Here is a 72,089-nt window from a genome sequence, read left to right as displayed (position 1 = left end):
AAACACAAAACTAATCAGCAGAATAAAGGGAAGAGAGGCAGAAGCAAGGGAAGCCATTTGGATCAGTTCCCCTCCTTGCACTGCTCTCTTCTTCCTGCCACAGCTTGACCCAAAGCCTGCTGGGAAATTTGCTACCCCATGTGCCCTGGAAGGGACCCTCATCCCACAGGCATCTGGATCTGGCTTTCACAGACCCTCAGCTGGAAGCACTTAAACCCATAGAAAAACAGGATGAAAACACAGAAAACCCTGAAATCCCAGACAGTGCAATGATGTTGGGAGAGGGGCCCTCCAAGAGGGGCCTCAGTAGCCTGTCTCCTCCTGGTAGTGGAGGGGCAAGTTACTCTTGGGCCTTCCCTGGGCTTGGGAATTCATCAGCCAATCCTGGAGCACCATCCGCCACTGGGCCTTGTTGGCAGTAGTTGTGGTCACATATCTACTGGTTCAGGCCAATGTCCTGGCTGTTCTGGTTGGCGCCCTGCATGCAGTCCATCTGCCCAGAGATGGAAGAGTTGTCACATTTGTCAGTCCCCAGAGTGGTGTCATCGATGTGCTGCTGGGTGCTGGGAGCCATCATGCTTGACTGGTTGGCACACTGATTGGTGCCCATCTGGGTCTGGATGATACACTGGCCTGCTTTCATATTGGTCTCATCAAAGTTCCTCTCCTGCTTCTCCAAGTACTTGTCACAGGTGTCCATGCCACACTGCTGCCCCTTTGCCTCGGCCTTCCTTTTCAGAGCCAGAAGAGACACCTGCATCTACCACATGTTCTCATTCTCACACAGGTCATTGGGCTGAAAGAGGTCCTCCATTTTCACACCATAGTTTTTCATGGCCTTGATGAATTTGGACAGGTTGTCTCTCTGGTGAAACTTCATCGGTGATTTTTGAAACCCAGCAACTGAGTCCGGCTGCAGCTTATTCATGAGTGTGCAGAGGATAACTCCATCCTTCAGATCCTCTTGAAAGTTGGGACCAATAGATATGCCCATAAGTTCCTGGATCCAGAGGCGAAGTTCCTCTTCCATCTTAGGATCATATTTGGACTGGATCCTGCTCTTGAGATCGTCTCCAGCAGCATAGGCGGAGGATTCAATGGGGGTGGCCTGGTCGGTGGAGTCAGCGAAGGTGGAGGAGGTGTCATGGGTGTCAACCTGCATGGTGGCAGGGTGGGCATGAGTGGGGTCTGCAGGATCAGCATAGTTAGGAACGGTAGCATATGTGTGCCCCACGGCTGGGCGGGTGTGATAGCGGGCAATGCCTCGGAACTTCCTGCTTATATAATGAGAATGTAAGTTTGCACTATTTCCAGAAAAGAAATAATTTTATTTCTCAAGGTTACTCACTGCAAACATAACCTGGAGAACTGATCCAAGTAAAGAGAATTCAGGGCATTGCATTTTTGGTGTACTTAGCAAGAATGTGCAGGATACAGTTGGGACTAATGTAGGCAAGTAAAGAATTAGGATGCAAAATTTAAAGAGACACTAACTCTGTGTCATGTAAGAACAGGGGCAGAATTTTTATAAACTGAGAACTTTAAGGGAATTAGTGACTCCCTAAATTTTTTGTCTTAGGCATTTCACTTACTTCACCCTAGTCCTGGCACTAGTGCCTGGATTGCCAGGATACAGACTCCCTCTCAAAGCACAGGTATCTAAGGGCAGAGATGACCTTTAATAAGGCCATGGAAGTCAAAGAAAAATTTACATTTGTAGAAAAAGAATAGTAGACATACTTCCAGCTATAACGAAGTAACTGGGACTAGACATGCCTGCCTGGAATAAACAATAATAAAATCAGACAAAATATATTTAAAAAATGCTTAGACATAAAATAATAGCCTGCACAGGGTTGTGATCCTGCAGCAAAGAGAAGCAATACAATTTTCCAACCATCTGTGTTGAGACTATTTCTAGATTGCATAGCAGAGAGGAGAATCCTATGGGCAGAGCTGCATTATTACCACGAGGAGACAGTAATCAGAGTTCAGGGAGGTTGAACTCTGACTTTTGTCTCTTCAGAATACCAGAGGAGAGGAAGCTAGGTAAAGAGAGCTCCAGAAATCAATGCAGGGATTCTCTTGAACTGGTTGCTGAATAGTATGCTGCTATACATGAGGTCAGGTAAAGTACTAATGGGAGCTTTAAGCTGGACAGTTCTTGGAGCTCACACAGAGATGAAAGACATTAGAGTTCCAACTGGTGAGAATGGAGACAGCTTGTTTCTTAAGTAGGGTGCCCAGAATGATTATGACAGTGATAGGACTAAAGTAGCTTTAAAAGCAAAGGCTACTCTAGACCTGTCCTATATCCAGTGGAAATAGACTTTAATAAAGAAGAAAGTAAAAAAAAAAAAGACTTCATTGACAAACAAAAGCCAATAGGATTTGTTACCAGCAGAGGTATGCAATAGGAAATGTTCAAGTTTCCTCAGGTAGCAGGACAATGATACCAGAGAGATATGTGGATCTGCACAAAGGAATAAAAAATACTAAAAATGGCAGAGTGGGTACATTTTAAAATGCTATTTTTTCTTATTTGTGAATGTCTTTAAAAGGTAATTGGCTGTTTAAAGGAAAAATAATAACAATATTTGTAACATATAGAAATAAAATATATGACAAAAATAATACAAAAAAACAGAATTAAAGCATCTCATTGTAACATTCTTATGCTAGTCATAAAGTATTGGAATGTTGGTTGGTTCAAGGTAGAATGGGACAAGTTAGAGACACATATTGTAAACCTCTGAGAAACAACTAAAGGAAGGAAACAAAAAGGCATAATTAATAGGTGAATATTAAACACAAAAAATAATTTTTAATCCAGTATAAGGCAGGAAAGAAGAAAACAAGGAACAAAGAACTAATTGTCAATTAATAAGGGGAAGGGTCGTCAAGGAACATGTATTAAAGACCCATGGACAAAGCCAAAGTGGGGTGGGATTGAAGCTGGGAGGTGGGGGTGAGTTGGGTAAGAGAAAGAGGTGGCGGGAAAATGGAGACAACTTTACTTGAACAACAATTAAAAAAATAAATATGTTATTACCTATTTAAAAAAATAACACAATGGTAAATTTAAACCTAACCACATCAATGGCCTAAACCTGTGGTGTCCAATACAGTAGCTACTAGACACATGTGGCCATTGAGCATCTGAAATGTGGTTAGTGCAATTAAGGACTAAATTTTATTTTATTTTATTTCATTTTTATTTTTTTTAAAAGACTTTATTTATTTATTTTTAGAGTGGGAAGGGAGGGAGATAGATAGAGAGAGAGAAACATCAATGTGCGGTTGCTGGGGGTCATGGCCTGCAACCCAGGCATGTACCCTGGCTGGGAATCGAACCTGCAACACTTTGGTTCACAGCTCGCGCTCAATCCACTGAGCTATGCCAGCCAGGGCTAAGACTAAATTTTAAAATTTATTTACTTTTAATTAATTTAAATGTAAAAACTGAAACTCTAATTATTGGAAAACTTTCAAGCTTAGAATAACTTGGGTATGTGAATCTACTTTTTCAACTATAAATTTTATGAAATCTAAATGCAAGTCAACTATTTCTGAAAAATATTTAGTGTCTAAATTGTGATGTGCTGTAAGTATAAATGCATACTGGATTTTGAAAACTTGATACAAAAATGATGTAAATTATATTATTAATAAATTTTAAAATAATATTTTGATATATTGAACAAAAACACATTGTTAATATTAATTTACAATGTTTTAATTTTTATTTTAAAATGTAGATGCTACATAGTTTAAAATTGCATATGTTCCTTACATTTTATTTCATTTGGAAAGTGCTGACCTAACAATCTAATTAAAAGATGGAAATCATTCAACTTAATAGTAAGACTCATATAAACTTTCTGTAAGAAATCTATTCTATGTATCGATTAAAATTAAGAGAATGGAGAAAGATATACTATGTAAACATTAGTCATAAGAAAGCCAAAGTGGCTATATTGCTTTTTTAAAATTTATTTTTTACATTAAAAAATTTTTCTTGTTGTTGTTCAAGTACAATTTTCTCCATTTTCACCCCACCACACCCCTCTGCCCCACCCATCCCCACCTCCCACCCTCGAACCCACCTCCTTTGGCTTTGTCCTTATGTACTTCATACATGTTCCTTGATGCCCCACCTCCCATTATCCCCTATTACTCTCTTCCCCCTCCTCTCTGGTTACTATCAAATTGTTCTTTTTTTCTTTTTAAACATTTTTAAAATATATTTTATTGATTAAGCTATTACAGTTGTCCCATTTTCTCCCTTTCACTCCCCTCCACCCTGCACCTCCCTCCCATCCACATTTCCCCTCTTTAGTTCATATCCATGTGTCATACTTATGAGGTCTTTAGCTTCTGCATTCCCCATACTATTCTTACCCTCCCCCTGTCTATTTTCTACCTACCATCTATGCTGCTTATTCTCTGTTTCTTTTCCCTCTATCTCCTCCTCCCATCTCCCTGTTGCTAACCCTTCATGTGATCTCCACTTCTGTGGTTCTGTTCCTGTTCTAGTTGTTTGCTTAGCTTGTTTTTGTCTTTGTTTTAGGTGTGGTTGTTAATAATTGTGAGTTTGCTGTCATTTTACTGTACATGTTTTTTTATCTTTTTTTTTCTTAGGTAAGTCTCTTTAACATTTCATGTAATAAGGGCTTGGTGATAATGAACTCCTTTAACTTGACCTTATCTGAGAAGCACTTGATCTGCCCTTCCATTCTAAATGAAAGCTTTGCTGGATAGAGCAATCATGGATGTACGTCCTTGCGTTTCATGACTTAAAATACTTCTTTCCAGCCCATTCTTGCCTGTAAGGTCTCTTTTGAGAAGTCAGCTGACAGTCTGATGGGACCTCCTTTGTAGGTTACTGTCTCCTTGTCTCTTGCTGCTTCTAGGATTCTCTCCTTCATTTTTACCTTGGCTAATGTAATTCTGATGGTCCTTGGTGTGTTCCTCTTTGGGTCCAACTTCTTAGGGACTCTCTGAGCTTCCTGGGCTTCCTGGAAGTCTATTTCCTTAGCCAGAATGGGGAAGTTCTCCTTTATTATTTGTTCAAATAACTTTTCCAGTTGTTGCTCTTCCTCTTCTCTTTCTGATATTCCTATAATTCAGATGTTGGAATGTTTAAAGATGTCCTGGAGGTTCCTAAGCCTCTCCTCATTTTTTTGAATTCTTATTTCTTCATTCTTTTCTGATTAGATGTTTCTTTCTTCCTCCTGATCCACTCCATTGATTTGAATCCCAGTTTCCTTCCCATCACTATTGGTTCCCTGTGTATTTTTCTTTATTTCACTTAGTGTAGCCTTCATTTTTCATCTAATTTGCGACCAAATTCAACCAATTCTGTGAGCACCCTGATTACCAGTATTTTGAACTGTGCATATGATAGGTTGCCTATCTCTTCATTGCTTAGTTGTATTTTTTCTGGAGCTTTGATCCGTTATTTCATTTGGGCCATTTTTTTTTATCTTGTCATGCCTGTTACATAGGGAGGGGCAGATTCTTAGGTGTTCACCCAGGTGGGGTAATCTGTGTTGCTGCTTTGTGACTCTGTATGTGGGGGAGGGGTCTGAGAGGGAACAATGGCATTTTCTCTGCTCTCTGCTGGATTTCAGTCACTTTCGCTGCTTCCCACAAGCAAACTGGGCCCTTCTGGTGCTGATTCCCATGTGGGTGGGCTTGTTTATGTTCTAGGACCCTGTGGGTCTCTCCAATGAACTCTCTGTGAGTCTGGGAGTTTATCCTGGCACCTCAACCTCCAGAGGTGTTTTCAACTGGTGTTTTGAGGCTTTATTTCCCCACACTGGAACCCTGGGTTGCTCACTTTGTCTCGCTCCTCAGTTTCACCTGGTTGATCTGAGTGCACATGTGGGACCACCCTGTCTGCCAGTTGCCTTGTGCACTGCACCCCTCCATAATCCTCTGCCTCGCTGGGTCTGCCCACTGATGGGTTCTTCACCCAGGGTCTGCCAGCCACCGCTTTGCCATGACTCCTCTCCACTCAGCTTCCCGACTTTGCCCCTCTTACTGGTCTGGATGAATGTGTCTACTTTAACTCCTTGGTTGTCAGACTTCCATACAGTTCAATTTTCAGTCAGTTCTGATTGTTTTTTGTTTCTAAATTATTGTTATCCTTATTTTGGTTGTGTGAGGAGGCACAGTGTGTCTACCTATGCCTCCATGTTGGCCAGAAGTCCAGATTGTTCTTTATTTCAATGTCTCTGGTTATATTTTGCTTGCTTGTTAGTTTTGTTGATTAGGTTCCACTTATAGGTGAGATTATATGGTATTTCTCTTTCACTGCCTGGCTTCTTTCATTTAGTATAATGCTCTCCAGTTCCATCCATGCTGTTGCGAAGGGTAGGGACTCCTTCTTTCTTTCTGCTGCATAGTATTCCATTGTGTAAATGTGCCACAGTTTTTTGATGCACTCATTTACTGATGGGCACTTAAGTTGCTTCCAGCACTTGGCTATTGTGAATTGTCTTGCTATGGACATTGGAGTACATAGGTTCTTTTGAGTTGGTGTTTTAGGATCCTTAGGGTATAATCCCAGCAGTGGAATTGCTGGGTCAAAATGCAGATCCGTTTTTAGTTTTCTGAGGAAATTCCAAGGTGTTTTTCACAGTGGCTTCACCAGTCTGCTTTCCCACCAACAGTGAACTAGGATTCCCTTTTCTCTACCACCTCTCCAATACTTGTTGTTTGTTGATTTTTTTGTGATTGCCATTCTCACTGATGTGAAGTGGTATCTCATTATGGTTTTAATTTGCATCTCTCTGATGACTAGTAATGCTGAGAATCCTTTCATATGTCTCTGGGCCCTCTGCATGTCCTCATTGGAGAAGTGTCTGTTCAGGTCCTTTACATATTTTTAAACTGGGTTGTTCTTTTTGAGTAGAGTCATGTGAGTTCTTTATATATTTTGGAGATAAAACCCTTGTCTGAGGTATTGGCAAATACGTTTTCCCATACGGTTTGTTCTTTTTTCATTTTAATGCTGTTTTCTTTAGCGGTGCAGATGCCTTTTATTTTGATGAGGTCCCATTAGTTTATTCTTTTCTTTATGTCTCTTACTCTAGAGGACATATCAGTGAAAATATCTGAGATTTTCTTGTCTATGTTCTCTCCCAGGACTTTGATGGTGTTGGATATATATCAGTGAAAATATCTGAGTGGAATATGTGAGATTTTCCTGTATATCTTCTCTAGGACTTTTATGGTATTGCAACTTATATTTAAGTCTGTTTTCCACCTTGAAATTATTTTTGTGTATGGTATAAGTTGGTGGTTGAGTTTCATTTTTCTTGCATGTAGCTGTACAGATCTCCCAACACCATTTGTCGAAGAGGCTATTTTTACTCCATTTTATGTGTCTGCCTCTTGTGTTGAATATTAATTGACCATAGAAACATGAGTTTATTTCTGGGCCCTCTATTCAGTTCCATTGTTCTGTGTTTCTGTTCCTGTGCCAATACCAGACAGTTGAGATTACTGTGGCCTTGTAATATAGTTTGATATCAGGTATTGTGATTCCTCCTACTTCGTTGTTCTTTCTGAAAATTGCCATGGCTATTTGGGGTCATTTATGGTTACATATAAATTTTTGAAATGTTTGATTTATATCTGTGAAATATGTCAGTGGTATTTTAATAGGGAATGTGTTCAATCTATAACATGCTCTAGATAATATGGACATTTTGATGATGTTGATTCTTACAATCAGTGAATATGGTGTATGTTTCCATTAATTTGTGTCTTCCTTAATTTCTTTCTTCAGTGTTGTATAGTTTTCTGAGTACAGGTCTTTTACCTTCTTGGTTAGGTTTATTCCTAGGTACTTTATTTTTCTTGCTGCTACAGCAAATGGGATTTTTTTCTTGATTTCTAATTCTGATCTTTCATTGTTGGTGGATAAATGTGTCCTTGATTTCTGAATATTGACTTTGAACCCTGCTGTTTTGCGAAATTTGCTTATTAGGTTGAGTAGGTTTTTTGGTGAAGTCTACAGTGTTTTCTATGTACACTCTCATATCATCTGCAAACAGTGACAGTTTTACTTCCTCCTTTCCAATTTGGATGCCTTTTATTTTTCTTTTTGGTCTTATTGCTGTGGCTAGGACTTCCAATACTATATTGACTAGAAGTAGTGAAAGAGGACATTCTTGTCTTGTTCCTGACCTTAGTGGGAAAGCTTTTAGTTTTAGTTTGTTAATTATGATGTTGGCTGTAGGTCTTTCACATATAGCCTTTATTATGTTAAGATATGCTCCCTCTACTCCCACTTTGCTGAGTGTTTTTATCATAAATGGGTGCTGTACCTTATCAAATGCTTTTTCTGCGTCTGTTGATATGATCATATGATTTTTGTCTTTCCTTTTGTTTATGTGATGTATTATGTTTATTGATTTGCAAATGCTGTACCATTCTTGTGTCCCTAGGATGAATCCCACTTGATCATGGTGTATGATCTGTTTAATGTATGGCTGGATGCCTTTTGCCAATATTTTGTTGAGGATTTTGGTGTCTATGTTCATTAGCGATATTGGCCTATAGTTTTCTTTCTTTGTTGTATGTTTATCTGGTTTTGGAATTAGGATGATGCTGGCTTCATAAAAATAGTTTGGGAATCTGCCATTTTCTTGGATTTTTGGAATAATGTGAGAAGGATAGGGGTTAGCTCTTCTTTAAATGTTTTGTAAAATTCTCCTGTGAGACCATCCAGACCAGGATTTTTGTGTGCTGGGTGTTTTTTTATTACTGCTTTGATTTCATCAGCTGTTATTGGTCTGTTCAGGCTTTCCACTTCTTCTTCATTCAGTTTTGAAAGATTATGTTTTTCTAGAAATTTGTCCTCTTCACCCTTGTTTTCAAATTTCTTGGCATATAGTTGTTTGTAGTAATTTCTTATAATCTTTTGTACCTCTGTGGTATCAGTTGTAATCTCTCTTTTTTCATTTCTGATTCTGTATATTTGGGTCCTCTCTCTTTTTTCTTAACAAGTCTGGTTAAAGGCTTGTCAATTTTCTTTATCTTTTCAAAAAACCAGCTCCTGGATTTGTTGATCCTTTGCATTGTTCTTTTAGTCTCTATGTCATTTAATTCTTCTCTGATCTTGGTTATTTCTTTCCTTTTACTCACTCTGGGCTTTGTTTGTTGTTGTTCCTCCAGTTCTTGTATTTGTAGGGTTAGATTGTGTATTTGAAATGCTTTTGTTTCTTTTTTTTTTTTTTAGGTTGGTCTGTATCACTATGAACTTCCCTGTCAGGACTACCTTTGCTGTGTCCCACAAGTTTTGGACTTTTGTGTGTTCATTTTCATTTGTTTCCAGAAACTTTTTGATTTCTTCCTTGATTTCATTATTGACCCATTCATTGCTTAATAGCACGCTATTCAATCTCCGTGAATTTTAGTGTTTTTGAGTTTTTTCCTTGATGTTGGTTTCTAGTTTCAGGACCTTGTGGTCCAAGAAAATACTTGATGTGATTTCAATTTTCTTGAGTTTGTTGAGACTTGTTTTGTGTGCTGCCATGTGGTCTATCTTTGAAAATGTTCCATGTGCATTTGGAAAGAATGTGTACTTTGCTTCTTTGGGATGAAAGATTCTATATATATCAGTTATGTGTATTTGATCTAGCACATTGTTAAAAGCCACAATATTGTTTTGAAGATCTATCCATTGTTGACAGTGGGGTGTTAAAATTCTCTAGTATAAGTGTGTTGCCATCTATATCTTTCTTGAAGTCCTCCAAGATTTTCCTTATATATTTGTGTGCTCCTATGTTGGGTACATATATGTTTACAATGTTTGTGTCTTCTTGATGGATTCTTCCCTTGAGTATTATGAAATGTCCTCCAGTGTCTCTTTTTATGGCTTGTTTTGAAGTCTATTTTGTATGATATAAGTATTGTTACCCTGGCTTTTTTTTCCTTGTCCATTTGCTTAGAGTATTTTTTCCCAACCCTTCACTTTCAGTCTGTGTAGGTCTTTTGTCTGAGGTGGGTCTCTTTTAGGTAGCATATGCACACATCATGCTTTCTTATCCATTCAGATACCCTATGTCTTTTGATTAGAGCATTTAATTCATTAACATTAAAGGTTATTATTGATAAGTATTTATTCATTTCTCCTCATTTATACCTGTGTTCTTCTCTCTCACTCTTTTCCTTCATCTTCTTAAAGCAGTCCATTTAGCATATCTTGCATGGCTGGTTTGGTGGAGGTGTATCCTTTTAGTCTTCTTTTGTCTGGGAAACTCCTTATTTCACCTTCCATTTTAATTGAGAGCCTTGCTGGGTAGAGTAGTCTTGGTTGCTGGCCTTTGCTTTTTATTACTTGGAATATTGATTGCCATTCTCTCCTGCACTGGAGTGTTTCTGTTGAGAAATCAGCTGCTAGCCTTCTCAGAGACTCTTTGTATGTTACTTCTTGTTTCTTCCTTGCTGCTTTTAATATTCTCTATTTGTCTTTAAAACTTGGCATTTTAATTATGATGTATCTTGGAGTAGGCCTCTTTGGGTTCATCTTGGTTGGGACCCTCTGTTCTTCCTGAACTGCATGGTTTTTTCCCCTCTCCAGGTTTAGGAAGTTTTCTGTTATTTTTTTCAAACACAGTTTCTATTCCTTGTTCCTTTTCTTCTCTTTCTGGTATTCCTTTGATTTGAATGTTGTTGCGTTACATGTTATCTTGGAGTTCTCTTAAGCTATCTTCATATTTTTTTAGTCTTTTTTCAGTCAGGTGCTCAACTTGGGTGTTTCTTTCCATCTTGTCTTCCAGCTCTCTAATTCAGTCACCTGATTTATCCAGCCTGCTTGTAATTCCTTCTAGTGTGTTTTGTATTTCAGAAATTGTATTTTTCATTTCTTCCTTGTTCTTGTTTATAGTTTCTATTTCCTTTTCATACTGTTGTAGTTCTCACTCAGTTTCTTGTAGTTGTCTGTGAGTTCCTTGAGTATCCTTATAACCATTATTTTGAGTTATATATCTGATAGTTTGCTAACCTCCACTTCATTTAGCCCTTTTAGTGGGGAGTCTTCCATTCTTTTGGATTGCAGGTTCTTTTTTTGTCTCCCCATTTTAGGTGACTCTTTTTGTTTGTTTCTGCACTTCCTGATACCCGACTTTGCTAGCTGTCTTTGTAGGGTGAACTTCTATGGTAGGAGTTCTATGGGATTCAGTGATATGGTCTCTTTGATCTCCTTGCCTTGGTGCTCTAGGGTTGCCTTTTCTTCTGTTCGTGTGGTTTCTTTTGTTGTACTTGGGTTTTTACCTGTTGGTAATTCCTTTGCTGGTGGATTGCTCCTCTAGTGGGTTTACTGTTGTTCATAACTCCCACCTAATCTGGTATGTGATCAGTGGCGGTGGGGGGCGGGGAAGGCAAAATGGATTAAGACAGCGGGAAGTATTCTACGGGATTTAAAGTACCAACAAGTAGAGAACAGATAGGAGATCCTTTGAAAAAGTACAGCATTAACCGTGATAGTTCACCCAACTCGCTACTTTTTATAAAAGGTGAAAAAGAGATATGACTCTTATTAAAGGGGAGAAGGAATGTGAGCTGAATCCAGAAAGCAGAGCACTTGTGTAAGGTTAGATGGTGAGATATAATGAGAGAAAGGGATAGAAAGTAGGTGTAGTGTGCCAGAGAACAGAGTTAACCACAACAGCAATAAAGCTCAGGGAGACAGTGAAATGGGCCAAGACCAGGGATGGGTGCTGTGTAGTATTTGCAATTGTATGGAATAATTATTTACAATAATACTGGAATAACAGTAATATGACAAGAAATATGTGATCTGAGTTTAAAAAATAGAAAGAAAGCACATGACCAAGAGTAGTGTGTTATTGGAACATGAGTAAAATGAAAGAAGAAAAATTAAACTGCAATATTAAAGAAGAACAAAGAAAACCAAACAACACAATTAAACAAACAAAATGAAAAAAATTAAATGGAAAGAAGAGAAACAAAAATACTAATAAAAGATAAAAATAATGAAAACATAATAAAATAAACAATAAAATACAAGTTGTATGGTATAGCAAAGAGAAATTTTTCTCCGTTTTTCAGTTGTTGGTGTTAGCCTTGTGTTCCCTCTCTGGATCTGTCTGTGATCCTTTCACAGGTCCAGGTCTTATTGTCTCACACTTGGGAGAAATAAAAAGACTCCTGCTGGTCTTCCTGGATGCCACAGGCAGAGGGGTGCTGGGCTTTGATTTTCTCCCTTCCTTTGGTTTTATGAGGATGGGGGACAGGTCTGGGCTACAATGCCCAACTTCCAGACCAGGTCCTTCATGCACTGCCAGGACCCCACTGTCCATGTGTACCAGGCGGGAGTCTTTAATCCACCAGTTGTGCTGATTGTGAGGTGTGCCAATTAGGAGCGACTCACACACCACTTCCTCCCTCTTTGCTCACCTGGGTGCTGCACACTCTCAAAGTTCCTTCAGAGCAGTTCAGCTCCCTGACTAAATTAAGTCTCCCTTAATTAAGTCCCTGGAGCCTGCTAACTCCCTGAGCCATGCTGCCCTCCTCCGAATGGTCAGGTCCATATAGTACGGCTCCTCCTCCCTCTTTGCTAGCCCAGCTGCTGTGTGAGAGTCCCTTAAACAGGAAAGCCTTTTCTTTTTTGAGTAAAATCCTCTTGTTTAAGTCTGACATTCTTAACAAGCACCTGGATTTTCACACAGCCCATCTCTCTGACCAGTCCGGATACTATCCTGGTCAGGGTCTGTCCTGAACCAACTCGTCTCCCTTCTCCAGGTGTTACCTGGTTCCCGAATTTCTCTGGTAATGACCTAGCCAGTGACCACAGTATTGGCTATATTGCTATTAAATGAGTAAAATTAGCCCTGGCTGGCGTGGCTCAGTGGATTGAGCGTGGGCTGTGAACCAAAGTGTCGCAGGTTCGATTCCCAGTCAGGGTACATGCCTGGGTTGCAGGCCATGACCCCCAGCAGCCGCACATTGATGTTTCTCTCTCTCTCTCTTTCTCCTTCCCTTCTCTCTCTAAAAATAAATAAATAAAATCTTAAAAAAATAAATGAGTAGAATTGAACCAGAAATATTACCAGGGACAAAGAGGGACATTTTGTAACAAGAAAAAGGGCCAGTTCATCAAGAAGACATCATATTCCTAAATATGTATATGCCTTATAGCAGAGAACAAAATGGAGCACACCAACAAAACTGAAAAAGAGAAATAGACAAATGCACAATTATACTTAAAACTTCCACACCTCTTTCTTAGTAATTGCTGAAACAAGTAGACAGAAAATCAGAAAGTGTTTTGAAAGCTTCAGTAGTACCATCAACCAATTTGACTTAATGGATATTATACAGTATTCTACCCCAAAACAGTAGAATACAAATTTTTTACAAATGCACATAATACATTTACTGAGATAGACAATATGCTGGGCATGAAAACAAGTCTCGACAGACTTAAAAGGATTATAAAATAATGGAAAATCATGTTCTTTGACCACAGTACAATTAAACTAGAAATATCTTGAAAATTCCCAAATATCTGGAAAGTAAATAACATATTTATAAATAACTGATGAATCAAACAAGAAATAACAAAGAAAATTAGAAAATGTTTGAACTGAATAATTAAATCACAATATATTAAAATTCATGAGATACTGCTAAAGTAGTCTACAGAGAAAATTTAATTTTTACATTTTACTCCTCTCTTTTTTGAATGGTTCAAAGATTTTTTAATATTAAACTAAAAATAAAGGTGATACATTTTATTTTGAGTTGGTTTTGAAGATTTTTTTAATGATATATTTTTAGATGATAGTGGTGGATATTGGAGAAAAAAATGGTCAGTTACTGTGGAATAGTCTAATTTTTTCACAAATTCATCTAATGGGGAAGGTTCTGATAGCCCAAATGTTAAAATATTTTTTTTACATTCAATATTATTTTATATTAGTTTCAGGTGTACATCATACTGGTTAAGACATTTATTTAACTTATGAAATGATCAGCCTGATAAATCTACAAATTGAGTATTATTTTCCATAGATTATGGTTGAGGTATTTGAGTCTCATTGATGTAACTTCCTCTGATCAGACCAGGCCCTTTGTTGATTTTAATCTTGTTCCCAAGCAGAAAAGTGAGGAACAGATACCTCTGAGAAGGAATATTGGTATATTGAAAAAAAAGAGAATACTTTTACCTGTTTTTGCAGCAGTTTTTGAGCTTGTTTCTCTTTATACAAAGTCCAATGAGAATGAACAGTATCAGCAGTACTGTCACAGCTGAAACCACTATGAGGACATCATACTGATGGACCTAGCATCTGAAATACAGATGTGCCCCAGTTAGTTTCCTTGAAGGGAATTATTCCCACATTCATGATTCTTGCTCAGTGGAGCCCAAATCTTATTCCATCTAAGAGTGTAGCATTGTGGACCCTCACTCTATTTCCATTTCCCTTTCAAATTATGATTAATTAGTAAGTCCAAGCATCCATTCAAGTATCATCTTACTTAGTTTACTTGCTCAGGAAATACATTTAAGCAAATAAACTTATTTCTGCCACGAAAGAAGAGCAATGCAACAGAATTGAGAGTATTGACAAAAGAGTAGGTCAGGGAGTCAACCATAGATTTCACACAGGGCTGAAGGTGGTAGTCTGGGACAGCATGAAAAAAAACAAGGGATCTGATGTCTCTAGGAAGCTGAAAAAGCCTGTATAAAAAGAAATAAAGTAGAAAGTTGGAAGAATTGGAAGTTGTGCTAAAAAATGAGATATTGGGATTTAATGTTTTAGAACATGAACATTTTCACTTTGGGGTCAAGGCCAAGGTCTGACAACAGCAGTGAACTGGGGCTCTGCACTCTCCCTCCTCTTAGAATGCTTAATGCCTCTCCCTTCACCATTCTTACTGGACAACTTCCAGTCACTCTTTAGTCATCAGGTGCAATGTTACCTCAAAGAAGGCTTTGTTGAGAAATAGTGCCTGAAATAACAGAAATAAGGCAAACACAAATTTCATGTCTTTTCAATGTCATGCTAAAAACACTATCTGATAAATTGGTCAAGGGATCATCTGATTTGGGAAATAAAATTTTATTATGGTTTTATTGACCTATAGAATATTAACTTAGCACTCTTACTTTAAGATTCTTTCCACTGATTTTGAACCAGCTTTGTTATCCACTCTTTTTCTCCTTTTTGAATCCCTTAAAATTATGGCCCCCAATTTCTGTATATTCTTATGAGAGTTATATTTTTAACATTTTGAAAATTGCACTTTGATTTCTTTTCTTCCCCTTTCCATAATCTATTTCTCCTTTGTGTTTTTAATGTCTCCTCTGATTGCTGTATACATTGCATCATAATTAAGTTTAATTCATTCAAAGAATATGTATGGAATTCCTCTTAGAACTACATACAGGGATAGGTTTTAGTGATACTGTGGTGAACAAGCAAACATGTTCCATCTGTCCCTCAAAGATTTTCTCTTTTGTGCAAACAGTGTTTCCCACCTGCTAGACTGTAAGTTTCATGAGTATAGACTATATCTTAGCCATGATGGCATCTCACTGTTAAGTATTGTGCTGGCCTAGAAAAGTTGTTCAATAAATATTTGTTGGATAATTGTGTAGATGAATGTATATTAGTGGAAATGTGGCATTCCTAGAACTGAGATGCTAGAGTGCTAGATGAACTGTTTCCTTGAACTGGAAGTAATTCTAAGGTGATGGTAGGTATTGGGGTGGAGAGCCAGTCTATAACTCAGCTGTAAGTGACTGACTTGTGACAAAACCTTAAAAAACAGGAAGTATTTCCATGACTGGAAGAGGAGAAAGGGCTAGAATTGGTCATGAGAACTGAATGCAATACCAGGAAAGTAGGATTCTTAGGGAAATTTTGGTTTTAATTAAGGCCAGTAGGTAGATGGTATTTGAGGGAAGAGATGGAAGTTGTCATGGGAGTTATTCCAAATGGAACAAGTTTCTAGAGGGCCCAGAGGAAATGCTTGGGTTGGGGGTACCGGGAACAGTGGGAGATTGATTCAAATTAGATGATGAAAGAGGGTGAGTAACTGTGTCACAATATAAAACTTGATCATATGAAAATTATCTCTTTTGCACTGTTGCATTGCACTACTCTTTATCTCCTTGTGCCTGGTCTCATGGTCATTCTCCTCATTCACTGATGGCACCAGACTCTGTTACCATGACATCTTCCAGACCAAGGTCTGTCATTAACCTTAGTGACTTCGGGGTCCATATCGGCAAGTCAGTCAAAATGCCTGTCTTTCTCTTTACTGACTCTTTAACAACAAATATTTATTCAATTCTCTTTTGTTCTCTGTATTGTATCAGGGAGTGGGTTTAGAATGATTAAAAAAAATCATGCCCACTCCATTGTCAAGAAACTTACTGCATACCGAGTGACACTGACAATAAATATAAGGGCACAAGGAAATAGATGTATAATTGAACTTGTTTTAGTATCAATGTTATGACCACAACAAGGTGTTGTAAAAAAAGAATAACAGTGGAAACTAATTCAGCCTGCGGAGCAGTAAAAGAAAGACTCTCTAAGAAAGTAATATTTCATCCAACATTAGAGTATAAGTGGTAGTTATCCAGCTAAAGAATTGACAGAATAATTGAAAGAGTACCACATAGAAATGGGGCACAGTGTTCTGGGGGACACACTCACTTATGCAGCCATATTCATATTGGAAATAAAAAAGTTTGAATTTAAGTCAGATGTGAGGCAATTCTAGGTGATGACAAGTCCATAAATGGCCATGAGAGAAAGTGGAGAAAAGTGGAGTCAAAGTGAAGACCTCGGTAATTTGCCCTCTCTCTAGCTCTCAGACTTTATCCCACTTAATTTCTCTTTATCTGAAAACAGTTCTGCACTAGGGAACTGAGAACCTGAGATTGGTGTTCAGGTACACCTGGTTGGGATTGACGATAAATCAATCCAAAGCCTTAGATATGTCTGGCTCCCTTTCTACATGTCAGTTTCCTCTGACTTTCTCTTTGGAATGTATGAGGATATTGCCCTGGTAGATACACATTGTTTTCATTGGATTTTCATTTTAGCTTCCATCTAAGGATTGTGGTTACTAGAGGAAAGCCCCTTAGTTCAGCTGCACCTTTCATGGGTCTGGATAGACAAACTTGGAGGTGGGAGTTAAAGAAAGTTGTGTTTTCCTTTACAATAGAAGTACATAACAGTGTGTTTGTGAGGCACAGTGCAGGGGGAAAGGGATGCAGCAATGAAGAGTGAGTATAGGGGGAAAAGAGGGAGACTGGAGCTAGGGACATAGCAGGATTTTAGTGTGACCCCATCACGTCACCCTCTCAAATTGTAAACAAATTTTACTAAGAAGAAAGCCAGAATAGAGAGTTCCAGTTCCAGTTCCAGTTCCAGGGATCAGCAAATGCAAAGGCCTAATGTAAGAAAAAGCCTGGCGCCTTTGAAGACCTGGTCAAAGGTGGTGTGCCCAGAGCTCGGTGAGAGACAGAGAGAGGCCTAGAGAGAGGGTCCTCGTGTTGACTCCAGTTTTCTCCACTTGCTCTCATGGCCATTTCTGGACTTGTCATCATGTAGATTTAAGTTCAAATCTGATTTAAATGGAAACTTTTAGATTTCTGATATAAATATGGCTCAATTTGTGAGTGTTTCCTCTTCTTTACTTGGAAATAAAATACTAGCAAGAAACAAAACAAAACAAAAACCCAACCAAATAAAACAACCATAAGCACTAGACCTTAAAATAGGTGTGAAGGCTGCTAAAAGCAGCTATGATCACACAGAAACCACGTGGGAGAAAGTGAAGAGGTGTGGAAAATGCTGAGAAGACCGTAAAATGGTGAATATCAGAAAGCACTAGTAAAATACAGTCACTGAAGACGAGGGGCATACCATGAAGATCAAAAGCTGTATGCTTGTTTGTAACGAGTGGTTCAGGAACTGAGGTGTGTATCATCTACATAGAGGGAGAATGCAGCAAAACAGGCTGAGGGAAAATTTATGAAATGAGAAACAGGAGAGATTGGCTCATTGGAGAGCTAGTAAGGAGAAAGTCTGGAAGTGGTGTGTGGTGGAGTTCTGTGGTTTGAATAATTGTCCCTTCAAAATTCATATGTTGAAATCCCAATGCTCAATGTGAACTCCTAAGCTGATGAATAAGATTAGTGTCCTTATAAAAGAGAGCATCCCCCTCACCCCCTCGAGCCCCCTATCCCCTTCCGTAGTGCCTGTGAGAACACAAGGCATGGTTGTTTGTCTGCTACCTGGAAGAGGGCTTTTATCAGAAGCTGATTGTGCTGACACCTGATCTTGAACTTCCAGCCTCCAGAACTGTGAGAAATAAATGTGTTGTTTATAAGCCATCTAGATTGTGGTGTTCTGTGATACCAGCCTGAATGGACTAAGACAAAAAGTGCAATTCCACAGACAGGTTAAAAAGGTGAAGACTGGAAACTTTTAACAGGAAAGGATGGGAGAAGTTAGGAAAATGATGAGGGAATTTGGATTCTGGCAGCAAGGCTGGTGAGGGTGTGATGAAGGAGGCAGAACCAAGCATGTGGGGTTAGAGCTGCCACCGCCATGGAGTGTGAGCAGCCAAGCCCATTTTGTGGGGCGCAGTGAGGGGAGAAAGAAAACTGATGTGCTATGGACAATTGTTCGTCCTTTTCCTGATTCACTGCTGGGTTCCAGGCAGAACATATCAGATTCTTTGGAGAAGGTTCTCTGGATAGCAATGATGTTATCACATGGAATGAGCTGCCTTTGTCCTGGGTGTGAATCTCAGACTCAGTTGGAATTTCTCCTCCCTCAGATCTACCCACTGGACCTTTGGCTGAGGGAACCAGCCCTCTGACATGCACACTAATTGGATTTGTCTGGACTCAGTGGCTTCCACATGGAACTGAGGATGTGAGCTGAGAACTGGGAAGAGAGAAGTCAGGCCCTAACTCATTTTCCTGCTCACATATCCCTCTCCTACTTCTGAAGAGTTTTTCCTTCTGACTAGACCTCAATGTCCAGAACAGAAAACTGAGGCTCTGAAGAAATTTTGGCACAAAGGATGGGGACCTAGACTCCTGGGCTACAGAAGAGTCCAGCAAAATCCAATACAAATGGACTCTATTTCTTCATCCCCACTAAGAGTCTATTTATTATATTTTATGCAGCCCCCAGCAGTGATCTGTGCAGTAATGGGGTAAATAGACATAATGACCATCTACCATCTCCCTTTCTCCTATGACTTCCTTATATTTCCCAGGAAAATTGGATCAGAGGAAGGAACCCATCCCAGAATAAACTGACCCTTGTGGAGTGTGGAGGGGACAATTGTGGGTCATTACCTTCCACTCTCAGCTCAATCATTGCATCACTGTAGTCAGAGCCTTGCTGGAATGCACAGAGAAACTGCCCGTTGTCAGAGGATTGGACATTGAAGATTTTCAGGGTCACAATACCATTATTCATGGCACTTCTCACAAGCTCTGTCCTCCCAAAATACTCCGGCATGGCTTTTCAGGCTTGTCCCTCCCATCCTTGTACTGGTGCACCACCTGGGAGGGTAGGGATTTGGTCCAGATTATTTGCATATTTTCAACATTTTGAGGAGGCCAGAGTGAGCAGGGCAGCTCAGCTTCACCACCAAGCATGACCACCAAGGGTTCATAGGGCCCCTCAACATGAAATGCTCCTAAAAAGAGAACAGAAACAGAGTCAGGGTGGCATGGGGGCAGGGATAGGGCAGATGAAAGGGGTGTTGATTGCACATAGGACTAGCTATTTCCATCCTAGCAAAGCCCTGGGACCAAGGTCTGAAAGGGGATAGTTTCTGCATCTTGAGGGGTTGGGAGGTCTCTTTTCTGACATGAATATTTATGCAGAACTAGGAGGAAGCTGGAGATGTTGGAAACAGGAGGTGTAGGTCTGGCTAACGTGTTGCAAGCAAAGGACTTAAGGCACAAATTTTGAGGAGGCACTCACTTTCAAGGTATAAGTGCAGGGTCAACAAGGTCCTGAGAGCAGGTGCCTCTTTAAGTGTTGAGCCCTCAGCTTTTCACTTAACTCATCAATAGAGAGGGACCTGAGGAGTGTGGCTTCAGGAGAAGGGGAATAGACCCACTAACTTCTCAGGTCAGGTTCTGTCCTTGTCCTTAAGAGGGAGGGATTGCATGGGAACTCAGATGGCTCTGGAGTGGACAGTTGAATAACTGTGTGGAGAAAGAATCTGAAGCAGCTCAGGGGTAAAGATGTTTGAGAATCATTAACACTGTTTGCCATGAGAATGGGATGAGAAAATAGAAGCATACAAGTTATTTCTGTTAAAAAATTTTTATTTGTTATTATCTTGAGGCTCTAAGTATATATGCTTCTTTATTACCATCTAGGCTCTTTCGCTTTCTGCCTATCTTTGTCCTACCACATGCATGTTTGTACTCAGGTGCACACACACTCACCAACAGGCCTGGACTAAGAGATAAAAGTAGAAGTGCCTAGTACACTGCCTGGTACTTAGTAACTGGAATAAAGTTAACTTCTTTACTTTCCACAGAATTTCATTTCATTTGTATTTTTTTTTGTCAAACTTTTTCTCCCAGCTACCCTCCCTTTTTCTTTTTTCTTTCCCTTCCATATCAGTGAATCAGATCTCATGTAAGGATTCCTACCTGCAACCAATATGAGCATCTGGAGGCAGAGGTAGAGTGAGATGAGGCTGCCGTGATAAATTACAGAGATTCCAAAACTGCCCAGGCAACTGAAGCAAGGTGATCCCAAGGCTTTCTGCTGCTGACATGTTGGAAAAGGAGGAAAACACTGTAAGGAGGAGAGATATAAAAGGAGAAATCTGACACTTAAGTCAATGGGCAGAGAAAGAAGTGAATGCAGGAATCTCACTCTTGGACAGGTGAGGGGCACATCTTATCTACGGGACTATGGGGAAGGGCAGAGTAAGATCCTTGCTCTTTTTTCTACAAGTTTTGGGGCCCTTGATTTTCAGGAGTAGGCAGGGCACTCATAAGTCCAGCTACCTTCTATATACTGATGACTTGGTTCTAAATGTACACCTTCTGTGCATAAATGTCTGTTAATCTAGTGGCAGGAGCTTGCTTCTAGAGGGACCAGGGGCTTAGGGACCCTTCTGTCTTGGATCAACAGAAAAAGCAGGTAGCTTCTATCCTTTCCTGCCTGACTCCTTCCCCAGCCCGGCCCATTTTAAGAACATGTAAATCAGTAGTAGTACTGAGGAAGGGACTGTAACACACCTCAAAAACAAGTATTTGGTGGTTTGGTGGCCATGGCTGTGAAGTTTGCTGCCAGGGCCCAGGACGTGGAGATCTTGCTGCTCAGAGAGTGTGCAGGAAGCGTTGGCCCAAAGCATAAAGTGGAAGCTTTCCAAAGGCCTGGTCTCTTTAGGGGAAAGGAAATACACTTCATATGTGGGGGACTAGACCAGCAAGAGGCATGTGGTGTGTAATTGTGCAGGGTGTTAAGGTCCATGGTAGCAACTGCAGAGATGGGCAATATGTTTCTTTTCCATAAGTTACACAGCACTTCTCAACATTTTTAATATCAGGGCACACAGAGAAAATGATGTTATTTGTTGGGCACACTGTAGTAAACTGGAAGCAGATTAGGCTATACAGGCTTCATGGAAAAAATGGCACCTTCTTTATATTACATAATTATAAGAGAAATGAAATAGAAATTATTAAGAAAAATGTTAAATATTAATTTAGAAGAAAATACACCCAGAAGTCCTAACTTTTTGAAGTTGCTTCAATAAATATAGCTTTAGTTTGGTTGTATACTTGAAATTATTATGGATAATTGATCTCTTCAATTTCTTGATAGTAACAGTTGGTGAGATATGTTAGTTGCATAAGTAGCTGATAAATATTTTAAAATCGTTTTCATTCTCATTCTTTTAAATTGTATTCAAAGAACCTAACAGCTCTTTCTTTCTTTCATTTACAAATATAATGTTGAAATTTCTTGTAATAATTTGAATGGATTTAAAATTCAATGGACTATTTTCTCATTTAATGTTTCAAAATAAGGTGTTTTACTTTTCAGAATGTGCATGCAATGTTAAGATAATCACTTGGCAGTTAGTTTGTACAAATCACCTGCAAATGAACAAAAACTATCTGATATAAGTGAGGACAGAGTTTGGGTACTGCTGGTTTGAGCTCCACCAGGGATCCCCCCCACCTGTCCTCCTTGCTTCTCCAATCCACTCCAGATAAGGCCCACATTTGTGCTCCTTGAGCACCTGCATTTTAAACTCTTCCTGTTGCTCTATGTTCTCTGAAGGGCAGCAGCGTCCAGTGCTGTCGGCTGAAGACTAAATCTAGGTAGTCAATCAAGCAGAGTGTGTAGTCATTGCCACCAACAGAGGTTGTCAGAAGTTGCTCTTCCCATTTGCTCCTCGTCTTGCAAAGCTGTCCGAAGGACCCAACTAGTGGGAAAGCAAGTATAAGACATGCTTAAGGATGGAACATAAAGTCATAATGGTATCTGTACTAGTACAATATACTTTCAACTGAGTGGAGGCCTGTTATCAAATCTTTTGAAAGTGTAGGAAGTGACAAATTAAAGACAAAATTTTATGGCAACTATCTCATTTAGACAAAAAAACAAACAAACAAACAACTTAGCTGGTTCCCCTCCCCCACCCACAGAAGAGAGCCAGCTCCCCTCCAATGTCAGGAAAAAGATACTACTGTGAAAACAATGCAGAGACCTAAGAAGCTGTTGAGAGAGCCAATAGAGATGGGTGGGGAAAATCTTAGGAAAGAGTTTGAGGCTAATAGTGCTGAACTCTTCAAATAGCTAAGTCTTGACCAAAATGTCTGTATAGAAACTCACTGCAAAGGCAGCAAGGAGGAACAGCTAATAACACACAAAGAACTCTGATAAAACTATGAGTTGATTACTCAACAGAAACATTACAAGCCAGAAAGGACTGGTGCAAAATATTCCAAAGTAATGAAAAGCAAGAAGTACAACCAAGACTACTCTATCTAGCAAGGCTCTCAATTAAAATGGAAAGCAAAATAAAGAGCTTCCCAAATTTAAAAAAAACACTGAAGGTGTACATTTCCACCAAAACATCATTGTAAGAGATGCTAAAGGAATTGCTTTAAGAAGATGAAGAAACAGAGAGAAAAACACAGATCCAAGGGAGAAAATGGCAATGAATAAGTGCCTATCAATAATAATATTAAATGTAAATAAACTAAATGCTCCAACCAAAGACATAGGGTAGCTGAATGGATAACAACATACAACCCACATATATGCTGTCTACAAGAGGCCTGCCTGAGAACAAAAGATTTATACAGGTTGAAAGTGAAGGGATGGAAAAAAAATGTTCCATGTAAATGGACATGAAAAAGCCAGGATAGCAGACCAAAAGGTCCTCAAGACAAAAGACAAAAGACAAAAAAGTTCACTATATAATACTTAAGGGAATAGTCCAACAAGAGGATATAATCCTTGTAAACATATATGCACCCAATATAGGAGTACCTTAATATATAAAGAAAATCTTGGAGGACTTTAAGAAAGAGATCAACAGCAATATGGTCTTTGTAGGGGATTTTAACAACAACGGACAGATCTTCCAGACCAAAAAAAACCAATGAGGATACAGAGGTATTAAATGACACTCTAGATCAAATGGACTTAATTGATATTTAAAGAATATCTCACCCCAAAGAAGCAAAGTACACATTCTTTTCAAAAGCACATGGATCATTTTCAAAGATAGACCACATGGTAGGACATAAAACAAGCCTTAAAAATTCAATAAATTGAAATTATATCAAGCATCTTCTTGGATTACAATGGCTTCTCTAGAAAAGAGCCTCAAGAAAAAACTTAAAAACACTCAAATACAAGGAGGCATAAGAGCATGTTATTAAATGATGAATGGGTTAACAAAAAGATCAAGGAAGGATTTATAAAGTACCTGGAAACAAATGAAAATGAACACACAACAACCCAAAACCTGTGTAACACAATGAAAGCAGTCATGAGAAGGTTCATAGCATTATAGACTTATCTAAAGAAGACAGAAGAATCTCAAATAAACAATCTAAACCCACTTCTAAAAGTACTAGAGGAAAACAAACATACAAAGCCCAGAGTGAGTAAAAGGAAGGAAATAATCAAGATCACAGCAAAATTAAATGACATAGAGACTATTAAACAACAACAACAACAACAACAACAACAACAAAAACAATTCAAATGATCAATAAATCCAGGAGCTGGTTCTTTGACAAGATAAACAAAATTGACAAACCTTTAACCAGACTCATCAAGAAAAAACAAAGAGGACCAAAATAAATAAAATCAGAAATGAAAAAGGAGATGTAACTGATACCACAGATATACAAGAGAATGTAAGAAATTACTATGAACAACTATATGCAAATAAATTGGACAACTTAGATGAAATAGATAAATTTCTAGAAACATACAGTCTTCCAAAATGGAATCAGGAAGAAGTAGAAAACCTGAATCAATAACAACTAGTGAAATTGAAGCAGTAATAAAAATACTCTTGGTTCACAAAAGCCTTGGACCAGATGGCTTCATAGGCAAATTTGACTGTTCAAAGAAGATCCTTCTCAAAATATTTTTAAAAAATTTTAAGAAGAGGGCAGCCTACTAAACTCTTTTTACAAGGCCAGTATTATCCTAATTCCAAAAGCAGGCAAAGACACAACAACAACAACAAAAAAGAAAACTACAGGCCAATATCTCTGATGAACATAGATGTTAAAATCCTCAAAAATACTAACAAACTGGATTCAGCAATGCATTAAAAAGATTATACACCATGATCAAGTGGGATTCATCCCAGGGATACAAAGATGGTACAATATTCACAAATCAAAAAACATGATACATCACATAAATAAAATGAAAGACAAAAATCACATGAGCATATCAGTAGATGCTGAAAAAGCATTTGATAAAATCAGCACCAATTTATGATAAAAATACTCAGCAAAGTGGGAATAGAGGGACAATAATGCAATATAATAAAGGCCATATGTGAAAAACCTACTGCCAACATCATACTCAATGGGCAAAAACTAAAAGCATTTTCTCATAGATCAGGAACAAGACAAGGGTATCTGCTTTCACTGCTGTTATTCAACATAGTACTAGAAATCCTAAGCACAGTGGTCAGACAAGGAGAAGAAATAAAAGACACCCAAATTTGAAAGGAGGATAGTGCACCTAGAAATCCATATAGGCTACATCAAAATACTGCTTGACCTAGTAAGTGAATTCAGCAAAGTAATGGGATACAAAGTCAATATTCAAAAATTGATGGCATTTTTGTATGCCAACAATAAACTATCAGAAAGAAAAGCTAAGGAAAAATTCCCATCTCTACAGCAATAACAAAAAAAAGTGCCTAGGATAAGTTTAACTAAAGAAGTAAAAGACTTGTACTTAGAAAACTATAGGTTACTGAAGAGAGAAACTGAGAAGATACAAATAAGTGGAAGCATATACCATGTTCATTGATTGGAAGAATGAAGATCGTTAAAATGTTTATACTACCCAAAGCAATCTATAGATTCAACACAATTCCTATTAAAATACCAATGGCATATTTTACAGATCTAGAAAAATATTCCTTAAATGTATATGGAATCAAAAAAGACACTGAATAGCCTGAGCAATCTTGAGAAAGAAGAACAAAGTTGGATTGATCACAATATCTGATATCAAACTATATTACAAGGCCACTGTAATGAAAACTGTCTGATACTGGCATAAGAACAGATACATAGATCAATGGAACAGAATAGACAGCCCAGGAATAAACCTATGTCTTTACAGTCAATTAATATTTGACAAGGGGGGAAAGAGCATACAATGGGAGTAAGGACAGTCTCTTCAATCCATGGTGTTTGGAGAACTGGACCGGTACAAACAAAAAAATGAAACTAAGTTACCAGCTTACACCATTACCAGAATAAATTCAAAATGGAAGAAAGTGTTAAATACAAGTTGGGATACCATAAAAATCCCAGAGGAAAACATAGGCAGTAAAATTTCAGAAATCTCACATAGCAATATTTTTGCTGATGTATCTCCTAAGACAAGGGAAATAAAGGAAAAAATAAACAAATGACACTATATTACATTAAAAATCCCCTGCACAGCATAAGAAACCATCATCAGAATGAAAAGGGGACCGACTGTATGACAGAACATAGTTGCCAATGATACATTGAACAAGGGTTTCATCTCCAAAATATATAAAGAACTCATACAACTCAATACCAGGAAGACAAACAATCCACTTAAAAAATGGGCAAAGGACCTGAATAAACACTTGTTCAAGGAGGACATGCAGAGGACCCAAAGACATATGAAAAAATGCTCAGCGTCATTAGCCATCAGAGAGACGAAAATTAAATCCACTAGAAGATATCACCTCACACCTGCCAGAATGGCTACCATCAATAAATCAACAAATGACAAGTGCTGCTGAGGGTGTGGAGAAAAGGAAACCCTAGTGCACTGTTGGTGGGATTGCAGAAGGATGCAGCCACTGTGGAAAACAGTATGGAATTGCCTCAAAAAATTAAAGGTGGAGAATGGAACTGCCTTTTGACTCAGTGATTCCACTGCTAGGAATATACCCCAAGAATCCAGAAACACCAATTTAAAAGAATTCATGCACCCCTATGTTCATAGCAGTGCTAGAATAGTCAAGATTTGGAAAAAGCTGAAATGCCCATCAGTAGATGAGTGGATTAAAAAAAATTGTCATACATTTACACAATGGAATACTATACAGCAGAGAGAGAGAAGGAATTTCTATCTTTTGCATCAGCATGGTTGGAACTGGAGACTATGATGTTAAGGGTAATATGCCAGTCAGTGAAAGACAAATACATATTCACTTATAAGAGGAATCTAATGAACAAAATAAACTGATGAGCAAAACAGAATAAGAGGTATAAAATCATGGAATAGACTGACAGAAGTAAGTGATGTGGGGTCTGATTGAAAGAAGGTGAAGGGATTAGTCAAAGAACATACGTGAAGGACTCATGGATATAGACAACAATGTGGAGTTGACTACAGAAGGGTGTGGCAGGCTGGGTGGAGGGGGGCCTAGGGGGAGAAAACTGGGATGACTATTACCATGAACAATAAATCATTAATTAAAAAAGAAACTTGCTTTCAATATTAAAATGTCCAATACAATTCCTCCAATAGTTCCTTTGCACTTCTTCCATATCACACATGATATATTTATGGTGGAATCTAGGTAAAATGCTTTTGTGAAAAGGAAAGCAAGAACAAGACTTATTCTATAAAGTCTCAGGAGGACCTGGAAGATGATGTGGTGAACTGGGGTTCCCTCAGGCATCTCTCAAGTAGCAGCACATCAGCTCCAGTTACGGGTCTTTGTAAGAACAGGGATTTAAACCACTTTGGTAGCTGTCAATTGAACTTTGCTATATCATTTGATGTTCTTGGTAAATCCCTTCAGGGAATTCACTCAGACTGCACAGAAATCGCCAGCTACTGATTTCATTTTAGTCTCCCCACCACACCCCATATAGTGTCTGTACCTTTTTTTCTGAAAATGAGAACCTGGCTCTTGATCCTTAATATAGTTGAGTTTTTTTTTTTTTTATCATTCCCCTGTATGAAAACAGTTTCTCAGCTCTGTTTCAACCCCTTCTCCCCCATGAACGCCCTGCTAGACCTCTCCAACACTATGGTGGGCATTTCATCCACAAGGAACCTCCTTACCTTGTTGGGCTCTGACAGGTCCCACCCCATTCCTCACTGTGCTCTGGCTCTGACACTCATCAGAGAGCTCCCTGCCCCAGGGACTGTCACCTCCCCATGTCAGGCTGCCTCCATGGGTTGATATGCCTTCACCGCTTGGTCTCTGACCCCTTGCTGTGGGCCAGTTCAGTTCCCCTTCTACTCCCTGTCCCTCTGCACTGCCAGCACAAATGTTGACTTTACTCTGCCTTATCTCAACACTTTAAGACTGGGTTGTTCAGGAAGGGAAGGGAAAGAAAGGAAATGTTAAAAAAAAGAGAATGGGAGAGAAGGGAAAGGATATACCGTATTTTTTAAAATGAAAGAAATACAATTGTGAGAGGCAGAATGGGAAATAAGCCTCTCTAACCAATTTAAGAAGGAGTACATATGGGTTTGGGGGCAGGAACATTCATCTTGTTCACACTACCTGAGTGCTCTTGAAGTGTCTCTTCACACCCTGAGGTATATGAACACCTTACTTAGAAGAACACTGATCTAGGCACCACAGATTAAACAGTAGAATGCAAACACCTAGGAAGAGACTTCCCACCTCAGAATTCTGGCAAACAGACCCCCAAGCCTTTTATTACCATAATTATTTTAGCCTAACCTCTGCAAACTTCTGTTCCCCACCTTTCCTCCTTCTGTCCTCTTCCATCCCACTTTTCTGTCAAGAAGCACAGTTCTCTGTCCACTCCTCCTCTGTGCAGTGAAACCTTTCACAGAACACTAACTCAGTCCTTTATGCAAACTGCCTCCTCCAGCTTTGGGACTGACTCCCTTCTTATGCTGGGGCTCCATCCAGACTTATCTTTGCCTTTGCTGTGGGTTGGGTCTCTAATGATCTCTCATAGCTCTGGTTAGAGATTTTTTTTTCAGGAGCCGAGGGGTGGGAGAGGGAGGTGGTCTGGGTTAGAGGAAGAATGTACAGAGGTGCTGAAGGTAGAAGAACTTCATGAGACTGAGATACATTCTCTGATGGACTTTGGACTTGGGTTGGGACTAGGGTGGAAATGTACTAAGTTTCAAAAGCAATATCTTGTACAATTTTATCATTTCTACTTTAGAGTATGAAAATGAAAGCCAGATATGTAACTTGGTAAAGGTCATGAAAATAAAGAACACATTACTAGGCAGACTAAGCCCCTATAAATTAATGGTTAACATCATCAACTGAATCTGAAATGCTGTCTGGCAATCACACTGAAGTCCTTGGACATGCTCCACATCTACTCTCATACCTTTTCTTTCTCTCAAACCTACCTCACTGCTATTCTTCTCAGTGGCCTCATTTTATTGACCAAAAGAAGCCATTGGATAGAACATTTTCACCTCCTGTACATCAAATCTGCATACCTATACCCAGTCTGCCTAAAACAAAGCCCAATTTCATCTGTATGTAATATCTCTTTTACTGTCTTAATGGAGAATGTAGTTTTCTATGTCCTTATTCTAGGCCTTGCTATAATTTTGTGAACTTGTGGTTTGTGTATTAAATCCTGTTCTGCTTGACCTGTCTAGAGATGTTTCTATTTTTTACATTTTATGTTGACATAAAATATAGGAAGATGTCCAACTGCTTTTCATCTTCAGCTTTGTACTTCTCAGCTTCTTGGACCATGTTCCCTGTATTCTTTGCTTAAGTGGTTCTTGTGGATAGTGATTGTAATCTCTTTTTTTCCTGTACTCTTATTCACAGCAAAAACACTGAAGATGCCACTGACATCAATATCAAAAGTGACTTTAATCTGAAGACTTTATTCAGGGTGCAGGAGGTAAGTCTGTGAGCTCAAACTTGTCAAGTACAGAGTTACAAACGTGTAATCTTTGGTTATGGTGCACTTGTCTTCGTAAACATGAATGAGCACACCTGCCTGGTGGTCAGAGTAGGTAGTGAAGGTCTGCATTTGCTTGGTAGGGTTGGTAGTGTTGTGCTTGATGAGGACAGTCATGGCTCTGCCAGCAGTTTCAATGCTAAGAGAAAAAGGAGTAACACCCAAGAGAAGAAAATCTCCAAAGTTTTCAGATTTGTCTCCAGATAGGAGAGCTGCACAGTAAGCAACAGCCTTGTCAGGGTTAATACTGCCATTCATCTCCTTTCCATTGAGGAAGTCCTGTAGAGGTTTCTGAATCATGAGAATGTGAGTAGAACTATCCACCAGGATGATATCATGGGTCTGGGACTTCTCTAGCTTGGCATCCTGAAGGGCTCTGTGTACAGTGTCTGGTGTGCCACAAAATAGTGAACGTTCAGTTCTTCAAATTGGGTATGGGTAATGGAGGTATAGAAGTAGATTCCTCCATACAGTGAACCAATCTTAGTACTGGCCTGGGTGTTGGAAGAGAGAGAGCACTTAGCGCATTCACAAGCAGTACAGAGGCAATAGACAGCCCTCTTGTTCTTACTGATGTCTTCATCACGCTTGCACTTGAACTCTGCAATAAAATGTTTGACCATTCGGTTGTCAAGGACTTTACCACCTAAGTAGCTGTCTCCAGTTATAGATTTAACCTCAAAGATCTCATCTTTAATAGTGAGGTTTGACGCATCAAAAGAGCAACCTCCTAAGTCAAAGATCAGCTCATGTTTTTCAGCTTTAACCTTGTTGTGTAAACTATAAGCAATAGCAACAGCAGTTGGATCCATGGTAATTCTAAATTTATTGACACCAGCAATAATTCCAGTGATGCAGAAAGTCACTGAAGTAAGTTGATACTGTGAAAACAGCACTGGTCACAGACTTCCCAAGGTAGGTTTCTGTGATTTTCTTCATCTCTGTCAAAACCATAGATAACAGCTTTTTCAGATAGAAACTTTTCATCTCCTTCTTGTATTCTACTTGGGCCTGTCTGCATCATTCATCATCATGCAGGGCAAATCCTTTATTATATCAGACTGGTAGTTCATGGACAATGCCAAAGGGAGATAGAATTGAGGGTGGGAGGTGGGGGTGGGTGGGGTGGGAGAAAATGGAGACAACTGTACTTAAACAAAAATAATAAAAAAGAAAGGTTATTAATAATTGATTTGATTTATTTAATAGATATAGGTTTATACAGATTGTCTATTTCTTCTTGTGTGAGTTTTGGGAGATTGTGTCATTTAAGGAATTAACCCATTTTTATCTAAGTTATGAAATGTGTGGACAAAGAGTTGTTCGTTGTCTTTCTTCATTAACCTTTTAATACCCATGGGATCTGTAGTGATGTTTCCTGTTTTATTTCAGGTACTAGTAATTTATGTCCTCTCTCTTTTGTTCGTAGTTAAGCTGGCAGAGGCTTACCAATTTTATTGATCTTTCCAAAGAACCTGCTTTAGAAGTGTCCTTGTATTTCTCCACTGGTTTCCTGTTTTGAATTTCATTGTATTCTGCTCTAATATTTTAAAAATATTTTATTACATGTATTATGGTTACATTAGTTAATTAAATAGGTTTCAAGTATGTAATTCTATAATATATTTTCTATATATTGTGTGTCCATCATCCACAGTTCAGTTTAGTCTTCTTCTGCCACCATTTATCCCTCCTTTTCCCTCTTCTACCTGCTACTACACCCCTTCCCTCTGGTAATCACCATATGGATGTCAGTGTCTATGAGTTGGGTATTTGTTGCTTAATACCCTCAACTATTTCATCCAGTCCTCAGTCCCCGACCTTAACTGCTATCAGTCTGTTCTCTGTATCTATTAGTCTGTTTCTATATTTATTTATTTTGTTCATTAGATTCCACATATAAGTGAAATCATATGATATTTGCCTTTTTCTGGCTTATTTCCTTTAATGTAATACCCTCTAGGTCCATCCAAACTGTCACAGAAGGCAAGTATTCCTTCTTTACTATGGCTGCATAGTATTCCATTGTGTAAATGTACCACCATTTTATTATACATTCATCTACTAATGGGTACTTGGGATGCTTACAAGTATTTAATATTATAAATAGTACTGCAATGAACATAGATAGGGGTTCATATATTCTTTCAAATCAGTATTTTGGGTTTCTTTGGGCTTACCTAATTTTTACTATTTCTTCTATTTACTTTTCTTCTATTTAATTTTCTCTTCTTTTTCTAGTTTCCTAAGGTGGAAGCTTAGATTGATTTTAGGTCTTTCTTGTTTTCTAATCAATGCATTCAATTCTATAAATTTCCTTCTATGCAATGCTTTTGCTGTATACTACAAATTTTGATAGACAGTTTTAATTTTCAGTTCAAAATATTCTTTCAGTTCTCCTGAGATATCTTCTTTGGCCCATATGTTATTTTAAAGTGCATTGTTTAATCTCCAAGTATTTTGGGTTTTTCCAACTATCTCACTGTTACTGATTTTTAGTTTAATTCCATTAGGTTTAAGAGCAGACATTATATGATTTTTATTCTTTTAAATTTGTTAAAGTGTATTTTATGGCCCACAATGTGGGCTATGTTGGTGAATGTTACATGTAAGCTTGAGAAAAATATCCATTCTGCTGTATCTGAATTAAGTAGTCTATAGATGTTCATTATAGGCAATTGATTGATGGTGTTGTTGAGGTCAGCTATGCATTCCTGCTAGATGTGTCTGTTACTGATAGAGAGATGTTGAACTCTCAAAGTATAATAATGGATTTATTCATTTCTCTTTGTTACTATCAGTTTTGACTCATGTATTTTGATGCTCTGTTATTAGATGCATAGATGTTGAGGACTGTTATGCTTTCTTAGAGAATTGACCCCTGTATCATTATGCAATGCCTCAGTTTACCCCTGATGATGTTCCCGTCCATCTGCTCTGTGTGAAATTAATATGGCCACTTCCACTTTCTTTTGATTAGTGTTGGCAGAGTAAGGTGTTTTTTTCCTTCTGGGTTCTTTCAAGAATTTATATTTATCTTTAATTTTCTGTAATTTCAAAATGAAAAGTCTAAGTGTAGTATCTTTGTTGTTGTTGTTCTGGCATTTATCCTGCTTGGTGTTCTCTGACCTTCCTATATCTGTGACTTGAAGTTGAAATTAATTTGGGACAACTTCTCAAACATTATTCTTTCAAATATTCATTCTGTTCCTTTCTCCCTTCCTTCTCCCTCTGGTATTTCCCATTATGCATATGTTTATGCCTTTTAGAATTGTCCCATAGGCACTGAGGATAACTTCTTTATTTTCCTCAGAAAGATTACACACTGGTAGGAAAAAAGGCTCATAAAATTTTAGTCATTTAAACAAACAGAAGAATTAAGGAATGTTCTGATTTCTATAGAAACATGCTTCCTTCTGTACTTTGATTTTGATCACCTTTCCCTTCCTGGTCATTCTCCATTAGATAAGCTATAATAAATTCACGTTCTCTTTCACTTGTAGTCTGCCTGTGGTCGAATCTGTGTAGATCCACAAAGTCCTCTTCTCTCCCATCTTTAGGGCTGAATGTATTTTGAACAGGTTATAATTGTTTGTGTTGGGGTAACTCATGATTAGAAGAGTGCATTTGAATGGCTGATGCCATGTGTAAAAGCTGGACTGGTGTAACATGTATTTCTTAATGAGTATTTACCCTACTACCAACTAATGAAGTGTAATCACCCACACAATCCACACAGAATGGCATGACAATTTACGCTCTGACAATCCTTAATGGAAGGTGGATGGAACTGAGTTTGCTCTGCTGCAGGTATAGACCCTAATTACTATCAGGGCTCACAGTGGACAGAGTCCATCCCAGAAGTGGTCACAGGCTACAGTTTTAGTATGAACCCAGAATTTTCTGGCGTGGAGAGCGCATACATGATTTATTTTGTTTGACCATGACTTACTAGTGGTAGATGGACAAAGAATAAGTTATGATTAAAAATAAATACTTGGAGAGATTTATATTTTCCAACTTCAGGATATTTTCAAGGTGGCTTTGAATTGCCTAATGCAAAATCCTAAAAAAATTAAATTGATGGCTTAGAATTCAATATAAAAATGGTTTCAGAAAGAAAACATAAAACTTCTTGAGGAAGTTTTGCCTTTTCTGTACAGCTTTGCAACTGAAAATCTGTGTTTGGATTCCAGTGACCCTGAACAATGAGGTGGAAGTGGGCCTTATTTATTTACATATCACTTTTCAGATTTCCCTTTAAATTCTGAAAAAGTGACTTTGTAATTTTTTAATGTAATATGATACTTCAGATGAAAACCAGAAAAGGCCTTGACTAAGATTGTGATGCCTGAAACATACCCAGGAGCAGATTCTACATAATGATCTGAAAACAAGGAGGATGGGGGAACATGTTAAGAATACTTAGCTCTCAGCGGCTTGGTGGAGAAAAAGTAAGATGACCATATAGTTACATTTTACCTGTGAAAGGGCAGTGGCTTTTGCTTTTTGCACATGGGACTTATTGAAAATTACAGCATCCCAGCATACGTGAGTAGCAGTTCTATCTTGCCATGCTCAGAAGTTCTATAACTCAGAAGCTGAAGCTGAAGAGAAAGTTCTTTGGAGCACTTGTGCATACTTCTAAAATCTCAAACCTAACAGAGAGGCTACTGAACCCGATGTCAGAGCACAGTGCTCAACTCAAGTATATCTGAGCTGTAGTATGAGGAGGAAGAGCTGGGTCTCCTCCCTGAAAGACAGCAGAAAAATGGAAAAGAATAGCTCTTGGTCCTTCAAATGTTCAAAGAATGAAAGTGAAGCCTGGTCTTAAAATACTTTTAAAAAATTAAAAAACCCACTTTTTGTAACACATTGCAGAGTCCCTGGACATTTCTCTCAAAGTCAGATAATTCCTTTGCACCCTCTAAGAGCCCGAGACTCACTTCGGGACAATGATGGTGAATGAACAGTGAACTCTCTCAAGCCTGTGTTCTGAGTCCATCCGTCTCATTGCCTGTCATGAGGAAGTTTCCTGGACACATTAAACTTTATAAGAACGGCAATTCAATAAAAATGAAGATTTTCCTTTTAGGTCACCATTTCTTCTGGTAGACAGTCCAAAATGCACTTTATTTCCCTTTAACAGCTCCAGCAGCTTTTCCAGTTAAATCGACTGTTCATTATTGAGCCCCATTTCTGAAGGGGCTGTGCAGTGCAGTTTAATGAATCTTTGGCACAAGGCTCCCTTTCAGGACTGGGAAAGAATAGGGGCTGTTCAGGCCCTGTAGGGCTGTATGTCAAAGCCAGCCCATAATGCCTGTCAGCCAAGGGCAGAAATTCCCACTGATACAAGAATGTGCAAGAAATCAACTTTCACCACCGACAAGCAGATTAAGACACGATCAGGAAATGAGACTGTGGGTTAAGAACAGTGACACCTGTTTGAACAGAGCCATTTTCCCATCCCCTGATCCCTGTGTGGCTGGTAGAAGCAGCAGCACAGCCAAGGCCTCAAGGCCTCCCAGGGGCCTCTGGGAGGGGAAGGAAAGACCAAAAGACCATCCTGGGGGACACCTTTGGGCTAGGTGTTGTGCTAAGTGTTTTCACATTTCTTTTTCTACTTCAATCCTCATAACAAGGATATAATCAATAATATGAGGATTATTCACATGACGGGGAGTAAACTGATGCTTTTATTTTGGTTCAAGGTTTATACTGCTAATTGGCCGTGAAATGACAATGATGAGACAGAACATATGCCTGTCTGGCTCCTGGTGTCTGACTTTGTTAGTGGCCTGAAGGGAGGCTAATTGATAGATTTTGTCCTTTGGAAACATCTAAGCACTAGTTACTAGGAATACTTAAAAATTTTTAATTGCATGGAGTATAAATTGAGTACCTAGTATGTACTAGGCATATGTGATATATAGGCAGCTGAGACATGGCATAAATGTGTGAGGATTGTAGCTGTGGGCCTGCCTGTAGTGCAAGACAAGCTTTCTGTGAGTCGCAGCTCTAACAATATGCAACTTTCATATCTTTCAGATCTTGGGAAAGACTCTCACTAAACTTTGGCTGTGCTGCTCTTTTCCCAGCCTCCACCCTAGTCTCACAGTGATTAGGAATATAGAGCTGGTAACTCTGGTATTGCTGAGTACTCTGGAGGGTAACATGGTCCAGAGCACAGGTGGCAAACACAAGGCCCGTGGCCCGAATCCAGCCCTCCACCTTGTTTTATCTGGCCAGGCACCTTTTTTCTACCTGGCAGCAGCACTGAGCTCCTTGCCTCTAGTTAAGGAGTAGTTACATTTATACAGTCCTAAAATTACATTCAATCCTTTCAAGGCAACCGAGGCTATGTGGCTCCCAGTGGAAATGATTTTAACACCCTTGGTCTAGGGGATTTCTTCAGGAAGGAATAATAGATGCTTTTGTGTTACATTAAAACTATAAGATCCCTGAGTTCTCAAGATGGGTGTGTGGATTAATTTTCTTCCAGTATCATGGAACAGATCAAGCCTGATGAGTATAATATTTAAAAAGGGTAAAAAATGGATGTCAGATGAATATTAAATGATCCACATGTAAGAGATTTTATTTAACTCATGAGTTAGCAAGGAATGACTAAGAGGATGATTGTTTCAAAGAACATTTAATAAGCAGATTATATTAAGCTTATTAAGCATTGAAAGGGTAAGTTTACTGGATTACTTTAAAAAATTAGGCTACAAATATTTGTTGTTATCTGTTTCATAAACAGAAATTATTTTTATATATACTGGACAAAACTCTACCAAGTCATCAGCAACTTTACTAAACCTGTCACCTTTAATCAATAGTGGTTGGTAAAGGAAATTAAATACATTTCTCTGGAAAATCTCTGTTTTTTTTTTCTGTATAGCAGTGAAAAAATGGGGGACTACCGTTCTGCCTTATCTCCTAGTTTTGGATGATTGTTCTGGTAAGTCCTGTATTTTGTAGACAAGTAAATTTGGACCCATCGATAGAAAGTGAATATCATGGGTTATTGGCAAAAACAGAAGCAAAAGCCCAATCTCTTGTCTCCCTAAAAATGTTCTATTTTATTGCTGTGGAACCAAATAACAGTTCTGTTTCTGCCACTAGAGACCAGAGAAGGAGACAACTTATACTTTTCTGATTGCACAGATTGAATAAACAGGTATTTCCCAAGGCAGCTTTTATATGAAAATCAGTTAAATGTGAGAACAAGAAAATGTGCTGATTACCCATTGTATTAAGATATAAGTTAGGAAGTCAACCTTGGGGTTTACTTAAAAAATTTTATTTTTGGTAACAATTGACATGCAATATTATATTTATTTCAGGTATATAACATAGTGATTAGACATACAACTTACAGAATAGTCACCCCTATATGCTTAGTACCCATCTGATACCATACATATTTATTAAAATATTAGGGACTATGGCATATTCCCTATGCTGTGCTTTATATCCCCGTGATTGTTTTTAGAGCTGGCAATTTATAATTTTTTAAAGATTTAATTTATTTATTCTTAGAGAGAGGGGAAAGGAGGGGGAATGAGGGGCAGAGAAACATCAACGTGTGAGAGAAACATGGACTGCTTGCCCCTTGCACGTACTCAGACTGGGGACCGGGCCCACAATACAGAAATGTACCTTGATCAGTAATCGAACTGGTAAACTTCCTGTTTTCAGGACAATGCCCAACCACTTGAACTACACCAGTTAGGGTGGCAATTTATACTTTTTAATCCCTTCATCTTTTTCATGCATCTCCCTCAACCGTCCCTTATCTGGCAACCATCAATCTGTTTTTATTGTCAATGAGTTTGTTTCTGTGGTTTTTTTGGTCATTCATTTTATTTATTAGATTCCAATATAAATAAAATTGTATGATATTTGTCTTTCTCTGTCTGATTTGTTTCACTTAGCATAATGTCCTCTATGTCCATCCATGTTGTCACAAATGGCAAGATTTCATTTTTTATAACCGAGTAATATTCCAATTTATATATGTTCTTTATTCATTCCTTTATCTATGGACACTTAGGTTGCTTCCATACCTTAGCTATCATAAATAACAGTGCAATAAACATAGTGGTACATACATCTTTTCAAATTAGTGTTTTTGATTTCTTCAGGTAAATACACAGAAATTTAATTCCTGGATCATATGGTAGTTTCATTTTTAATTTTTTGAGGAAGTTTTATAGTGTTTTCCATAGGGGGTGCATTAATTTACAATCCCATGAAACATACATGAAGGTTCCCTTTTATCCACATCCTCGCCATCACTTGTTGTTAGTTCATTTGTTGATGATAGCCAACCGGGGAAATGTGAGGTGACATCTAATTGTGCCTTTTAATTTGCATTTCCCTCATGATTAATAATGTTGAACACCTTTTCATGTCTCTATTGGCCATCTGTACATCCAGTGGTTTACTTCTTATTAACAGCATGTGGTTAGTTTTGTTCCTTTGATAGGGATCCCTGGAAACAGACCTTGAGATGACAGTTGTGTACAGAAGGATGATTGAGAAGGACTCTTGGGAGATACATCTGTAGGAAAGTGAGGAATTCAAGGTTGGGTAGAAGGAGAAGTTGACCAGCCATCAGCCTCTGCTGATCTTATGAGAAGCATTGAAGTTGGAATGGCCTTTTAGACTTGACCCACATTGAAGCAAGGTGGGTCTAAGCTTTGTATCCCTGCATCATCCAATCAGTTGTGGGTTTCTGGTGTGCTTGGGAGAGGATATGACCCTGAACAAGTCAGTTTCCTTCAGCTGTGGGCAATGCTTAGTGAGGGGTCAAGCTGTCAACCATCAGCCAACAGTAGATTCAACCACCAAGGAATGGGTTCATCAGCCCAAGAAGGGATCTGGGCATAGCACTATGATATCCACTATGTCTTGTTTTTATTACAAGGTTAACTGTAATAAAAGATTCAACTGAAAGGCCAACACTAATGGATTGGTAATGTTAGGAGCACTATGTTGAAAGGGTTCTAGACTCAGTAGAGGAGAGTGGGGATTGATCAGTGATTTCTGCAGGAGAGTGGGGTGTGCTGCCACATTTCTTCTTGGCTTTAATGGTGGTGGAGGGTGACTGCACCACACAGTGTGCCTTGGACCATCCTGGTTTATGCCTGTGCTTCAGGGTAATTCTTAATAAGTAATGTTACTTTTATCTACAAAATATCCTCCCACAAAAGATCAATTTTATGGTTATCCTGAGAAAGAAGTTCTTTTCAATCTTACTAGTCCTGCCTCTCTTTTCTGAAAAGTGCTGTTTTCTTTCTGGAACCGGTTTGGGACAGATGGCCTGGTATCCTCACTGCATTTAGGATTTCAAAGAAGATCTTGCTAGGCAGAGAGAATTTTCTTTAGGAAGTTCTGTTCCTACTTAGCAACACAAAACTTTCTTGAGGCATAGAGATGCAAACATCCTTGGCAACCTTCCTGGAGTGGGCAAGAAGGAGTTAGAGTGTGAAGGTGTGAAACAAAGTACAGGGAGAATAAAACAGATTATAACCATAGAAAATTATTTTGCCGCATGTTAAAGCAGGACTTTGCAGATATAGACACTGACTGGTGTAACTAAAAGCATGTTGACCCTGATATTAATTCTTAATTTTGAGTGGGAATTTAGAGATCATTTCTCCATTTTATAGATGACAGACAGACAGGCCAAGGTTACAGTCTAGGTTCTTGGAGAGCAGAGATCAGGACGTGGTTCCTTAAGCCTATGAGACTGGTTTATCTTTCACTGGACCAAGAAGAAATTAACAGAGTCTTGAGCAGTGAAAATAACATGAAAGTAACAACTTGGCCTTCAATAAGAAAGATTGCTCTCAGATCTGGAATGCCTTGGTAGTGGGATTAGCAAAAAAATTGCTATATGCAAGGGCATGGGCATTATTTTGCCTGTGTAAATGGAGCATGGCATCAGGGTGGGGGCCAGAGTCTTTTCTGGTGCTAGGAAAATGACAAATGCTAAAAATTGCTACCAAGGATAAGATAGTGTGCCACATGCCATGGAACACAAAGATAAATCAGTTTCTTTGTTCAGAAATCTGTACGGTTCTGCCCATTTTCATGAGACCAAGTCTAAGCTCTTGTGCATAACATTCCAGGCACCCATTCCGATCTTATCTCCCTCTACTTCCTGCCACACACTCTGCATATCAGCCACATAGTACTATTTAAATTACCCTGACACTCTTCTGTCACTTTATACCTCCATATCCTGGTTCATAAGGGCTCTGTAGAACTCCCTCCCCAACATCTGTTTAAAAAAAAAAGTATCAGAAATTCTACTTCTCCTCTGTGGCTCAACTTAATGCCATCTCATTACCTTATGTGCCTCTATTAAAACACTGTCCTGAGGACAGGAAGCACATCTATGCCATTCCTCTATGCCTAGAGCATGGTGTTCAGAGGATATAGGAGGTGCTCAGTAAATGTTTGAATAAATAAATGTCATGACCGTTGGGCTCAAATAGATCGTTAGGAACATGCCTACGTTCTCAGGATCACGAGTTCACTATGTGTGTATCCTTGGTGCTTACGATGGTGCCTAACACATAGTAGGCCCCAATAGATATGTACTATGTCTATTATGGCAGTGATAGACAAGAACTAGCTGATTCAAAGCAGACTCAGCATAGGATTTAGACTTGAAGCTAAGCACTGTCAGCACCAGCTGTTTGACCTTCAGCAACCTAAGCTCTGTGAGTTTACGTGTCTTCAGTAAAATGCGGATGATATAACTGAAAGGGTTATTGTGAGGATTAAGTGAATAATATGTGAAAGTGCCCAATACAGCTTCAAATAGAAAGTGGGATCTCAATAAATGCTTGTTGAGTATGTGGACAGATGAATGAAGAAGTGCCATAAAAAAAGATAAAGTATCAGGGATGCATGACAGCCTGGGTTGGTGGTAACAAAGACTTGGGAGGGCTTTGAGAGACAGAGCTACTTAATGTGGAATTGAAAGCAGAACAAGATCCTCAGAGAGTACAGTGGTATTAGAGATACTCTGATTCTACCTTACAGAACTATAATCCATTTCCTTCTGCCCCAAATGCTATGCCCAACAAAAGTTAGTTTAATAACAACAAGGAAAGACCCAGTATAATATAGTAAAATTAGCCTTAGCCATGGGAGTCTAAATTCAGATTCTCTTTTCATTAAAGATAAGGGTTAAGTCAGGGGGCAGTGAAAGATAAGTGTGGTATCCTAAGATTTGAAAGCTGGTCCTTAACTCATTTCCTCCTTGATGTGGTCAGGAAGTGCTTTCCTGAAAGAAGAGGCAGCTTTAATGCAATTCTGTGATGTTGGCCCTGCCCAGCTTGACCATGTGCTAGGCAACTGCAGCTGGCCTCATGCAGGAGAAAGCAAACTTCAGCTGCCCCTCTGGCCATTGTTTTAGTACTCCACAAAGAAGTGTTCCAGCAGCAGAGTGAGCTGCTTAGCTGTTTAATTGCATGAATTCAACCTCATATAATAGGATCTAGGACTTTAAGCATTTCTGTCAGCCACACGGGATACTGGACTGAGGGCTGCTTAAGTTACCCTTCCTTGCTGAGGCCCTGGGTCTTTTTGGTGTCCACACTGTGTTCTGATGGGATTGTTCTCCATTGATTCAACTTAAGTCTAGTGTTTCTAGAAGGAGTAAGACCAGGTATTTGAATGAAATCTGAACAGAAAAGATTCCACATGGAGGGTCTTGTGTAACTGTTCCCATTTCTAGGAAAAAGAAGGGGTGAATTCACTTTTTGGAAACCACATCTTCTAGCTCCCTCCTGGACCCATCTGCTTAGGCCTGCAGCAGACTGACCGCATGACTGAGCAGGGCCTGATGGAAGTATAACAGAAGAGAAAATAATTGGAAGGCAGGTTCACCTTCTCCAATCTTGCTCTCTGCCAATCCATGCTTCACTTCATACTGATGCCAGAGAGAGATTTCTTACTTTTTTGTGTTTTTATTTATAATGTACAAACAGACATGACAGATCTTAAGGGTAGAGTTCCTTTTGTTCTGACAAATGCAGACACCCATGTAACCAACATGTGCCCCATTCTGACAATCATTTCCCCTACAGGAACAATTAGTTTTCCTGTTCTAGGATTTTGCATGGATGGAATTATAATGTGCTCCATTACGTCTGGCTTATTTGGCTCAACATAATGTTTATGAGATTCATCCATGTTATTGCATGGCTGTTTGTACCTTTTAAATTACCAAATGTATTCCATTCTATAATATCTCAGAATATTTCTAAAATAAAGAACTGACCATTTTCTGTGCTTAAACTCCTTCATAGTTCCCCATTGGTTATATAATAATGCCAAAATTTTGATATGGCATTCAGTACGTTATCCTCTGGCTATGGCCTTTCCCATCCACACAAAGCATATTCCACATGGACATCTCACTGTTCTGCTAATATGTTCTGTCTCCTACTTCTGTGCATTCCTACCTGGCTGTGTCCTCTGCTGAAATGTTAGTTGCCCCTTTTTCTTCACTGCAGGTTCCTCCCCTGCCTTGAAACCTGTGTGAAGCCTTCTCTCACTTCCTAGCCAGTTATTCCTCTGTCCTCTGTGTTGCCACAGCCCCCATACTTCCCTTAGTTATAAACTGGATGTTGAGGGCCTAGAGGATGGCACAATGCACAAACCCACTTGGAAGTTCTAGGGTCAGAAGTGTTGTGCTCTGTGCAGAGAGGATTGTAAGATCACGAACTGATACTTTTGCTGGTTTGCTTAACAAATCTGGTTGTCCAGCATAACGTAGAACAACTTTAATAGCCCTCATGAATCAGCGTCTGTCTCCTCACTGTCTGAAAATTGCCTGGAAAGAAGCAGGCAGTGGAGACGTATTACCTCACTGCTGACTCCATCTCTCTGGAGAGCTAGTGCTCACCTCTAGATTGCCTAGAAGGCTGTTTCTCAAACTTTTGACATCTGAGACCTCTTAATGAGAACTTAGCACACATACATACCACCAATTTTTGTTGGTGATATAATTCATATACAATAAATATCACCCTATGTGTGATTCAGTGTGTTTTAGTATATTCACAAAGTTGTATAACCATTACCTGTTGGGGTCTGCCCTGCCTGATCTCAGGAAGTTGTAACCACCTGTGGCTAAGGCTGAGTAAGAGGCCTCTGAACCAGGAGACACTAAGTAGACAAAACTTATTTCCCTGGCGTGAACGCTGCCTGTTCTAATGCCTGGCTCCCTTTGCATGATTGGCAGTCAATGATGGGTAACAATTCTCTAAGAAAGAGGATGAATCTAAGATAGACATGGTCACCTGGGAATGCCCTAAGGGAAGAAATTCAGGGGGCTGTGGAAATGACGGGGTGATCGACATCGACCCCTGCCCCCTCAGCTTTGTCAGAGCCTGAGTCCTTGAGAAATCCAAGTCTCCGGCTGCCTTTGTCTCCTTTGCCCAACTCAGGCCTTCAGAAACAACAGGGGTGGTGCAGTCCAGACCAGAGTCAGCAGGCGCCCCACGGTAATCAGGCCTGAGACATAGAATATGAAAGATCCTGTAAGATCTGCTTGCTGGAGGATGCTCTTGAATTAGAATATGAAGGCATGGGCAGGAAATGAAACTAGCCTTTTAGGTCCTGTAGTCTTTTTAAATGATAAAACCCCAAAATCTCAGCCCAGAATCCCAGCGGGAGATCTGCCAGCCCCTTTGAAAGCTAACTACTTGTTTTATCTTCCCTGCCAGACTGTAATCAACAAACTGTATCTGTATTCTTAATAAAAGCCTGCTCCGTTGGGAAAACAAGGCGCTCTCCACTCAAGAGAGTGGCCGTTTTGTCCCTATTCCTCCACAGAACTCGTCGTCCGTGTGTATGTTTTTCTTGTGTTTTGAGCATCTGCAGCAGCAATGGATACTGCTGGCTGGTATCCATCACAATTACTTTTCTCTAATTCCAGAACATTTTTATTACCTCAAAAAGAAACACCACACCTATTAATAAAGATCACCAATTTTATGCAGATGAAATAAACTTTAAAAAATTAACCCTAGATTAAAGCAAGAGAACACAGCTATAAATAGTAATAAAATATTTTATATCAGACTGATAAAATAATATGAAGTTTTCAAATTATTTGCAGATATGCAGATCAGTATCAGATTGCTTCAGCTGTAGGCCAGATTCTATTATATAACTGGCAATTTTTCTTACTTTCTATTCATAGTACTTTAGACGTTGTCATTCACAATTACAGCTTGTTGGAATGACAGCAAATGTTTGGTGGTTCTGTTAGACAGTTCTGGATATTTGAATATAACAAAACCTCTTGTTCTTTATATGCCCAACAGCCATCCTTCCCACTTCTTCCTACAAATTGAACACTGATCTGTTTAGGTTTGGGGCAGGGTTCCCCCCAACTCAGCAAGGGCAGATACCTGCCCAGCTCCAGGGGGTAAATTATGATTGGTCTCAACAAATGATGGTAATGTCCTTCCCCCTGATTAGTAAGTGGGGTAAGGGTAAACATATAACCTAGTTTTGGTCATGAGACTTTTTTCCTCTCGGGACAGCTTTTTTTTCTCTGTATGAAATCAAAGCATCCTGAGGAAAAGGCCCTTTGTCCTTTTGGAATAGGGATGAAATGTCTGGAATTGAATCAGCCATCTTGCAATTATGAGGCACCCAGACAAGGATAACTAACACATGAAGGAAATAAAAATAGAGTTGGGCTCATTGTGGTAACAGTAAGTAGCTGAAACAATGCCAGAAAGTACTCACTTTAGGATCTCTCTCTCCATCTGTCTTCCTATCTATCTATCTATCTATCTATCCATCCATCCATCTGGTTTTATGTGACCAATAGCTCAATTATAAAGATTTCTAAGTCCTATCAGGTATTAATTTTATAAGCATAACACACTTGAATATTGTAATTTGTGAGTTGGTTGTGAATGCATTTCTAAGTCTGCTTTTGGCTGCATTTACTCCCCAGAGTACTTTTTGGTGCTTCAATGCAGCATGTTGATACAGCTTTAAAATAAATTTCAGTAATGTGACTTTAACTTCTTTTTGGGATATGTGTGAATCATAACTTAAAAGAAAAAAAATTGAATTAGGTAATCAAATTGCTTTTACCACAGTTCTATTCCTAAAAATCCTGTTATTTTATTCTCAACATAAAACAATCTTGATATTTTATCTCTAAACAGATTAGTCCTGGTTATTCAGGATACTGAATATGTTGCTAAGATAAGGCACTTGAGAAATACACTTGACATTGTTGTTACACTGTTCTTACAGTGTTGTGATTCCTATTACAAATAGAGAATTGTGAAGTGAAAATACTCCTATAGGACTTTTTAAATTAAAATTTTGCTATTAACAAATACATACATAGTTTACAAAGAAAAATAGTGGCATATTATAATTTTCTTCCTCATTATCTCTATTTCTGACTCTCACTTTAAACATTTTAAAACTATTTCTTCTATTTTTACCTACATGTTTGAAACTAATCTTATGTGACAGACACAGAGTTGCAGTGTTCTGATTCCTCTTCAAGAAAGACTCTTCACCCAGCTACCATGAGTGTGGTGAGCTGGTGGTCTTCAGGCATTATCTTGTTCAGGTTACCCTCCTCCTCCAAGTTGAGGTCACACTCTTCTTAAAGTGACACCATCTCTTCCAGGCTAGGTAGTGATGCAAAGGCCTAAATATTTCTGCCTAGTTGTAGAATTCCTTTATTGAGTCATTTTTGCTCTGGTGTCCCCTACAGGCTTGTAGAGACTTTTGTTAGATCTACAAAACTGAGGAGTTCCCTGCTGGATTTGGCTTCCTCTGTCCTTTCACAGGTCTTAGATTTGCATTGTACTCTGAAGGCTTTCCTTGTCCACTTCCCCTTTCTCTCCCTTTTGTCTTTCATAAGTGCCACCCCTCAAAACACCACTTGCCCTGAACACTCTGTTACTTGCAGAGCACTTACACCTTTTCCTCCCGTGGGGTGCTGCCTTCTGCCCTTTCTCAGTCCTCCCAGTGCAGTCATGGAGCACACTGTTCAGTGGTTCACTGAGAAAGTGTCTTGAGAAGCTATTCTTAAGGAGTCTTATATTTAAAAATATTGGTATTCTATCCTCAAGTTTGACTGATACTGGATTTGATATAGAATTCTCAGTAGGAAATAATTTTCTTTCAGACTTTTAAGCACATTGCTCCATTATTTTTCAAGTTCTAGTGTTGTTATTGAGAGGTGTGATGTTATTCTGATTTGCTTTTTCTTTGTATGACATTTATTTCTCCCTGTAATCTTATATTTATTCCTTGATATTCAGAGAATTCATAATAATGTGGTTTGGTGTGGGTCATTTTTTTCATTGTTTACCAAGAATTCATGGGTTGTTTTAATATAGAAATGCTTCCAGACCCACTGGATAATGAAGAAAGGAGAAAAAAGGTGGCGGGGGGGGGGGGGTTCAAATAACAGGGAATGTATCATGTAAGAGAAGCAAAAGAGAATTCCCTGGATAATGGCTATGGGAAGAGTCACAACAAGAGTGTGTAGCAGGCCTTGTGATAAACAGTCTACATTGGAGCAGGAGAATGGAGAATTAAAGTCTATCAAATCATGTGATGCTGAGACAAGAATGGCCACTCCCTGAAGTACTGCATGTGACTGAAATTGCAGCTGTATGTGGTGGAGTTCTGGTAGACTTCTGAAAAGTAGATGTCATTCCTAAACCTTTCGAAGATGGAAACAGGGCTAAGAGACAGGCGTTTGGTAGAAAACATTCAAAACTATCCCTTCCACTTCTACTTATAGAGATAGCCTCTGCTGGGTTATGTGGCTTTGACTCTTTTTGAACACTAGGAGTTGGATTTGTTTCAGAGTTGGAAAACAAGTTATTGTTGCCAGAGTTTGTTTCGACCTTTGCTTGCGATGATCCTATGGGTGGGGTATGCAAGGGTCCCGTAGTTCTCTGGGGAGTCACAGATAAACTGCTGTGGTCTGCACATAATTTATTGATGCCATTGTCTAGACAACACTTCCTACCGCTGGCATCTGTCTGGGGTACAGCAGTCTCACTTTCAATAACTGCCAGAAACTTGTTTAAGCTTTCAGAGAATGGCAGATCATCCCAGATCTTGGGGTCGTCATCTGGGGAGCCACCAGCTATCTCTTCAGGTCTGAGTGATAAAGGTGGACAACATGTATGTCTTTCCTGAAGGCTCAGCAGGGTATTGACATCTTGATGCTGGTGACATGTTAGTTCATGCAGGGAATACCTGTTTTCCATTCCTACTGCACTGTAGAAGGATTTTGTATTTCTTGGCTCATGAGGCTTTTGCATTTTCAAGGGGAATAAATTAGAGCCAGTAACTGCAATATCATGCTGACTGCTGTGAACTGCATTTGGTTGATTAGCTTGTAGGTCAAGTTCTTCACCCAGCTTTTGCGCTGTACTCTTTTGATCCATATAGGAAACAAGACTCCATGAACACTGAATAGCTTTACGGCAACCACTGGAACCAGTGTCCTCTGCCACGGAAATGTATTCTCTGTTCTGGTGAAGAGTGTCAACAACCTTGCTTTGACCTGAAGCTGAAAAGTTAGCATCCTCTGTTGGCTGTGAAACAATGGAAGTGAGTTCAAGTGATGGCTGCCAGGATATTAAAAAATTGTCTTTGCCATTAGACTCAAAAGAACAAGAACTGCTGTCAGGGCCACATGTGCTGCTGAGATCACTACTTGAGTGGCTACTAGGTGTCTGGGAGCCACCGTGAAGTTTCTTGAAATCAGAATGCCGCAAAAGCTGCCAGAAATAGTCCATGACCGTGAAGCCTGCAACACCCGGGTCTGGTAGGACCATCTGGCAAGCTACTAGCTCTTTAATGTCTCTCCTGTTGTCAGGGCACTGTTCTAAGGAGTTCCTGGAATCTGAACCTTGCCCATGTTGGTTTTCAAAATTCTTTGAAAAAAGTAAGTAAATTTTAAAGAGAATAAAATAATCTTTCTTTGACTAGAATATGAAACAGAGATTTAAAATAATTTCAGCTCTGACTGGTGTGGCTCAATTGGTTGTGAGTCATCTCACAAAGAAAGGGTCACCAGGGTTCAATTCCTGGTGAGGGCACATGTCTGATTTGCAGGTTTGGCTCCCAAACAGGGTGTGTGGGATAGACAACCAATCAATGTTTCTCTCTTGCACTGATGTTTCTCTTTCTTTTTCTCCCTCCCTTCCCCTCTCTAAAAAATAAATAATAAATAAAATCTTTAAAATAATTTTAATTCCTCTAGTGTCATAGGCACAGTAGTATAAGTAAGAGGAGTAAACCTTGGAGGAAAGAGACTTGTATTCAAATCTTGGTTCTGACATTTACTAGTGTTGTGACTTTGGACAACTTATTCAACCTTACTAAACCTCAGTTTTCTCATTTCTAAAATAAAAATGAAAAAATGTAGAATTATTGTATTTTCAATAATGGATGGAAAACTGCAGTGCTTAGCAGATAGTAGTTGCTCAATAGCTGGTAGCTATTATACTTCTTTTTACCTTCCATAATTCATTAATAGTTTTTAAACTCATGGTTAATATTTATAATATAATCTTTACTGTATTTTTTCCATTACCATTTCGTCCCCTTATACTCCCCTCCTCACAGCAATCCCCACACTGTTGTCCATGTCCATGAGTCCTTTTTCCTTTTTGCTCAATCCCTCTACCTCCTAAACTTACCCCGCCCCACTAGTTCTCATCCTGCTCTCGCTCTGAGTCTGCTTCTGTGTCTATTGATATGATCATGTGGTTTTTATCTTTCATTTTGTCTATGTGGTGAATTACACTTATGATTTGTGAACATTGTAACAACATTACATTCCCAGAATAAATCCCACTTGATCATGGTGTATGATCTTTTTGATGGAATGCTGTATTTTGTTTGCTAATATATTGTTGAGGATTTTAGCATCTATGTTCAGCAGGGATATTGGCCTATAATTTTATTTCTTTGTAGTGTTTTTACCTAGTTTTGGAATTAGGATAATGCTAGCCTCATAAAATGAGCTTGGAACCCTTCCTCCTCTTGAATTTTTTGCAATGGTTTGAGAAGGAGAAATGTTCTTCCCAGAATGTTTGGTAGAATTCACTTGTGAAGCCATCAATCCAGGGCTTTTGTTTGTTGGGGTTTTTTTGATGACTGCTTCAATTTTATTAGGTGTAATCTGTCTGGTCAGATTCTCTGGTTCTTCCTGATTTAGTTTTGGAAGACTGTATGTTTCTATGCATTTATCCATTTCATCCAGGTTGTCCAATTTTTTGGCATATAGTTGTTCATAATATTTTTTACTATCTTTTGTATTTCTTTGGTGTCAGTTGTTATTTCTCCTCTTTAATTTCTGATTTTATTTTGTTGGGTCCTCTTTCTTTTTCCTTGATGAGTCTGGTTAAAGATTGATTGATCTTGTTTATCTTTTCAAAGAACCAGCTCTTGGATCCATTGATCTTTTGTATCATTTTTTAGACTCTTTAATTTATTTCTGCTCTGATCTTTATTAGTTCCTTCCTTCTACTCAGTTTGTGTTTGTTTATTATTTTACAAGTTCCTTTAAGTATGTAGTTAATTGTTTGTTTGAGCTTTTTCCTGTTTCTTGAGATAAGCCTGTAATGCTATGAATTTCCCTTTTAGGATTGCTTTCCAAGTATCCCCCATATTTTGGATTGTTGGGCCCTCATTTTCATTTGTTTCAAGGTATCTTTTGATTTCTTCATTGGTGTCATTGTTGACCCATTCATTGTTTAATAATAAGTTATTTAATTCCCATTTTTTGTGTGTTTTTCAGTGTTCTACTTTTGCTTGATTTCTAGTTTCATAGCGCTGTGGTCAGAGAAGATGCTTGAGATGATTTCAATCTTCTTAAATTTATTGAGACTTATTTTATGTCCTAACATGTGGCCTAACCTAAAAAACGTTCTATGTGCACTTGAAAAGTATGTGTATTCTGCTGCTTTGTGATGAAATGCTTGAAGATATTAATTGAATCCACTTGATGTATTGTGTCCTTTAAGGCCACTGTCTTCTTGCTGATTTTCTGTGTAAAAGATCTGTCCATTGAAGTCAAAGGGGTGCTAAAATCCCCAACTATGACTGTAATTCTGTCAGTCTCTCTGTTTAAGTCCATCAAGATTTGCTTTATATATTTAGGTGCTCTATTTTGGGTGCATAAATGTTTCCTAGGGTTATATCCTCTTGTTGGATTGTTCCCTTTATCATTATGTAGTGCCCTTCCTTGTCTCTTACCGTAGCCTTGGTTTTAAAGTCTATTTTTTCAGATATGAGTACTGTTACCTCAGGGTTTTTTTCTTTTCTGTTTGCATGAAATATCTTTTTCCATCCCATTATTTTTAGTCTGTGTGTATCTTTCAATCTGAGACAGGTCTCTTGGAGGCAGCATATAAATGGATCTTGTTTTCTTATCCATTCAGCTACCCTATGTCTTTATGTCATTTACATTTAAGGTGATTACAGATAGATACACATTTAGTACCCTTTTACTGTTAGACAGTTTTCCTCTCTTTTTCTTAATAAAAGAAGCCCTTTAACATTTGCTGCAGTACTGGCTTGTTGTTAACAAACTCCTTTAGCTTTATCTGGTCTGGAAAACTCCTTATTTCTCTTTCGATTTTCAATGACAGTCTTGCTGGGTAAAGTAGTCTTGGTTGTAGGTCCTTCCTTTTCATCACCTTGAATATTTCACGCCATTCCCTTCTTGTCTAAAACGTGTCTGTTAAGAAATCAGATGATAGTCTAATTGGTACTCCCTTGTAGGTAACTACCTGCTTTTCTCTTGTGGCTTTTAGGATTCTCTCCTTCTCTTTAAGCCTTGTCATTTTAATTATGATGTGTCTCAGTGTAGGCCTCTTTGGGTTCAACTTGTTTAGGATTCTCTGAGCTTCCTGGACTTGTGAGTCTTTTTCCTTCACTAGATTAAGGAAGTTTTTGCTTATATTTCTTCAAGTAAGTTGTCAATCCGTTGCTTGGTTTCTTCTTCTTCCAGTATTACTGTGAGGAGGATGTTGTTATGGTTCATGTCCAAAATGTTTCTTAAGCTTTCCTTATTTTTTAAAATTCTTTTTGCTGCTCTGCCTGGACATTTTTTTTTACCTTGTTTTCCAAATCAGTGATTCGATCCTCTGCTTCATCTGACCTACTGTTTATTCCTTCCAGTGTATTATTTATTTCAGATATTGCATGCTTTAGTTCTGACTAGTTGTTTTTTATGGTTTCTAGATTTTTTTATGCTGTTGAGTATCCATATAATCATTACTCTAAACACTTTACCTGATAAATTGCTTTTCTCTGTTTCATCTAGTTCTTCTGGATAACTCTCTTGTTCTTCCATTCAGGTCTGTTTCTTTGTTTTCCCATTTTGGCTGCTTCCTTGAATTTGTTTGTATAAATTAGGTAGATCTGCAAAGACTCTGGTGTAGACCTTTGTCAGAAACTGCTTGTGACCTGCCCTGGTCAACCTGTTTGGAGCTATCAATGATCCACAGCATGTGGCTCCCTCTGCTGGGCCTGGTTGTGTGCGGAAAGATCCAGGTTGCACTCCAAGGTCAGCTTTTATTAGCATTGGGCCTAAGGGAGAGTCAATTGAAATGTCCGAGTTCCGCCTTTGTTGTTAAACTAATCAATGATATTGCCTCAAGCTATAATCAGTAGCTCAGCTAAGAACCATGGGGCATTACAGAGTAATTCCTGCAGGTGGTGCTATTTCTTCCCTTGAAACTGTTTTTATTTGGAGAGGTTTGCTCTGCCTTAGAACAACAGCTTCTGCAGTATGGGGGATGATTCGGCACAGGGATCCTGGCAGCTGTTTCTTTAGTTCTCTCATCAGAGCCACCAACCTCAGACTCTTCTCAAGTGTCTTTTGTCACTCTGTCCTCCCTCTGTCTGAGCCTGGGGTAAGTGGCTACAAATGAAATTATTTACAGTTGCTGTTTAACAGGCTCTCTGCGTCTCCAACCATCTGTCCCTGGCAGACAGAAACCCTACTGTTTTTCAGAGCTGGAAGATATCTGGGTTCCTTTCTGGCTCTGGTGCTGTAGTCTTGGGAGCCAAGCTTGAGGTTTAGACCCCACACATCTCAGAGGGAACTTCCTGGCTACTGAAACATCTCTCTGGAACCACAGCTGCCACCATGGGAGTCCAGGCAGCCCTCTTGCACCACCTCTACACTCCCTACTAGTCTTGTTGTGGTGAAGTGTTTTCTTCTGCCCGTGGTTATAAGGCTAGTGTTCAGTGGTTATTCAGGATGATTTCTCTACAATTTAGTTGTAATTCCAGATTGGTCCTGGAGGAGGTTATGTAGTTTCCTCTTTCTCCTCTGCCCTCTTGAATCTACAGTTTCCATAAACTCTGAGTGCTTAAGGGAGTGTTCTTTCCTGTTTAAAAAAGAAAAGAAAGAACCATTTAGTATTTTTTAAAAAATTCTTTAGCTCTTGGCTTCACCTTCCCTGTGGGTCTTTCTTTATTGTTCAGTTACAGAGTGCTCTGTTCCTGTTTTAAAAATCCTGATTCCAATGTGGATAAAATTTCTATCTGTTCCTGCTAGTAAAGATGAGACAGAAAACAATTATGACTTAGGAGTCAGTATGTTCTTCTTAACTTTTATAATTATTTAAGACCACACTTTCGAACCTATTCTTAGAGATATCAATATGCAGATAAACAAATATCCAACACTTCTGAATTTATATAAATTTAGAGTTTTAAAGCTCTGAAAACATTTAGACTTGGCTCTTCTGACTTTTGAAAGAAGTTGTCACACATGGTGTTTTAATAGCTCACCTACAGCCTGTTTTTTTGTTTTAATAGCTCACCTACAGCCTGTTTTTATAGTCTGAAGTACTTACAGGCTCCCACAGTTATGACTCCTAGAAACATTTTAGAGAATTCATATGATTTCGTTAAAATGAAATGTCAACAGAATACAAAAAAGAAAGCTGGTCTCCATTACCATCGCTCCAAATATAAAGCTCTGTCCAACAAAGCAAGTTTCAACTCCTTTGGTTAATAGGTTCTGAGTTGAATCATTTATCCAATGTTTCTGGGATTTCATTAGGATTCTGGATGTATCTATTAGAAAGAAAAGAAAACATGTGAAGAGATAAACTTTGAAATTTTAACTTGCCATAAAGTCAGAAGATAAGAACAATTAGTTTGAAAATGCAGCATGAACCTTTTGAGTTACACATTTAGGCATTTCTTCCCTCTAGTTTCCCACTGCTAGAGAGACAAAAGCAACTGATCAATTATAAATTGAGTGGATGCCTGCCTAGCCATCAGGCCCAGCAATTTTTCTAAAAGTAGCAGTGGAAGCAGTGGTGGGATCTCTAGCCCTTCTCCTCAAAGCAGAGGGGAGTCTTCCCTCTTCCCTGGCAATCGTGGCCCTGGTGCCCCTGCTGTCCCTTTGGTCAAATGAGTTTGCTCTGCACAGGAAGGAGACAGACATTTCTTCTGTCAAGGACTGCGGGAGGAGGAGAGAAGATTGAAGGGGAGAAAGAGCTTCAGGTGCCTAGACATATCCTTGCATTCTCAGGCCGTCATCCTGGCAGGGCAAATCATGCAGGTGAAGTGGTCAGGCAACTGAGAAAAGGGACCGAATTTCAACTTCTGATGTGCAAATGCTCCCACAGACAGCTTCTGCCTCAAGGGACTTCAGCCACTTGAGTATTAACCTCAATTTGGGTAATCCTTCAGTTTGAAACAATTTTACTCTCTCATTCTATGTTCTCTAACTTGGATTAGAGCTTTGCAATTTAATATTCTAATTACAGCTTAGTTGGTCTGAATAAAAAGAGCCCAGTTTAACATTATCACAATACATATACCAGAAATAAACATCTATTTCTTGATTTTTTATCTTTTGAAGGAATTGGTGAAGGAATTGATAGTTTAGTGGTCATCTTTTTACTAAATACATATTACCTTAAAAACACATATCTTCAAATCCTATTAATATACCAAAGGAGTAGCTAGGAAAAAAATGCTTTATGATCTTACCAGTGCAAATCAGTGTCTGCAAGACTCAAAAATACATCTAAGCAGCTTCCAAAACAGTAATAGCAAGTAATTTGTTTGATTCTGCAATTTTTATAGAAAGTTTATATCTTTAACTGGTATTTACAATAGAACTATATTTTAGACACCAGTAGAACCACATTTTGGACAATTAGACCTGGAAAAGTAGAAGGAAAAAATATATAGAAATGTTCACTGAATTTGTTTTCATGTGATGAAAAACAAATTTGGAAAAGTAAAAATTCAAAGTAATATTTTGTGTACAAGTGTTCCTGCACAACTTACATTCTTCTTAAACAATTTCAGATGAATCTCTTCTGAATTTATTGGTTCATAGTAGCTACCTTTCCTGACTTTAATGAGTAGTGCCAACTGACAGAAAAGTGAAGGAAAACTGTGTGTGCGTGGTGGGGGGGCGGTGTTGGTGGGAAGACAGAGATGTTTTTATGTTTTTCCTGGGTAGTTAAATCACGAGCAAAGTGAAGCACACTATATAGTCTGGGGTTGGGGAGATGTGGAAACTTAATATAATGAAGTAAACACCATACCAACAGAAGATCTGAAAATTAATGTCTATCTTCTATTAAAAAGTAATGAATAATCTTGAAACAGTTAATAAAAAGTGTACAGAGTACCCAGTTACATTTTTCTCACCATTATAAGAGTAACTTTACTTTCTCTAATTCATTGGTTTTGCTAATAATTTATCAGATTACAAAAAGTTACGTACAAAACTTCTTATTTAACTTGTTTTTAAGGCAATGTGTAGTTACGACCAATGTCTTTCTGGTCAAAAACTACCTACCAAGTGTAACTCTATTGTCATATACTAAATGTCCTGTCTTGGGATAGTTACTAAATCCCTTAAACCTTGATTTCCTCATCTGTAAAATTTAGGTTGAAGAAGGATAAAAGGATACAAAGTAAAAGGAAGTAAAGGGAAGGTCTGTTGCTGATCTTGCCAATTAGTGTTCATTTGCTTTTCTCTTATAACTATTGTAAATATTTTGATGATCATTGTCACCACTACTGTTTTTCTCCTTTGGAGTTGTTTGCAATACTATCTTATAACTCATATTCTTAATTTAGCAGCCTGACCAATTAAAACTCCCTATGTTAATGGTTGATCGTAGGACTTTGTTTTTCTTTTTGTGGCTAATGGCCAGCTCAGTAATTTTCAACCTTTTTCATCTCATGGCACACATAAAGTAATTACTAAAATTCTGTGACACACCAAAAATTATATATTTTTTCCAACCTGACAAAAACATAGGTGTTATTTTGATTCATTCACATCAGATGTCTATTTTGTTGGTTATTGTCATTTTTCCACTTGACAACCTAGGGGAAAAGAGGTTAGTACTCGTGACTAAATAGTCAGGAATTGCATGTTTTAAAAATTCTTGTGGTACACCAGTACAAAATTGCCGATCTAATTTAAAAAAGAGTGGCAAAATGCAAATAGAAAATAAATGTACTTGTAAAAAATTTGGTTGCTGCTAGATAGCCACTAGGGGAAGCCTAAACTCTGTAGCTGTGGCAGATTCTGACCAGCAGAGTCTGAGTGTTGTGACTGAAGACAACAACTGCACAGGCTACAGCAATTCTGTGGAGAAAAAAGGACAGCATGGCCACTCCCTAAAGAGGAAAGTGCACTGACCCTTGCCTGGACAGGCTTTTATTGTTTTTCTCAGGTCCTACATCAAAGAAGAATTTATTATCTATTGCATAGAATATTGTTGTCTACATTTTAGGTACAATCAAGGAAATGAAAATAACAAATGCAGAAGGAAAAGGTGGCTAGCTGATTAGCTCCGTCCTTGGGAAAACTCACACAGGCTTTGGAAATTACCTTGAAGATAGACAATAAACATCTACTGTTTCAGACCAGTGTGAGAGAGTTTTAGCAAGAGCAAGCCATAACAGTCTGTATGCATTTTTCTAGGCCTGGTTCCCATGGGAAAACCTGGTTTGAGGGTCTGGCTCCTGCCCACCACCTCGCTTCTGTAGGTTTTCCATACAGAGCTGAGTCACATTTGCCAGACCAAAACAAACTGGTCCCCTACACATAGTGACCAAGGAGACTTTTTTAAAACAAAGGTTCATCCTTCAAGGAGGGATTGAGAAAAAAGAAAAAGGACTCATGGACATGGACAACAGTGTGGTAATTGCTGGGGAGTGGGAGTTATAAGGGCACTGAAAGGTAACATGAAAAAGTACAATTAAGACTAAACTTAAAAAAAGACACAGACAACAGTGTGGTGACAGCCGGAGGTGGGTGGGGGCTAGGTGGAGGTGGGCAAAGTGCGTGTCTGTGTGTGTGGGGAAATGGGGATGGAAGGAGGCTCACTGAGGCAATGGACGCACGATGCAGTGTGCAGATGATGTTTCTTCAGTTGGACACTTGAAACATGCATGGTTTTGTGAACAAATGTCACCCCGTAAATTCAGTTAAAAACAGGGTTATTGATTGATCATTAGAGCTGAACTAATTATTATTATATCTGCTACAATGAGGATGGATCTGTGCCAATCCATTCATATACTCTTACTCAAATCTGCTGGAGTTTGTGCTGTAGTTTGGCTTTAAATATAACTTCTTTAAAAGTTATGTATCAATAAAGCTTTCAGTCTAATGTAAAATTCTTAACAAATCTTAGACTAGTTAATAGGCATCAGCATTTTGCAGTGTTAAACATTTGCAACATACATTATTTCATTCTGATAAGTAAACAAGGCCTTTATTTCTATTTACATATGGGGCAATTAGGATGGATTTTTGCCCAAGGTGAATAAGTTAGTGAATTTTATGACCCAAATCCAAGGGTTTGGATTTCTAGCCTGGAGATTTTTCTTGTATGCTGTCTTATGATAACTATAAGGACAGTCTAGTTAATAATGACCTATGTTGCAAATAAAGTATCAATAGTAGCCTAACAGAAACTAGGTTTACTAACATGAATGCATAAAAACCTTAAATTATATGTAGTTTTATATAATACATGTATAATAAAAATATTTACTTGTATGTTATTTTTAACCCTTTGGTATTAAGTCTGGACTGAAGTAAATAAATGTTAGTATGGAGTAATACACATCAGAGCTTGAACTTTTTTAAAAAATATATTTTATTGATTATGCTTTTACAGTTGTCCCATTTTCCCCCTTTATTCCACTCTGCCCTGCATACCCCCTCCTCCCCTTATTCCCTCCAACCCCTTAGTTCATTTCCATGGGTCATACATATAAGTTCTTTGGTTTCTACATTTCCTATACTACTCTTAACCTCCCCCTGTCTATTTTCTCCCTACCATTTATGTACTTATTCTCTGTACCTTTTCCCACTATCTCCTCCTCCCATTCCCCCACTGATAGCCCTCCATGTGATCTCCATTTCTGTGATTCTGTTTCTGTTCTAGTTGTTTGCTTAGTTTGTGTTTGTTTTTGTTTTTGGGTTCACTTGTCAATAGCTGTGAGTTTGTTGTCATTTTACTGTTCATATTTTTTATCTTCTTTTTCTTAGATAAGTCCTTAACATTTCATATAATAAGGGCTTGGTGATCATGAACTCCTTTAATTTGACCTTATCTGGGAAGCTCTTTATCTGCCCTTCCATTCTAAATGATAGCTTTGTTGGATAGAGTAATCTTGGATGTAGGTCCTTGCCTTATGACTGGGAATACTTCTTTCCAGCCCCTTCTTGCCTGCAAGTTTTGTTTTTTTTTTTGAGAAATCAGCTGATAATCTAATGGGAACTCCTTTGTAGGTAACTCTTTCCTTTTGTCTTGCTGCTTTTAAGATTCAGAGCTTGAACTTTGATATGCATACTAATCACCTGGGATCTTGTTAAAATGAAGATTCTGATTCATTAAGTCTGGGTCAATGCCCAAGACCCTGCATTCCTAACAAGCTCCCAGGTGATATGGATGCAGTTGCTCCCCTGACCACACTTTGGGAAGCAAGGATAGAGACTACACATTCAAATTATAATTCTCTGATTTAACTTCTAGGAACATGCTTATTTCCAAAAGGTTATTTTTACAAAATAGCAATTTTTAAACTCTATGTGCTTAAAAATTATGGAGAAAGCCGTAAAGCTTTTGTTTATGAGTAATATCTACTTATGTTTTTTTTCTTATATTGCCAACTGTTTTCCATAAAATTCTTTATTTATCCATCCTCCTAACAAGGATTTTATCTTATTGACCTTCACCTCTTTTTTTAAATATATTTTATTGATTATACTATTACAGTTGTCTCATTTCCCCCCTTCACTCCCCTCCACCCTGTACACCCTCTCCCACCCATATCCCCCCCTTTAGTCATGTCCATGTGTCATACTTATAAGTTCTTTAGCTTCTACATTTCCCATACTATTCTTACCCTCCCCCTATCTATTTTCAACCTACAATCTATGCTACGTATTCTCTGTACCTTTTTCCCCTCTCTCCTCCTCCCACCCCTCTGTTGCTAACTCTCCATTGATCTCCATTTCTGTGGTTCTGTTCCTATTCTAGTTGTTTGCTTAGTTTCTTTTGGTTTTGCTTTAGGTGTGGTTATTAATAATTGTGAGTTTGCTGTCCTTTTACTATACATGGTTTTTCTTTATCTTCTTTTCTTAGATAAGTCCCTTTAACATTTCCTAAAATAAGGGCTTGGTGATGATGAACTCCTTTAACTTGACCTTATCTGAGAAGCACTTTATCTGCCCTTCCATTCTAAATGAAAGTTTTGCTGGATAGAGTAATCTGGGATATAGGTCCTTGTTTTTCATGACTTGGAATACTTCTTTCCAGCCCCTTCTTGCCTGTAAGGTCTCTTTGGAGAAATCAGCTGACAGTCTGATGGGAACTCCTTTGTAGGTGACTGTTCCCTTGTCTCTTGCTGCTTCTAAGATTCTCTCCTTCATTTTTACTTTGGTTAATGTAATTATGATGTGCCTTGGTGTGTTTCTTCTTGGGTCCAACTTCTTTGGGACTCTCTGAGTTTCCTGGACTTCCTGGGAGTCAATTTCCTTTGCCAGAATGGGGAAGTTCTCCTTTATTATTTGTTCAAATACATGTTCAATCTTTACTTTTCCTCTTCCCCTTCTGGTACCCCTATAATTTGGATGTTGGAATGTTTAAAGATGTCCTGGAGGTTCCTAAGCTTCTCCTCATTTTTCTGAATTTTCATTTCTCCATTCTTTCCTGTTTGGTTGTTTTTTTCTTCCTTCTGGTCCACTCTATTGTTTCGAGTCCCAGCTTCCTTTTCATCACTATTGGTTCTCCGTGCATCTTCCTTCATCTCTTTTATGGTAACCTGCATTTTTTCATCTAATTTGTGCCCAAAATCAACCAATTCTGGAGCTTCCTGATCACCAGTGTTTTGAACTGTGCACCTGATAGATTGGCTATCTCTTGGTTGCTCAAAAGGATGAGCCCTGGGGCATTGATCTGTTCTTCTGTTTGAGACATGTCTCTCTCTCTCTCTTTTTTTTGGTCTGGTGGCTCCTGTTATGGTGAGGGGTGGAGCCTTAGGTGTTCACCGGGGCTGGGCACCCCAGTCGCTAGATTGTGATGTTGTATGTGGGGGCAGGGCGGGGCGGGGGCGGGGGCAGGGGGGAACAATGGCAGTAGCTCCCTTCTCCTGAGACCTCAGTCCCTTTTCTGGGATCCTGGGTTGCGCGCTCTGCCCTGGTCCACAATTGCTGCCTCACTGGGTCCGCCAGCTGCCACTTGCGTACTCAGGGTCCACCCTCCGCGATCTTGTGCGTCCCAGATGCCTTATGCGCTCCGGGTTGCATTATGCGCCCAGTTCTCCCTGTTCTCTGCTTGCCCCGACCTGCGCCCGGCTGTTCCTCTTCACCCCTCCTACCGGTCTGGATGAATGGGCCTACTTCAACTTCTTGGCTGTCCGACTTCCATTCAGATAAATTCTCTATCAGTTCTGGGTTTTATTCTGCCTCTAAATTGTTGTTGTTCTAATCTTGGTTGAGCGTGGAGGTACGGTGCATCCACCTATGCCTCCATCTTGCCGGAAGTCCCTCTACTTATGTTTTAAACTGGCTATAAGAAATCAAATGAAAGAGAATTTATAATTAATAAATCTAAAAAGTATTTGTTAATTCATTAAAAGTAACAGACCAATTTCTTGATTAACAGAAAGAACATAGTTTTATAAATAAATGTGTCCCCCCCAAAAATTAGCAAGAAGAGTGGCATTGTTTCACATTTGCAAATCTCTGTAATGTTTGGTTTAATAAAGATAGTGTAATTCTCCTATTTCCCTTTCTGCTCAGTCTGTGGTGGCGTCACGTGTCACGCAGTCTCTTGAAAACCCCTCTCTGCATTCACAAGAGAATGAGAGTGAGAAGGGGGATAATTCCTTAGGGTTATGAAGATGGTTTTAATCTCAAAAAGCCCTAAAAGATCTAAAATTATACCTGAAATTGGCTTTTTTGTGATACCACTTAAAACAGCAAGTTTCATTCATTTACTTTTCTAGTGTAGCTGTAGATATTCCTGAAGTAGGAGCAGTGGTGAGATTAGTGATTCTTAGTGTTGCCTTGGTCTTGAAACTCTCTGAAAGTCTGATGACAGCAATGGACTCTTCCCCAGAAAAACGCACACATAACCAGAACACTCGATGCGTTACATATTTTGGGGACTGGCAGATTCATACACATCTGTAGAGTATCCACAGACCGCAGGTTAAGAATCCTAGTCTAGATAATCAAATAACATTTCTTCCAAATTTATAGTCTCATATTAAATTGAATATATACAACGTAATAAAAATACTTTTTTCCTTGGTTGGTGTAACTCAGTTGGATGAAACATTGTCCTGTAAACCAAAAGGTTGAGGGTTTGATTCCAGTCAGGGCACAAGTAAGACTCAATTAACAAAGGCACAAATAATTGAAAGAACAAAAATTAATGTTGTCTCTTGCTCTCTCACTTCTCCTCCTTCTTTTCTCCTAAATTAATAAATTAAACAGATAGCTTCAAGACTTTACATACCACTTCCTTCAAATGGAGAAAACTGTGACTGATGTATGCAAAACTCAGTTTGACTTGTTTATGTAAATGACACGACATTTTGGGTCTTTGCAGGGAGTAAGGATAGGAGAGAGGATGGGCAGAGAGTTTCTGAGCTCTGAGTCACATTTTAAGTTGGGCAAAGAAAGTACTGAGTATCAAAGACAGATTTCTAGACTAAAGAAACAATGGCTCCCACTGAGTAACTTAGAAGGGCAAATCACATGTGTTTGGGCTGGGGGGATAGCTTATGTGGAAAAATATGTTTCCTCCCTTGTTCATAATTTTTGGGAGAGTACACACACACATTATAAAAATAACATTAATTGATTCTTCATATGAAAAGATCAATGTAGTCACATTTATGTGCATGTATAGGTATATACATACTTATATATGTGAATATGATACACATGAATGACAACAAAAATTTCTATACATATGTATTTCTCATACTTGTATGTCTATGTGTCTGTATCTTTATATACATCATAGAACCTTTGAAATGAAATCATGAAACCCTAATACAAGGATGAGAATGGAGCCCTCGTTCCAACTACGGTGGGGCCCAGAGCCCATCCTGCTTGCCAGCACTATCCACTGCTCCCTCTCCGGTCCCCACCTCCCTCCAGAAGCACGGAGACCTAAGGCTCTGCTGAATGTAATGTGAAAACCGCCACTGCTCCAAGTCCTGGAGGTTAAAAAAAGAAAAGAGTGAAGCTCATCAAATAGGAAACCAAAGAAAAACTTTAGGCAGCAGTCTTTTTGCTCTTCGGTGTCTCTCAAGTCTCCTGTCAAGGCTGGAATACGGGATTCCTCAGCCACAAACTTGCGGTGCTGTGGCAGTGGGGAAATCAAAGTGGGGGATTTCTGCTTCCTGCACAGGCTTGCAGCTCACTCGCATTTCCTCTCTCATGCTTACAGGCTTTACTTGTACCTTTTGGAGACTAGGATTATCCGAGAGAAGCACTTTTGACATGAAGGGTAGATGAAACTTGAATTATGGAGAGCGAGAACCGAGGCAAGAAGAAATTTTCTTCTCCTATTCATGTGCTCACACGGAGGCCTGCAAAACAGAACAGCAGAACAGTCACTGGTGATGGCCAGTCCTTAGCTGGAGGGGCACAGCTCCTTCACCTCCACTGCAAAGCCGACAGATGTCCGTGGTAGTGAATGTCCATATACTGGAAAAGCAATTTTCTCTTCATGCTTAAGTAAAAGTATTAATACAAAGAAAATACAATTTAAAATAGTTCAAACAAACCTACCATCTCTGAACAAATACTCCATCTTAATAATTCAGGAAAAGCATCATTTAGCTTCTTTCACATCTTTATAAGAAAACCTACACAGAACCTGTTTCTACCATTAATAGGAGAGAACTGAACTTTCAGGATTTTTTTTAAAAGAACCTAAGTTGGTGGAAAATGGTCTTTTTTTAGCTGAAAAATTAACTTTATTGGATCTCAGTGCACAAATTTTTTACAGTTTTAAAGACAATTCATATTTTGCAAACAGAGAAAGCAAAATGTTATATGATAAAAGGAGAGTTCAAAATGCTTTAAAAAGATGCTTGTATAAAACATATCAGAGAAGTAAAACCACAGAATAGCAATGTTCTCCTCTTTTATACTTTAAAAAGTTTTAAATGTTGTTCTGTTTACCAACATTTAAAAACTGATTAGATTAAATATAGTATAGAATAAATGTATTATACATGTTCAAGATAAAACTCTATCAATATGTTCCCATTTGCACACTCATGGCAAAAGTTTTAAGTTTCTGAACCTGAGTGGAACTGTTTCTGAGATTGGCACCCTTGAATTTTGACAAAATAGAAGTCACAGCTTAAAAATCATCATAGAAACTTTCAGGCACAGGTGTCCACAAGATATTGAGAAACTTAGAAACATGACGATGGAAGGGAGATCTTGGAAGAGATACTAACCCTGTCCATCAATCACAATGACATTTCTGTTAAACTAAAATCTTGCCACCTAAACAATAAGATGAAAAGTTATGAAGATGAAAGATAAACAGATTTATATAAATCATTGTGTTACATTAGTAAAGGGAGCACAGAAAAGAGCTCTTACTGCCTAAGTCTTTGTTGTTATCCTTATTTTCAGATCCTTAAATATATAAGATTAGTAAGGTTGTACCAAATGCAGGTATGTAGTCCTAGGTTCAGTTTGCACCTTAGGCCACATGGCAATCTCTAAGGACAAGGTAGAGAAGGTGACAGAGAATCAAGACACAGGCAGAAAGAAGGGTCACAGGAAAAAGCACCTGCCCTCTGCACCCCTTCTAATCCAGTTTAGGGTAGGAGTGTAACACGATGGTACTACCTGTGAGCTGGGGGACATAAAACAGGGCAAAGCTCCCTCCTGAAAATCTCTTACCTGCTTAAAATCCTGCTATTACAATAAAGCCTCAATCCCTAACAATGGCCTATGAGGCCCTGGGTCATTTAGCTCCTAGTACTTGACCTCACCTTGATCACTGAACTTCAAACCTCAAATGCACCAAATGATTTCCCTTCTCAGGCTTTGGAGCTTCCTTTCTCTGTGTCTACCAGGCTCTTCCCTTAGTTCTTCAAATAGTTGGTTCATTCTCATCTTTCAGTTTTTAACTCTAACGTCACCTGCTTCAGAGAGCCCCACTTTATCTCAGATGGACCTCTTAGTGTCTGTGATATACATCACCCATTTTATTTCCTCATGGTACTAACCATGCTCGTGATATAAGCAATGAGGAGCATGCATACACCCTGCATATGCCCTTGCTTACTTATTTTTGCTTGTTCTTCCCACACTGGCCTGACAGTCTCATGAAGATAGGGCCCTGGTCTATCCTGTGCTCGACTGTACCCCCAGTGCTTAGCATGTAGTCAGTTCTTTATGAATAGTCAGTGAATAAATGAAAAACTATAAGCAGAATCAGGCAATTTAAGAAAAATTTTATAACAGGGTAGGTATATTCTATATAATAGGATTTTTCTTTTTTTCATTGAAAGCCCCTTCAAAAAGCTTTTCTCTATTAAGAAAAAGAATGGCTTTTCTTTTTCCCCACATCTTATACTACTGTACATAGACTTCCCATGTTTTCTTTGTCTCTTCTATTCCATTTGGTTTTATTCTTCCTAATGCCTTTTCTCGAGTCTCTCCTCCTGGTTCTTTATGTGCTAGTAATTTATGTTAGAGAATGCACCAAAGTAATCCGAGTTGTGTTCCTTGTTCCCTCCCCCACCCCTAAATATCCCCCTACCACAGTGTTTCACATTTCTTTGCCTTTTTCCACTCTTCCTTCTGTCTACAAAGTTCTTGCACTCTCTTATGGCTAATGCTTATTCTCTCACTCTCTTATGGCTAATGCTTATTCTTCTTTAAACTTCTTTTCAGGGGTCTTCTCCAGAAAGCTTTCCCAGGTTAAGCAACCCTACTTTTTAATTTATCATTTACCAAAGTACAGTTAATGTGTTTAATAACTTTTTTTTGGAACTAGAGTAAGCTCTTAGAATGACCATCTTTTTATATTCCCATTATCCAGCTCAAAACTTGACAATCCAAAACTTCAGCTACTTTCTCCCTGATTTTCTCTTTTGTCAGCCTTGCCATATACCATTAAATATAAAACACCATTTTACCATGTCATGAAATAATGTTATATGTGTATATGCACTGGAGTGTGCAGAGTAGTTTCATATATAGTACTTTTTTGAAATTTATTTTAATTATTATTTACTTTTCATCCTCATTTCCAATTTATTTTCTTAATTGTGGTGATATGAGCGAAGATTATCTTATTTAGAGCTCTAAAATACAATTTTATGTTGTATCAAACTATATTGGCATTCATCAAATCATAGTTTTCACAAAACTGTCATCAAATTAAAACTTTATGGAAAGGATTAAACCTGTAGGATGACTAGGACACTGTGCCAAGTGTTGTGGGGAAATTTTAAAAATAAGACATTTCCTGTCCTTAAATGTTCACCATCTAATTGGGCAGACAATTTACCAATAAATGAAAAACATCCAAGCAGAAATATTTGGAGATTAATTTTTCTTTTCTTTTTTTTACTCTCTGCAGCCCCACCCACCCCTACTTCCCACCTTTGATCCTACCCCCCTTTGGCTTTGTCCATGTGTCCTTTATATATGTTCCTTGATGACCTTTCCCCTTTTTCCCCTTTTATCCCCTCCCCCCCACTCTGGTTACTGTCAGTTTGTTCTTTATTTCAATGTCTCTGGTTATGTTTTGCTTGCTTGTTTGTTTTTTTTGATTAGGTTCCACTTATAGGAGAGATCATATGGTATTTGTCTTTCACCTCCTGTCTTATTTCACTTAGCATAATGCTCTCCAGTCCCATTCAATGCTGTTGTGAAGAATGGTAGCTCCTTCTTTCTTTGTGCTGTGTAGTAATTGTAGAAGAACAAATTGCTTTATTTTTAAAGGAAGGTTGGTTACACTGTCTTTAGAGTTTACTGTCCTCTAGTGGATCAAATGAGTATGTATAGAAAATTAGAATTAATGGAAAATTTGAGAGCTGAAATGAAAAAGGTCATTAAAAAACTAATTTTACTATTTGTTTTTCACCTGGTAAAACCCAGAAAATTGCAGAAAACTTCCCATTCATCATCTGGTAGACAAAAAAACCCAGTAATATCCTTTTGGGTGGTTACTCTTAGTTATTTCCTTTGCTTTTATCATAGTATTTCCTTAATGATGCTTGTCACCTAGTTTGCTTTGTCTCTCTCTCCTGCTTGAGTTGCAGTGTAGTGAGTCCATGTTTGATGGATAAGTAAATGAAGTACCAGGGATTAGTACATACTACAGTTGGGCAAACATAATGATAGACCTGAGAACAATTTCATATGTGGTATTTCTTACAGTTTATCTTTCTTCTCTATTTTATTAGGAAGGATTACATTTCTTTCAGCTCTATCATATTTAGAAAACCATATTCTACTTAATGATCTCAGCATATTTATTTCTCAGTTATTTATTGTGCAGCTGCTAAATACCAGGTTTTGGAGATAATATAAGTGATGAAAAAAATAGACAAGGCACCTTCCTAGTGACAAGACTTACAGTCTAATGCAAGAGACAGATGTTAAATCAATAATCACCCAAAAATTAAACTGGAATTGTGGTGAATTCTAGACAGAAAATAAACATAATAGCATGAGAAAGTGTAACACAGGGACTCATATACAGTCTTCGTATGGGAGGATGGGGAGAGAGAGAAGAGGATAGTTAGGGAAATGTAACCTTTCATCAAACATTTTCTCTCCAACTTGTCAGATTAATGATTAATTTTATTTCCTTTATACATTTCAAATATTTTCTAGATGAATTACCTTTATAATTAGAAAAGTAAGTATTTATATAGTGAAAATACTAGGTAGGGAAAGTGGCAACAACATACAAAGAAACCTTGGGTCCTCTCAATCTCACACATAAAAGTAAAAAATAGGGGGGCTGAGACAGAGACAGAGGCAGAACAGTGTAAATGTTGGGGTAGGTTGATGGAAACTAATTAGGGCCCCAGCTAGCTATTGTTTTGAAGGCTCTGATGTTGACTGATTCCATATCCAAGAATGAAGACTTTCCTGTCTTGTGTATAGGGGGAAACAGAATGTTAAGTGGCAAACCTTAGCCTAAAGTCTGAACAAACATGCCCAAGACAGACTCAAACCAACACAGCACAGACCTAGATAACTACATGGAGATTTGAACCACTGGAGTGAGGCCCAAAGCCAAAAGTTTGTGGGATTGATTTCTGGTCAGAGCATGTACCTGGGTTACCAGTTCATCCCGGTCTGGACATGGGTGCATGTGACCCCTGATCCAGGTCCATATGATCCCCATTCCTGGGTGTATAGGGGGCAACCAATTGATGCTTCTCTCCCATTAATGTTTTTCTCTCTCCTTTCCCCTCCCCCCCTCTCTAAGAAGCAAGTGAAAATGTCCTCAGGTGAGGATAATAAACAAACAAACAAACAAACAAATAGAATTAAAATGTGAACAATCACCCATAGGAGGCAAGACATGACTCAGGTTCCAAAGCTCACTTGCTGACTGGCTGCTAATACAAAAATATCAACATTCTGAAGAAGATTGCAGTAGTCCACAGAGTCTCAGATACAATTCAAAATTACTTGACATGTGAAGAACCAAAATCATGTAACCCATCTCAAAATAAATAAATAAAGCAAAGAATTCATCATCAAAATATATATTAGAATTATCAAAGACTTTAAAGCAACACTATGTCCCATGAGGTCAAAAACAAAACACACACACACACATAGTGAATCAGAAGATTAGAAATCTCCACCAGAAATAAAAACAAAACAGAACACAAAGAAAATTGTAGAACTAAATATTTAATATCTGAAATAAAGAGCTACTGGGTGGACTCAAAAGCAAAATAGATATAGTAGTGAAATAATAAAAAAGAAGAGATTGAAAGCATTGGACAGAATCTCAGAGACCTATAGGATATCAAAAGTCTAATGCATGAATATTTGGATATCCTCTAAAAGGGGAGAAAGATATTGAAGCAGAAAAAAATTATGATATAATGGCTGAATACTTCCTAACTTTCACAAGATGCATACATTTATAGATTCAAAATGCCTGGTAAATCCCCCAAAAATAAACTCAATGAAAACAACCCTAGAAAATTTATGGACAAAAAGCTAAAACTTAAATATAAAGTTTTGAAAACATTTAGAGAAAAATGACATGTTGCTTCCAGGAGGGTTAAGGTTTGAATGATTATTGAATTCTTATCAGAAGCCATCAAGACCAGATAACAACATTTTTAAAGTGCTAAAAAAATGGAAAAAATATCTTATAAACCATAATTCTGTATCCAGTGAAAGTATCCTTCAGGAACGAAGTTGTAACAAGGAAATTTTCACCTGAAATAAAATTAAGGGCATGTGTTACTACCAGATCTGTATAATAGGGACTGCTAAATGAAATTTTGGTAGACTTCGCAAGGTTAGGTATGTATATCGTAATTCTTAAAGGAACCAGTAAAAATAAAATAAACAAAACAAAGAGAGAGAGAGAGAGATGTATCAGAAAAGCCATTAACACTAAAAATAACACTAAAAATATTCCCCCCAAATAAAGGAAAGAATGTAGAAACAAAAACCAGAAGGAATAAAGAAAGAAAACAGTAGGACTAAACCGAAGAATACCAATAATTACATCAACCATTCTTTGTATAAATACTCCAGTTAACAGACAGAGATTGTCAAATGGGTAAAGGCAAGACTGAACCATGTGTTGCTGTAAGAACCACACTTAACATATAAAGACACAAAATGGGTTTTAAGTAAATGGATGGAATAAACATGAAACATATAGGAAACACAAGAAGGCTGGAGTGCCTAGGCCAATGTCAGATAAAATAGGCCTTAATAAAGGAGTGTTAGCACAAATTACATTTTAAAATAATAAGAGTGACTTCTGGTCAAGATGGTGGCATAGGCAGACATGGCTCACTTCTGCACACAACCAGATCAAAATTACGACTAAAATATAGAACAACCATCACTCAGGAACACCAGAAATCAAACTGAATGGAAGTCTGACAACTATGGAATTAAAGAAACCGCATCCATCCAGACTGGTTGGAGGGGCACAAATGAGGAACAAACTAGTCCCACACCTGTATGGATAAAATTCGGGAGGGATATCTTGTGAACAAGGAGTCCCAGACCCACACCAGGTCCCCCAGCCCAGGATTCCAATGCCAGGAAGATAAATCCCCACAACTTCTGGCCTCAAAGCCTGCAGGGATTGAGTCAGTGGAAGAAATTTCTGGAGCCCCAAGCAGTTCCTCTTAAAGAGCTCACACATGACCTCACCTACTCAGACTTACTCCCTCTGAGCTCCAGCACTGGGGTAGCAGTTTGAAAGGCACCAGTGGCATATGGGGAGGAACTGAAGTGTCTGGTGTCAAGGTGAACAGAGGCCATTGTCCCTTTGCTAAACTCTCCCCCCAACAGAGCCAGCAAGCTGGCACCATATCTGAGACTCCAGCAACCTGGCTGACACTGTTTGACTTGCCTCGGAGATCCTCGGAGGCTCTGGCTTACCTAATTTATGGGTCCACCCAAGCTGCTTTTCCATAAGAATGGCTGGTCTTGGCTCCTAAATCCTATCAAACAAGAAAAAGTTGGCTTCAATGAGCTCCAGAGGCAGCCAGATTAGATTCACAGCTTGGCTTCATCTGGGAATCTCCAAGCCCAGCACAAGTACCAGCCACTTAGATTGTTTTACAGCTCAGGCTGGGTGCCCCTGGCAAAACATAGGTAGGGGCTGAACTTGGTCTGTACCACCTAGGAAACCCCAGGGCTAGCACAACCAATGGACAGCTATAGACCATGTCTTAGTACACTACCACCATGCCCCTGCACATCTGATCCTCCATGGGGGGCAGAGGTTGGTGGTAAGTGGTCACAGCCAGTCCTTGCAGCTGACTGGCCAGGGTAAATCCCCTCATTGATCTGCCAATAGCAACCAAGTTTCAACTACAAGAGTATGGTGTACTCAGACCGCATGAAGGGCACCCCTTGAGTACCCAGCTTGGGTGATGGGGAGGCTGTGCCACTGGACCCTAAAGGACACCTACTACATTAGGCCACACTACTAAGACACGTTGTCAAAGCAATTCTACCTAATACATAGAAACAAACACAGGGAGGCTGCCAAAATGAGGAGACAAAGAAACATGGGGCAAATGAAAGACCTGATCCAAACTCCAGGAAAAAAAAACTAAACAAAATGAAGATAAGCAGTCTATCATATGCAGAGTTCAAAACAGTGGTTATAAAGATGCTCAGGAAGCTTGATGAGAACTTCAGCAGCATCAGAAAGACCCAGTCAGAAATGAAGGATACACTAATTGAAATAAAGAACAATTTACACAGAAATAACAGTAGAGTGAATGAAGCCAAGAATCCAATCAATGATTTGGAACACAAGGAAGCAAAATACAATCATGCAGAACAAAAAGAAGAAAAAAGAATCCCCCCAAAATGAAGATAGTATAAACAGCCTCTGGGACAACTTCAAGGGGTTCAACATTCACATCATAAGGATGCCAGAAGGAAAAGAGAAAGAGCAAGAAACTGGAAATCTATCTGAAAAAAACAGTGAAAGAAATCTTCTCTAATTTGGTGAAAGAAATAGACATGCAAGTCCCAGGAAGCACAGAGAGTCCCAATTATGATGGATGCAAAGAGGCCCACTTCAAGACACAACATAATTAGAAGACCAATGGTTAACGATGAAGAGAACTCTTAAAATCAGCAAGAGAAAAGAAATTACCAGATGGTTGCCAGATGGGAGGGGGAGAATGGTCAAGAGGTGAGGGGATTAAGAAGTACAAATAGGTAGTTACAAATTAGGCATGGGAATGTACAGTGCAGTATAGAAAAGGGAGTAGCCAAAGAACTTATATGCATGACCCATGGACATGAACAATGGTGTGGGGATTGCCTGAGGGAGTGGGGGGGACTGGGTGGAGGTGGGTAGAGGGGGAAAATCAGGACAACTCTAAGAGCATAATCAATAAAATATAATTAAAAATAAGAAAACAACAATAAGAGCAGTGTTCAGAAAGAAATCACTGTGCTTAATTATAGACTCAAAGTGCATAAATCAAATTGAGAGAATTACAGATAATTTTTAATAATAGGTAAAGATTTTAACAACTCTGAGCAACTGATAGAACAACTAGAACAAATAAATAGGGACATAGAAAATTTCAATAGCACTAAGAACAATTTTATTTATATTTATAGAGCACTCCATCTAACAACTAAAGGATGAACATTCCTCAAGTATGCATGATAGATTCACTGAGATAAACCATAATCTGGACATAAATAAGTTATTAACTTTAAAAAAACTGAGTTATGCAGAGTTTATTTTCTCACATCAATAGAATGAAAGTAGAAATACATAACAATAAATATTGAGTTCAACCATATTTATCTGGAAGTGAAACTATACCTTTTGAGATAATTCAAGGGTCAGTGACCAAATACATGAAAATTTACAAAGTATATTGAACTGATATGAAAATTATAATAAACATATCAATATTTGTAGGATGCAACTAAAGGACTGGTAAGTGGAAATTCTTTATGCATAAATTAGGAAGGACGATCTACAGTTCCATCTGAGGAAACTAGAAAAGTAAGAACAAAAGTGGAAGAAAATTACTTTATTTTGCTGTGTATAATGCATACTTTTTGCCCAAATTTTTGAGGGAAAAATATGGCATTGTACATGTGCATTGTACATGGGTAGTACTAATTCCATATCTATAGAAATGTTTTTAAGTCTTTTGCTTATACTTATTCATTGAAAGTATAACTCTAGAGAGAAATAACTATATCTGTATGCAAAATAACACCCTGGAATATGATAATTGGTTTTATATATAAATAAAACATTGAATTAAAAATGTAAATGAAAGATTTGTTTTCCCCTGAAAGTTTGGGCCAAAAACGTGAGTGCACATTATACACAGCAAAATATGGTATTAGTAAAGATATGAGCAGCAATCAATTATATTGAAAAGAGACAGAAAATAGAGAAAATTAACTAAGTACAAATCTGGTCTTTGAGGAAAATCAAACTGATAATCCCCAATCAAGATTTTCATGAGAAAAGGAGAGACAACATATGTCACAACATTAGTAATGAATATTTAATGTGTAGGATTTGCCCACACAGACTGTACATGTTAAAAGAAGAGAATACTATACATAATTTCAGGCAATGGACAGATTTCTTGAAAGATGCAACTTAAAAAATTGGCACACAATCCCCTCCCGCCCCCCAGAAAGGCTGAACAAAATATCTATGTCAAGTCAAGAAATTGAATTCGTTACCCAAATGGAAACCCTCAGCCTAGGGTCTCACTGAGGGACTGGTGTTGTCTTCTGTGAACCAGCTTCCCTTGGGGCATCACTGCCTGTGCCCTGTGGGAGGTGAGTGGGGTGGGGTGGTGGGAGAGGGGAGCAGGTGAACAGGGGGCTGCAGCAGGACAAGGTTCATGTATAGGACCCTCAAATCCCTGGTTTAAAAACCCCTCTATCTCGTTGCAACTATCGATTTAACATCATCCACAAAACAAGTGGGAGAAAGGGGACTCAAAGGATGAAAGACAAATGCTTTCACTGAGCACCAGGGAACAGTGTCAGTGAATTGAGGAAACACATCTACATTACTTCCCTAACAGAACACAGGGCAGAATA

General features: G+C 38.6%; 3 pseudogenes; all 3 read right to left on the bottom strand.

Annotated features, from left to right (window-relative positions):
- Window positions 1-303: 303 nt before the first annotated feature.
- On the bottom strand, window positions 304-1,063 carry LOC123805602 (annotated as a pseudogene).
- Window positions 1,064-29,397: 28,334 nt separating this feature from the next.
- LOC123805353 lies at window positions 29,398-30,762 on the bottom strand (annotated as a pseudogene).
- A 15,558-nt stretch (window positions 30,763-46,320) lies between these two features.
- On the bottom strand, window positions 46,321-61,845 carry LOC123805352 (annotated as a pseudogene).
- Window positions 61,846-72,089: the final 10,244 nt, after the last annotated feature.

This window comes from Phyllostomus hastatus, unplaced genomic scaffold (genome assembly GCF_019186645.2).
Source record: "Phyllostomus hastatus isolate PE091 unplaced genomic scaffold, TTU_PhHast_1.1 phas_scaffold_317, whole genome shotgun sequence".
Taxonomy (NCBI): Eukaryota; Metazoa; Chordata; class Mammalia; order Chiroptera; family Phyllostomidae; genus Phyllostomus; species Phyllostomus hastatus.
This window is presented reverse-complemented; position numbering and strand designations above follow the sequence as displayed.